This window comes from Urocampus carinirostris, chromosome 9 (genome assembly GCF_059441175.1).
Source record: "Urocampus carinirostris isolate Australia breed hairy pipefish chromosome 9, RoL_Ucar_1.0, whole genome shotgun sequence".
Taxonomy (NCBI): Eukaryota; Metazoa; Chordata; class Actinopteri; order Syngnathiformes; family Syngnathidae; genus Urocampus; species Urocampus carinirostris.
In genome coordinates this window covers 30320-102408 of record NC_142357.1, presented here as the reverse complement: position 1 = coordinate 102408, position 72089 = coordinate 30320, and the positions used below count along the sequence as shown (strand labels likewise).

The 72089-nt window shown below is 40.6% G+C and overlaps 2 protein-coding genes across 4 annotated transcripts; both read left to right on the top strand.

Moving 5' to 3' along the window:
- Nucleotides 1-12268: 12268 nt before the first annotated feature.
- LOC148359055 (ETS-related transcription factor Elf-2-like) lies at nucleotides 12269-47238 on the top strand. Of its 2 annotated transcripts, XM_088344058.1 has the most exons (9): nucleotides 12269-12569; nucleotides 16481-16564; nucleotides 20570-20909; nucleotides 23737-23841; nucleotides 36211-36330; nucleotides 38400-38483; nucleotides 40251-40443; nucleotides 40541-40756; nucleotides 44325-47238. In XM_088344058.1, the coding sequence occupies exons 2-9, from the start codon at nucleotides 16490-16492 to the stop codon at nucleotides 44827-44829; spliced, it is 1638 nt and encodes a 545-aa protein (XP_088200184.1). In that variant the 5' UTR covers nucleotides 12269-12569; nucleotides 16481-16489; the 3' UTR covers nucleotides 44830-47238. The 2 variants fall into 2 exon arrangements, with proteins under 2 accessions (XP_088200184.1, XP_088200183.1); XM_088344057.1 differs by lacking the exon at nucleotides 16481-16564.
- Nucleotides 47239-55249: 8011 nt separating this feature from the next.
- On the top strand, nucleotides 55250-71034 carry LOC148359054 (uncharacterized). Of its 2 annotated transcripts, none has more exons than XM_088344133.1 (5): nucleotides 55250-55494; nucleotides 68225-68439; nucleotides 68898-69045; nucleotides 69346-69467; nucleotides 69571-71034. In XM_088344133.1, the coding sequence occupies exons 2-4, from the start codon at nucleotides 68245-68247 to the stop codon at nucleotides 69411-69413; spliced, it is 411 nt and encodes a 136-aa protein (XP_088200259.1). In that variant the 5' UTR covers nucleotides 55250-55494; nucleotides 68225-68244; the 3' UTR covers nucleotides 69414-69467; nucleotides 69571-71034. The 2 variants fall into 2 exon arrangements, with proteins under 2 accessions (XP_088200259.1, XP_088200258.1); XM_088344132.1 differs by lacking the exon at nucleotides 55250-55494 and adding an exon at nucleotides 61350-61592.
- The last annotated feature ends 1055 nt before the right edge of the window (nucleotides 71035-72089 follow it).

Sequence of the window (72089 nt, the reverse complement as noted above, 5' to 3'; positions counted from 1 at the left end):
TGTTCGTTTTTGCTTTGTGTGACCTGTAGCGCTTGCCGGAAGGCAGCAGGTTGAAGAGATGGTGGCCGGGGTGAGAAAAGTCCTTGATGATGTTTTCTGCTCTGCTGAGGTAGCGAGAGCAGGCAATGTCCTCCAGACTGGGCAGAGAGCAGCCGACGATTCTCTGGGCTGTTTTGATGATCCTCTGGAGCTTTTTCCTGTCTGCTGCTGTGCACCCAGCATACCACACCGTGATGCAGTATGTTAGGATGCTCTCCACTGTGGCTTTGTAGAAGGACACCTGCAGCTGCTGTTTTAGGTTATTTTTCCTGAGCAATCTCAGGAAGTGCAGTCGCTGCTGGGCCTTCCCTACCACCGCTCTGGTGTTTGCAGACCAGGAGAGGTCGTCGGAGATGTGCACGCCCAGGAATTTGAACGAGTGGACTCTCTCTACACAGTCCCCTTTTATGATGAGTGGTGCTGGAATCCTGCCATTCCTTCTGAAATCCAGAATCAGTTCTTTTGTTTTTGTGGTGTTCAATATGAGGTGGTTTTCCGAACACCACGTTGAAAGTGACTCAACCTCATCCCTGTATGCCGCCTCGTCCCCTTCAGAGATGAGGCCGATCAAGGTGGTATCGTCAGCGAACTTAATGATAGTGTTTGTGGGGTGGGTCGGTGAGCAGTCGGAGCTGTAGAGGGTGAAAAGCAGGGGGCTCAGTGCACAACCTTGGGGGGAGCCAGTGTTCAGTGTTAGGGTGGAAGAGACGTGGGTACCGAGTTTCACCGACTGTGGGCGGTTGGAGAGGAAGTCCATTATCCAGTGGCAGATGGAGGGAGAGAGTCCTAGGTGTGCAAGTTTCTCCACCAGGATCTCCGGGATAATGGTGTTGTACTACTGTACAACATGCCAAAACGGTTGAGAATTTGGCAAGTACAAGTACATTTTACCTCATGAAAGGCTCACTGGCCCCAAGATATGGAAGCTCAAAAGTACCAAAATTAAATTATTACAGAAGAAAAAAAAAAAAGTTTAGACCTCAAACATTATGGTGTTACCGTGTACTACCGTTATCTCGGATCATTATTTAGTTACATTTGAGGTGCTAGCTAAGTGTAGTGTTAAAAAAGCTGAAGTACTTAGCGGACGCAATATAAGCACTGGCACAGTTTCTGAGCTCTTTGAACTCCTTCCTGGAGCAGTTGCGTCCTTTCCTACATACAATGGCTCGATTGACTCACTCATGAATGAGTTCAATACCACCCTGACTAGTGTGCTGGATTCAATAGCGCCCATAAAACTAAAATCACGTCCGAAAAGACGCACGCCTTGGTTTACTGATGAAACTAGAACCCTTAAACAAGAATGCAGGAAATTGGAAAGAAAATGGCGCGCTACCAAGCTTGAGGTTTTCCATCAAACCTGGTGTGACAGCTTGTTAAAGTATAAAGCGGCCCTTGCCTCTGCAAAATCGGCCTACCTTTCGAAGGTGATTGCGTCTCAAAAGAACAACCCCAAAGCCCTTTTTGACACTGTAGCATCGCTTACAAGGCAACAGACTATCGCAGATAGTTCGACACACTCTGCTCAGGACTTAATGGTCTTCTTTACTAAGAAGATTCAATGCATACAGGAAGAAATTGCTAAAGAAATTATTAATACCACACATATTAAAGGACTGAAATTTACAGATGCACGACAGGGTGGCTGCCTTGGGAAAATGGCCGGTTTTAGTGAACTGTCACTTGATGATCTCAAACAGGTGGTAAATGCGGCCAAACCGACAACTTGCCAGTTCGACCCGCTCCCAGGTTCACTTATTAAAAGTCTTTTTGGCGTCCTTGGACCTTCAGTTCTAAATATTATAAACATATCACTCTCCTCAGGTGTAGTTCCAGCAGCTTTTAAGTCCACCGTTATTAAACCCACACTGAAACGACCCAACCTTGATCCAGAAATATTAAGTAATTACAGACCTGTGTCAAACCTACCTTTCCTCTCTAAAGTACTCGAAAAAGTAGTGGCACAGCAGCTGAATGCTTTCATATCCGAGAATAACCTTTTTGAATCCATGCAATCAGGATTCAGGGCTAACCACTCTACTGAGACAGTTCTGATCAAGGTAACAAATGATCTCCTAATGTCAATGGATTCTGGCGCTTCATCACTTTTGCTGCTGCTGGATCTTAGTGCTGCTTTTGACACAGTGCACCACAATATCCTACTAGAACGGTTGGAAAAATGGATTGGTCTCTCAGAAACCGTCCTCTCGTGGTTCAGATCCTACCTCTCAGATAGGACGCACTGTGTTAAATATGGTGAAATGACATCTGAGCCCTTTAATGTTACCTGCGGTGTTCCGCAGGGTTCAGTGCTTGGCCCCCTTCTTTTCAACATTTACATGCTTCCATTAGGTGACATTATTCGCAAGTACAATATCAGCTTCCACTGCTACGCAGACGACACTCAACTCTATCTTCCGCTGGAGGAATCTTCCACACTAAACTGTGGAAATTTGGAGGCCTGCCTCACTGAGATAAAAGAGTGGATGTCACTCAATTTCTTGCGTCTTAACTCTGAAAAGACCGAAATGTTAGTCATTGGTCCATCTAAATGCCGTGACTTATTCTCAAAAACTGCTGTGAACATTGACAAATGTCACATCACACAGAGTGACTCAGTTAAAAATTTAGGTGTCATATTTGACCCTGATCTAACCTTTGAGATGCATGTAAAGAAAATTACTAGAACCGCTTTCTTCCATCTTCGTAACATTGCCAAAATCCGTTCAATACTGTCTCAGTCTGATGCGGAAACTATAATTCATGCATTTGTTACCTCCCGTCTCGATTACTGTAATGCACTACTCTCCGGTCTCCCGAAGTCCAGAATCAAGTCTCTTCAGCTAGTACAAAACGCCGCAGCGAGGCTTTTAACTAGGACAAAAAAGTACGATCACATAACACCGATTTTGGCTAACTTGCACTGACTCCCAGTTAGCCAAAGATGTGACTTCAAGGTTCTCTTAGTATTGTACAAAATCATACATGGACTTGCTCCCTCTTATCTTTCAGATCTGATCTGCCCCTATGTCCCGGTCCGAAGCCTACGATCTGAGAGTGCCGGTCTTCTGGTGATCCTGAGAGCAAAGAAGTGTTCTGCTGGTTCGAGAGCGTTCTCCATCCGGGCACCGGTGCTGTGGAATGCTCTTCCCCCTGAGATCCGATCTGCAACCTCAGTGGAAATGTTTAAATCTAAACTTAAAACTCACTTTTACTCCATTGCATATGAATAATAACCTACTCTTCTTGTCGGCTGAAAAATAGTCTGTGTAATCTGTGAAGCCCTTGGAGACTTATTGTGATTAAGGGCTATACAAATAAAAATGACTTGACTTGACTTGATAAGACGAAAACGTGCAAAATGTAATTTGTAAAATATGGTGTCATAAGAAACATGCACTCAAAATCTTTTAAAGGGACAGTGTGTATAATTTGACCCCAAGATGTCTCTGCATTGTGTAGTGCAACCGAAATAAGAGTACTTAACAGGACAAAATACGATGAAAAAAATAATAATAATAAATAAAGAGAGTCGAAGTGCCAAAAAAAAAAAAGCACTGTTTTCTTCTAATTATTGTGTCATATCCACTGCCTCTAGGTGATGCTCATGTTATGGAAAACTCCAGTAACTCCAGTTTACAGTCACGCTGTCACACCAGCAGTCCCCGTTTTGGATGTCTCATCTCATCTCATTAGCCATACCGCTTATCCTCAGTAGGGTCGCGGGGGGCTGGAGCCCATCCCAGCAATCATCGGGCAGTGGGCAGGGGACACCCTGAACTGGTTGCCAGCCAATCGCAGGGCACACAGGGACAGACAACTCATTCGCTCATTCACACCTAGGGACAATTTGGACCGGCCAATTCACCTGAAATGCATGTCTTTGGATTGTGGGAGGAAACCGGAGTGCCCGGAGGAAACCCACGCAAGCACGGGGAGAACATACAAACTCCGCACAGTAAGTCTGGAGCTGGATTCGAACCCACGACAGGTTCCCATGACATGAACTGTGCCGCACAAGTGCTAACCACTGCGCCGCCGTGCTGCCCCCGTTTTGGATGTAAATTGCTAAAAATACTTTATAAGGAAGCTGATTAAACAATTTAGGTTCACTATCGAGACATTTTTTAATAGAAACTCACAGAAAAAAACTTTAACCCAAAACAAACGTTTTACCCAGAAGCTGTAGCAAAGCAACTCAAACAATTTGATTGGGTAAGTGTTAAGAATAGGCGGAACAATAAACAGGATATGCGCACTTTTACTCCATTGCCCAGCGCCTGTGCTAAAAGTAAATACGTAAGTATCTTCAGTTTTAGGAATTTTTTACATTTTCACAATATAACTTTGCTTGCACCATGTTTTAAATCAACAATTTAAGACAAAATGACAGACAAAATGAGCCTCAGCACTCATTTTAAATTTTGCTTTAATTCTGAAAATAAAAAAAGAAACAAAAATTTACATATACATGTTAATATACAACATAAGTTATTTAAATAAGAATAATTCGCTGAAAATTGGGTATGAAAAACTTGCGACAAAAGTATGAAAAACAACACATTATGTAGTGTTTTTGGCGTTCCTCAGGGTCTTGAAAAGCACTATTTAAATGCAGACCATTTTTGATAGAATAGAATATACCTTTATGGACATAGTTACAAAACGGGTTAACCTATTGTAACTGACAATTACATTTGGCATGACACTCCATCTTCAAAGTGAGGTAAAGGAACGGAAAAGATAAGGTTTAATACAATATTTACACACAAAAAAATGTTTTGCATGTAAAATGTTACATATAATTGAGGTTTGTGTAATATGCATTTGGTGAAAAAAATAGTCATTGTAGTGCAAAAAAGTTGTCAGCATTGTGCAAAACAAATAACAGTATTTTTATAGACAAGCTATAAAAATAACAGAAAATTATTAAAAGGATGAATATCTAATTGAAGGCAAATAAACATAGACACAACATGTTGTTTTGCTTTAAAATAAGAAGATACATACCACACAATACATAAAAAGTGTATTATGGAAAAAGATGCTGAGCACAGGGGTAAACGAATTAATCAAATACATTTTTCCACAATTGGGTCAGAATTAAACTTCTAGGGTTTAATCCAGCCATTCATTTGCAGTTAACCAAAGGAGAACAAGAAATGAGATGGCAAAGTATTACAATAATATAAATGAAATTACTAGAAAACGAAATATAGAGCTTAAAAACCGGGACATAGTATATGGTGTTGCTATAATTCTAAAAAGACCAACTACAGAAATTCTGCAAGAATACTGCTACAAAACTACTACAGCATTAATACTAGCACTACTAAAGAATCCTTCAAACATAAAGCCTCAGGTGTACTACAACCTACTTCGAAAATATTACAGAATCTTATTTTGTAAATATTATAAGATACTACTGCAGAAATTGATAAATTAAGTGCAGACCGGACCAGAACTCAATCGCGTAACGACCAGTTACTTTTATTTAGCAAAATTGTCCAACACCCAGGGACAAAACAAAACAAAAACAGGCTTACAGGCAAACAATAGAATAGAATAGAATAGAATAGAATAGAATAGAATAGAATAGAATAGAATATAGAATATACCTTTATTGTCATTGCTACAAATGGGCTAACATATTGACGAACGAAATTGGGCATGACACTCCAGTTTTACACATTCATAGTGAGGTATGAGCAAGAAGATAAAGGAACAGAGAAGATAATGTTATAAGACAAGGGGGATAAGGCTATAGTTATAATTTACATGGTATTTACACAAGAAATGTCGGCATGTGGGATGTTACATACAGGGTTGTCGTGATAACGTTGGTATCGTAACGGTTGTGCAATATTGCATTTGGTGCAAAGTCATCATAGTGCAAAAATAGTCAGCATATGCATTGGTGCAAACATAGACATCATAGTGCAGAAACAGGAAATGGTCAGAAATTGTGCAATTTGAGCATTAAACATAGTGCAGTCGGCATGTGCAAGAACAAGACATGAGTAACATTATATTCGTATGAGGTAGTGTTGGCACGAGTTTTCAGTTTTTTTGTGCGGTGTCTGTTTGAGCAGTGAACAAGCATAGTGCAGACAGCATGTACGTGAGTACCATTTACATACGTGTGAGGTAGTTTTTTGCAACAGTTTTCAGTTTTTTGTGCGGTGTCTGTTTAGGGTGGTAATGGCTGTGGGGAAGAAACTGTCTCTGAGTCTGTTCGTTTTTGCTTTGTGTGACCTGTAGCGCTTGCCGGAAGGCAGCAGGTCGAAGAGATGGTGGCCGGGGTGAGAAAAGTCCTTGATGATGTTTTCTGCTCTGCTAAGGTAGCGAGAGCAGGCAATGTCCTCCAGACTGGGCAGAGAGCAGCCGACGATTCTCTGGGCTGTTTTGATGATCCTCTGGAGCTTTTTCCTGTCTGCTGCTGTGCACCCAGCATACCACACCGTGATGCAGTATGTTAGGATGCTCTCCACTGTGGCTTTGTAGAAGGACACCTGCAGCTGCTGTTTTAGGTTATTTTTCCTGAGCAATCTCAGGAAGTGCAGTCGCTGCTGGGCCTTCCCTACCACCGCTCTGGTGTTTGCAGACCAGGAGAGGTCGTCGGAGATGTGCATGCCCAGGAATTTGAACGAGTGGACTCTCTCTACACAGTCTCCCTTTATGATGAGTGGTGCTGGATTCCTGCCATTCCTTCTGAAATCCAGAATCAGTTCTTTTGTTTTTGTGGTGTTCAATTCCGAACACCACGTTGAAAGTGACTCAACCTCATCCCTGTATGCCGCCTCGTCCCCTTCAGAGATGAGGCCGATCAAGGTGGTATCATCAGCGAACTTAATGATAGTGTTTGTGGGGTGGGTCGGTGAGCAGTCGGAGCTGTAGAGGGTGAAAAGCAGGGGGCTCAGTGCACAACCTTGGGGGGAGCCAGTGTTCAGTGTTAGGGTGGGAGAGACGTGGGTACCGAGTTTCCAACAAGAACTCAGACTAGGAATACTCACAAAACAGGCTTTTACACAGACAAATTAGACGATCTGCTACAGCCGGTACCCAGGGGGGCGGGGCCAGCCGGTCGCCACGGCGACCATCCTGGACATGACAGAAATACTACATACATGCACTACAGTAACACAGTTGTACCTCTACTTATACGTTTAATTGGTTCTAGCAGTAAATATGGAATAATGAAACTGTTGTAAATCGAAACACGTTATCCAATTGAAATTGATTGAAACGGGATTAATCCGTTCCAAATGCAACCGAACCCTGTTAAATCAACTGCAACTGCCCTGAAGGTATACTGGTGTTCAGTAAAGGTTCATACATATACACAAAATAAATAAACATGAATTAATATAATGAAATATAACATCATAAATGTAAATGAGAAAAACTGGATGTGTCCCCAGGCCCGTGACGCCAAAAGTTTGCCCACCCCTGACCTAGAACCATTTTTTTGGGATGATGGACTGGTGGTTAATTGCACTTTTAATGACAGATTTTTTAGGTTCTTTCTAAGAAGCAGAATGATAGCAAAATTTTGAGCTGTTTATAGGTGATGATGAAATAGGTCAATATATTCTCTATAGAGCGTGCCGTCTCGTTTGGTCTCATGTTATAGTCAGCATAGTTCCATTCCACTCCATTTAGTTATTAATATATCGATACGAAAACACACACACACACACACACACACTGCTTTCGTCTTAATAAAACTGAATCGTCTCCCTTTTTTTTCTTGGTCTGGAAGCGAATCTATCTACTCCTCAAACACTTCATCTCGAAAACATTCAACTTTCTTCTTAAGTCTGCGTTCAGGCTCCAAGTCTCTGCACCACACAACACAGTCGGCACAATCACACTCTCATACAGTCCACTCTTAGCATCCATACTCATTCTCTTGTTGTTCATCACTCTCCTCAGAGCACCCAAAACCTTGCTTCCTTGATTAAGTAGAAAGGCGTGTATAAATAGTGCAATTCGCAATAGAAGACAAATTTGAACTACTGAAATCCTGAGTATTATGGGAAGAGTCAGACAAAAGAGAGACGTGAGACCAGTCGGAGTGCCGACTGAATACCAGAAACCAAATATGTTGACGACAGTACAGCCTAAGGTAACGGATAATAAGCAAAACGCTAACAGCTAGTGGACCAATTGGTGGGTCACTCCAGCACCTAAGGTGACGATGCAGACGAGAGTGGTAACGACACACCAAAGATCAGAAAAACCTACACCCACGGCAACAACACTGAAGAGTGAGGTTACAACGCCAATGGCCAAAAATGAGTACACTGCCAGTACATAAAATTCAGGAAAATTGTGTAGAAAAGGAAAAAAATAACCAAAACTCAGTAATTGTGTAAACGCATGGCTTCAATGTGCACTGACTTAATTAAACAAATTTTTGTGGGCCCTCTGTCTTGTCAAATGTTTTATGTTTGTTCAATGTTGTAAATGTTTGTATTCTTTCCTGTATTCTTATCTTTCTTGTTTTATATGTTTGTCCAGCGCTGGCGTTTAATCGGCCCACGTAACTGAGAGAAATAACAGAAAAATATCGAAGGAAAAAAAAAGGAAAAAATACAGTGCTCATTGAAACAAGAAAAACGTTTTTCAAAGAGTAAGACCGTTTAAAATGTATTGTTTTAGGTGGAACTGATAGCACATCTTGTAAGGAATCAAAAATGTTCACTTTCTGGAAAATTGGCGTTTCACACGAACGGGGCGCAAGGTAATGACTGCGGGCCTATTGAGTTCCCCAAAAATATTTTTTCCGGTCCAAAATGTTTTTTGTTTTTCAATTGGAAAACGATAAATTCGGGAGTGAAAAGTTTAGAAAAATTATGTTTGAGTTATCTTAGATGCATTAAATTAAGTTAATGCCAGAATAACACCAAGAAAAGATAAAATAGTAACAGTAAATAAATAAAAATATTTCGGTTTACAGTTCAAATTTGGAAAATTAAGGAATGTAAAGACGAGGAAAAAATCCAATTGAGTGAATTGGGATAGATTAATGTGAGATGAAAGCATTGTTATACGAAAGTAGTGAATGAGTCATTTTCACATTAAGTAGGCGAAGCTAAAATAGTAGATTTAGTTGGTTTGGAAAAGAAATAAAATAAAAATAAGATAAAATTAAGTGAGATGGTTATATGTCAATTTCCCATTGAACTGGTGGGCTAAAAAGCAAGTGTTAGAGGGACATACAAGTGAACGAGGGAAGAAATGTAAAGGGGAAAAGTTAATTAAATGAAATATTTTTGTTGACAATTGGCCGGAGTGAATCTAGATGCCATCGGACAACCGAGAGGAATTCCAGATGAATTTAAAGCTAGGAATGAAATTAAGTCTGGATTGGAATCAATATTTATCTGGATAACTCCAAATAAGAACGCAGAATGGATTAATTACATTTATTGATTTATTCATAATCATATTCATGATTTTTATCTGGCAACATCAACAGTCGGGAAAACCTACACTAGATAATGGAGCATCTGCGGGAATGGACACATACGATGATCTGGACTAAATGAAATATCTAATAGTACTTTCGGTTGACACACAACACACTATAGCGCTAGGAATAATGGCTACAAATATGATGTTTTCTAATTGTGATTCTCTTGTTGGTATGTCACACTGCCGGGGAGTAAGCTGCTGTCTAGGATGGTCAGGATGCATCGTCGCTTCCGGGTTTTGGGCTGCATGGAAACTGCGCGTGATGCCTGCTGGGATGATCTCTCACTCCAACATCTGACTTCACGACACCCGATGACGAATACGGCACAGCATGGTCTTCAAAATGTTCACGGGGGTCAGGCCAAAGGCCAATGTGTATACTGTATCACTATCCAATCATACACTCATATTGAAATGTATCAACGACTATTACCAAAATTTGTTATCACCTATCAGTTAATTTATTAATTTACCTTTATCACGTACCGATCGACCATCGACAGTCTACATGTATAATCCAGTATGTACGGATAAAGATAAATGAAGGGGGGGGTTAGTGCATAAGTCAGGTGTTTGGAGTGTTGGAGGTTTTTGTAATCAAAACATAAATAACAAAAGTTGGAATAATCACAGCAGGCTGACCGGCAGGATTTTATTTTTATTTTCGATTCGGGTAATTCTGTCCGTGTAGCTATGATTTAAGATATTTTACCACTACCCTGTATTGATTTTTCCATTTTTAATTTCCGTTCAATGTGGGAGATAAACTCCCAAAGGGGGGACATGTTGTAGAAAATAGACTTGCATTTGTAGAATAGATTTGCATACATTTAGAAAGAAATGTAGAAAGACTTGCTTACAGTTGTGAGAAATGTTGTTTACATCTCGGGAAAGTCTCTAAGGATGAATTAGTTTCAACAATCCTCCTCACAGGAGGACAACAGATAACGGTGAAGGGCAAGGTGACATAAACTGGCATAAACTCAAAAACATGTCCTAATAAGGGTACAACAGCATCTTCCTTGCGAGAAAAACAAATTCCAAAGATGTTACGTGAGGACTCTTGGGTTGTACTCAATTGAAACTATAAAAGCGTTGTTATGTCTAAAGTTCTCTGAGTTCTTTGGGATGATGCAATAAAGAACTCCCTCTCATGGCAGCCTCCGTGCATTTGTTGAACCACGTACGAGAAGACTTAATCGATTATCGAACCTGCATTTTCTCCAACACTTGCTGTTGGTCACCTCTCTTGAGGGATATGACCAAGGTAGATAGATAGTAGATAGATAGAATAACATGTCACATGCGGCCCTCCAAATAGTTGCCCACCTCCGGAGTGGAACATGGAATGAGTTCTCGTGAGTATAGGAATTAACAAGTACAGTGGAACCTCGGTTCTCGACCATAATCCGTTCCAGAACCCTGTTCGAAAACCAATTTGGTCGATCACCAAAAATGGTTTTCTGCCATTAAAAGTAATGTAAAATCGTTTTGATCCGTTCCAACACCCTGATTGTTTAACATGAACGTAAACATGAAGCTAACCCAGGCTAATCGTACGTTCGCGTTAGCGTAATCTTTCGTACGGAAGATTACGCTAACATGAACGTGTAAAAATAAAAAAAGGATTATGAATAGGATTTCTTACCTTTGTGGTGGACGATGGGGAGAGAAAAATCCTCAAAAGTTTTTCATCCTCTTCCAAAACTTGCGGCAGTTGCTAACTTCCTTAGCCGCATCACTGGATTTCACAGCCTCCTTATTCTTTACTATCGTACTGATAGTAGATTTAGCCATGCTGTATTCACTAGCAAGATCCGAAACTCGCACATCTTCTTCATATTTTGCTATTATGTCTTTCTTAAAGGCAATAGTTGGACGAACAACTTGTCTTTTTTCACCTGTCCTGCTTGCACCGACCTTCTTCGGAGGCATAATTCGGGGCTAAAACACCCGTACGCCGCTCAGCATCGCACCCCAGCGTACCGGCGTTCGAACTCCGATTTTTTGACCGAACAGCGAAGCAAGAATTTCTCGAAATTTTTGGTCGAACACCGATTTGTTCGAACTGAGAGGCGTTCGAAAACCGAGGTTCCACTGTAATAAACAGGGGGCCCCAAATCTAATTTTGCTTAGGGCCCTATGAAGGCTTGGGCCGGTCTTGACAGTAACAATGTAACACAAAAAATCATTTAACAAAATTATTACAACAGAAATACTATGAAAATATAACGACAGTAATACTACAAAAATACTACAGATATAATACCAAAATTGTACTATGGAAATACTACAAATATACAACTGTAGAAATACTTCAAAAATAAACCTACAGCATTACCAGAAAATTATGGCTACAGAAATAATACAAAATATTACAAAAACAGTGATACAGTAATACAGTAATGCTAACAGATATATTACAAAAAACATACTATAAAAATACTGCAGAATACTACTGCAGAAATACTCCAGAATCAAATGGACTGAAGCATTTCAAGTCGCTGGAGTTCTTGCGGCACTGTGTTGTTCACATTTTGTTTTGTTTTACTTTATTTTATTTATCATCTCGCAGTTTTCATCATATTCAAGCCTGTCCTGTCCTATAATAAGAAAAAGAACATTATAAAAATACTATAATTTTTAGGGGTGCTTGGGTTGAGAGAAATTCGGAGTGTTTGAGCACCCCCAAAACTGGGCCGGTTACGCCCGTGGTGAGGCCGATAATTGGGTCTGAGGGGCGGAAAGTCCTCGTGACGTCAGAACGGTCGACCGTTGTGACCCGCAGTATCCGTTTAGTTTCCGCGTCTCCGCGCCGATAGCAAAGTATTGACATACACTAAAACATTAGCAAAGCATGCGAACGCTCTTGATCCAGATTCAAACTTGCTTCTGAGGATCGTCTGCAAGGTATAACCAGGCCCACAAAAATTATAAAGTGCCGCTTAGAGAGGGGAAACTGGTGTATGCTTTCTCTATCTACGGTTAAGTCAGGCCCGGATAGCGCTAGCTTTGGAGCGGCCTTTATGTTTGCACAGCGAAGCAAGGTAAGAGGAAAATGTAGCGTACATCATTTGTTCTCATAGTCAAGTCCTTTTTATTTGTCACTTCTCTTAAGAATCTTTTTTGCTGCTGTGAAATTTAGGAATTCAGTCTTAAATAACGATTAGTGCTAGCACACAAGTGTTAGCTTATAGCTAATGCTAAAGGCGCTAACTTGTTTGCCATCCATAGAAATCTGGAATTAGTCAAAAAAATTCATGTTTTGTAAATTATTTGAGCATCATCACCAGGTATGGTTAAATTGGCAATCCCTTGTATCCTAGTATAGCAATGTAATTTGTAATATTGTCTGGCATTGTAACCATGCCTCACAGAAAGTCAGCATTATTTTCCTCTTTCATTGGTTGAGTGAAAATGGACTGCTCTCGTTTTATTCTGTTTGAAATAATATGAATAAATTATCCTGCTAATTGGGTATTACTTGTAAAATTCCAATTTTAGTAGCCACAATGTATTTTTATGTCAAATTTATCTATTTAGAATAAAAAAATAATTATTTTTTTAGGTTTTGTATTTGCAAATTGCTATTTCGCTGACCAGGATGCCCGAGTGCATTGGATGGTATGGGTTGTTTTCTTTTTATTTGTTTAAGAATATGTTTTTTTATTCGCCACTTTGCCAGTGAGTGTGTAATGTTAGTAAATTGTTGATTGCTTTTGGGGTGTCTGTTTTCCTCAATGGTATGTTGAACACAATTTCAGTTTTTATAAATATTGATTTGAAAAGACTATATTGTCTTGTGAATTCATTGACAAAATATGACATTATAAAACAAGTATACTTTGCAGCCCTTATTGATATACAATACAAAGAAGCTTAACTGTGGATTAGTAAGAAAAAAACAATTAAACTTTTCGAAATAGCACATCGCAAAAAATAAATATAATGTGTTTTCATGACCTTAAGGAGCACATAAAAGTATCAGATTTTCTTCCAATAGTGTGATGCGTGTTTAATGTAAGATGGTGATTGTTAAAGTGTGGGCCGTTAGCGCCCTAATGCTCAATTCCGATTTTTTTAATGAATTCCTACGTTTTTGTGATATCGTTTGCATTTCTAACTTAATGCGACTTGTATGCGATCTCCTGTGACTTCTATGCCTCTCCTGCATGAACACATCACGTGTCCTGTCCGTGCAGAAGAGGAAACGTGATGTCACTCGCAATGTGTCAATTGTTTGCGGAAGTGCTCGTGGATGCTAACGCCAAAGCGTGTCTAACAATTTTAAAGTTACTGTGCTATCAGAGCCTTAAGTAAGTTGTCCCCCAAAATATTAATTAAATATAAAACCTCACTCTTCCGTCGGTGTATGTTCTCCTAGTTTTTGTCTGTCATGGTGTCTTGATTTCTACGCTAGGTGTAAGAACAGGGAAACCGAGAATTGAAAAATAATGAATTAATGGTTCTTAAGTGGAGGAAAGCTAAATTTTGAAGTCTGACCAGTTTTGGTCTCTGGGTCTTTCACTTTCCAATCAATACTTAAATAAAGAACAACCAAACTCAAGTTTTTCTCCCACTGTATTTTTAAATACACACACTTGTATGCTTGTCTGTGTTTTTACAGGGCAGCCTTAGCAGAGGGCACCCGCCCCTTATTGTGCAGTATGCCCTGTGTATGTTTTAAATACAGAACTAGCTAAATGTTGCAGTAAAGTGTAGTAGAGGGGTCAGGAGTGTATGGCTCTTTTCATGAGTGCTTATGGCTCTGAGACAATTTATTCCATGCAAATGTTTCCCATGCCATTCCTAACTTGAATGGGCAAAGCCTGTAACAGTGCACACAAAGCCAAACCTTCACTGAAGCCCTCAGTTGGTACTGTCTAGTATAAATAGGGCACATTTTTTACTACAATTCAGAGTCAAGGTGTCGCACCAAAAATACTCGTTTTGGCTGTACATCGCTAAGCAATCCTCTATATCAATCCAACACAGGTAACGCCAATTTACAGATGTTAGCAGGCTTTGTGAGAGCTTTGACGATCCAGGTGTTTAGAATCACCTGTATTGGAGCAGAGAAACCTCCAAAACATACAGGACATGCGGCTCTCCAGGACCGGGTTAGCCACCCCTGCTCTATATGGAAGCTCATTAAATAATCCGTGTTCACTGTTCTCACACCTTATGATGAAAATCCAAATATAAAACTGTAAATTTGCCAAATTGTCTGTTTAAAGCGCAGAGAGCATCATGAACAACGAGGTACACACCAGGCAGGTCCGAGATAAAGTTGTGGAGAAGTTTAAAGCCGGATTTGGATACAAAAAGATTTTCCAAGCTTTAAATATCCCAAGGAGCACTGTGCAAGCAATAATATTGAAATGTAAAGAGCATCACACCACTGCAGATTTGTGCAGTATACTGCACAAATCTGGCATCTATGGAAGAGTGTCAAGAAGAAAGCGATTTCTTAAAGACATCCATAAAAAGTGTTGTTTAAAGTGTGCCACAAGCCAGCTGGGAGACACACCAAACATGTGGAAGAAGGTGTTCTGGTAGTGTAAAACCAGAATTGAACTTTTTGACAACAATGCAAGACGTTATGTTTGGTGTAAAAGCTCATCATACTCAACACACCATCCCCACTGTCAAACATGGTGGTGGCAGCATCGTGGTTTGGACCTTCTTTTCTTCAGTAGGGACAGGGAAGATGGTTAAAATTGATGGGAAGATGGATGGAGCCAAATACAGGACCACTCCGGAAGAAAACCTGATGGAGTCCGCAAAATTCTTGAGACGGTGATTTGTCTTCCACAAGTCAATGACCCAAAACATAAAGCAAAAGCTACGATGAAATCGTTCACCAAAAAACATATTAAAGTGTTAAAATGGCAAGTTTAAAGTTATATATTTGTTGATAATTGTGCCACAGGCTCTGGGATTATTCTCATTTCAAAAATTGTATCAAATCTTCAAATGTCCCACAGTGAAATAAAATGTGCTGAAAAATAAGCTTGTCTGGAGAGTGGGTTTAGCGTTTTTTTTTTAATTGGCCACAAAGGACATGGTGTGGCTCTTTCCCTAAATAAAATAAAAATATTTTGCTTTCATGGCTCTTGAATCAAAAAGGTTCCTGGCCCCTGGTCTAGTACAACCAAAAACATGTGCTAAAAACACAAAGAAGAATACAAACTACGGAGACTCAAAGAGACCAAAGCACACGATTTTACTTATCTTTTTTGCTCATCCTTTCCTAAGTTTATGGGTACCTGTAAACGCGAGATGGCAGACAATAATGTAATCTGCCTTTGATCAGGCTCATGTTATATGAATTATATACTAAATTCTCTACCTTCAAGAATTTTAAAACAGAAATATTATGGTTCATGCATTTTATCATTTAAATCAATGTTTCCTGTTGTTTTTTTAATGAATAATGTTTTTTCTGTACCATTAATTGGTGCTAAATAATAAACACTGCCCCTTTTGAAATAAGGGTAGTGGACGCATTGTTAAAATAAAAGTACGATCACACCAGGACATGGTACGTGATGATTTGAATACTAAGATAATGTACGTTTGCCATCAAACCAATGTTCATTTTTGTTAAAAAAAATCATACTTCTTGAAATTTGTATTGCTTTTACACAGTGAATCCACACTTGGATCGCTGTCATGTTTTTCCGGCATCCTGCTGCCACGCTGTGCTATGTGGCACTGACCATCGCTCACTCCAGACAACACAATTTAATCTAGTGGGCATTTAGTACACATTAAGGCTTTAAACACACTCCGACTACATCTAAAGGTGAAATTCAAAGAGGCAAGGAAATGTTGTCGTATAATCTTTTTTTCAAACAATTTTATAAGCCTGAGGTATTAAAGAAGTCATTTGTGTGTGCTATTTTGCAAGTTCTTTTGGCGTGACGAAGTTTGCAAATGTTTATTTTGTTTTTAGGAATGAGTGATGACCTCTGTGGTGGTGTCCGATGGAGGAGGAAATATAGTGGAGTATGTCACTGTGTTGGAGGAGCCTCAACAAGTATGAAAATAATATATTAGCAAGAATGTGATTCATTCAGTGGTGGTACAATTATTAGTTGTGTTTCTGTAGTGCAGTGCTTATTTCGAGACTGTGTGGAAACAAATAGTGGCCCAGGGAGGGATGGACGCCACCAGACTGTACTTGCCCAAGACAAACCTCAGGAAATGGTGTGCCTACGACCCTTATGGTTAAGGGATCCTTACTACTAACCAATCATTTAACACAGTCCAGCCTGCATTTTAAAAGTTATTAATAATTTGCGTTATTTGGAAAACAGAAGCCACCAACTAATTATTTTATGTATAGTAATACAGTGATAACTCATTAGTAGATTCAATGAAAAATATTCATGTATAGTCCGTTATTAACACACCTTCACATTTTCTCTCAAAAAGTGCAGCCTTGAATGAGTTGGTGTTGGACAACCGTTGAAATATCAAATGGCACCAGCTCTTGTCGTCTCAATTGGTTTCTGGTTTCCTTAGGGCTGTGGTAGCTTGTCATCGTTGCGTCGTTATGTGAAGTGTCACTTCCCCCTACTGGTCGCACCCAAGAGGATAGCTCTGTTTAAAAAAACGTCTTTTGGCTCGGCTTACTAAGTAGAGCTGGCTCTACAGTTCCCAAACGGCTTCTCAGATAATTTGTTCTTTTAATTATATGTTATCAATAATAAAAAAAATATTATGCACCTAATTATTTATAATTAGTAATTTTATTTTTTGTTGTGGACCCGAGAAAAACACTAAATAATAATAATAATAATAATAATAATTTCCTTTGTATTGTCATTCTTTGTAACAATGTACACAGAACGAAATGTCGATACACCTGACCCGTTGTAGCGAGTCGATGCAGCCGCAGCCAACAGAAGGCGCCGCCATTATACCAATTAGGTATGTCTCGGCCGAGGCGCGAACCAGCGACCTCCCAGTCTCAAAGCGGGCACACTACCATCTAGGCTAAATAAAGGTTAAAATATTCAGCAAACTACAAATTGTTTTTGTATTTTTAGCATTTTACACACTAAACAGATTTAAAGTTGAAAAACAATAAGCCAAAGGTTAGCAGTCTCTAAGATTTAAAGATTTAATGCACTCAATATCATTAATGTGAGTCCAAATTTGACTATTTTTTTCTGTACAGTATTTCCTTTCTTATTCTTCTTCTGTATTGAACTCTATTACCCAATTATTGTAGTTCATAAATAGGAACAGCTCAAATAGCACAAAGTATATGCTAGCAGCAAGATAGCGACTTTATATTTGTCATCAAAGTGCACAAAAACAAAAAAAAGCGTTCTTTTGATTGGGACTGGATTTCTTCCTTTGAAGGTACTGAAAGAATTTACCTTGAAAGTGTTTTAAAAGTGCCTACATTTAGCCATGAAAAGGGGGTACAAACCATACAGATACACACACAGGTAAGATCCTAAGGCTAAGCCTGAACCCGGCCCGAGCTCGAATAGATCTAAAATGTCAATCATTACTCTGGGTCTGGGCCGGGATTCTGTTGCTGATATTTCTTCTTTTAATTAACTGCGCTTAGCGCAGGTCTCTCATTGTTCTTCGCTTCACACATAAAATATGAATGTTCTGGTTTTCCCCAGGCTCAATCCCACAAATCAATTTGTCAGGCTTGGACTGGTGCGGGCTTCAATACCCGAGGGCCGGCCAGGTCAATCTTGATTTTATTTTTTTACGCCTGATCTTAGCTCTACACAAATATAATTAACTTGCAACTGATTAACTTCACGTCTATTGTTAAATGAGTCAATTTTAGTTGTACACTGATAAAGAATTGTTGTGAATTGGCAGCCTTTGCAGACTGCAGTAAAGTGGTTGGTAGGAGAATCTATCCAAAAATTAGGATATGATGACAGACACTCATTTTAATATAGTTGGATACTATTTAACGTCAAATGACACCCAAACACAGTGCTTTGCTCGGTCATTACCAAAGTGAACGTGGTCATCTGGATCAAATGTACTGTATTAGGGATGCAACAAGTAATCAATAAAAGTACTAAAATCAATTATTTAAAGCATTGGCAACTAATTCAATCATCAATTTGCTGTACAGTAATCAGGGATCAGAATTTTCCGCGGATTTCCGCTGTTTTTGAACCCCAAAGGCATTCCGACTTTTTCACTTTTTCTCTTGCGTAGCAAACAAATTCAAAATCCGACTGTCTCACTCTTTCCTTTATTGCTCTGGCGCACCCTGGCGGCCGTTAGAAAAATTGGCCACATTGTCGCACAAGCTGCAGGGACTGAACTGCATTTGAACTTATCTTGCAGTATTTACAAAAAAAATCAGTTATGTGGGCAAATTATTCTAATCTTCTAAAAATGTTACTTAAATGATAAATATAAGCATGGTTTTGGACAAGTATATTGCCTAAAACCCAGGTTTTTTTTTTTTGAGGGGGGGGGGTGTCTGGGGGGGGGGGGGGGGTTCCACCCTGGTTTATTCCTGGACCTGGCTATTTCAGCTGAAAATGAAAATCTTTATTCTGATCCCTGAGTAATCCCTCGGTTATCGCGGTTAATGGGGACCAAAACCAACCGCGAATTAGCGACGCCCCTTTAAAAATGCTTAATTTTTAAAAAATATTATTTTTATTTTTTTAAATTATTGTATTTAATTATTATTTTTTAGACCTGCGAAGCTCTGAACCCGCGAACGTGGAACCACGAAGTCGCGACGCCTCTTCAAAAATGCTGGAATTTTAAAATTATTATTATTGTTATTATTTTTATTATTTATAGTACCACATTGTTCCAGCAGAGGGCGCCAAGACCGTTACTATAAAAAGTTATCCAACATTTTATTAAATATTTTTTTATTAACTTGCATCAATACAAACAAAATTGGCATGGGTGTTTCAACTTTGACCTTGACTCAGCCTCTTGGCTGAGAGCAAGTGTCTCGGCCCCTTGGCTTTGTAGCGTATTATGATTTCACCGATAACGGATAATGGGTAATCGATAAAGAATATAGAACAATAAACCTTACAAAAAAATTTTTCAGACAAAGATTTACCGCACTCCAAACTTTTCGTCAGGCAGATCTGGCAGATGTTTTGGTCTCGCGGTTCAAGTTTTCGTCTGCACGCCGATCTCTAGTTGTGTAGTGGAAAGTCCGTCTCTTTTTTTAGAGAACCGGCTTTTTCGGCTCATCTTATTAAAAGGAGCCCTGAAACGACTCACTTGCTTTGATGCATTATATTAAGAGTTATTATGTTGTATAAAGAAGTTGAGAAAAAAAGGAAGTATAAAAAGAGAAAATGAAAAAAGACAGGTTTCTGGTTATCCCTTTAATCGGTATATTATCAACAAAAATTTGATGCCGAAAATGAATTAATAATTTGATGATTAAAACTGATAGAATATATATATTTAGATTATATATTTGTCACCGATTTACAATTTCAACTTTGATAACACTAAATTTTGGGGACCCATAGATCTCTGTTGGGACCCATAGATTTTTGAGCATGCGAGACCCCGGGACCCATCACTTTTCAGAGGTAAAATGAACACTGTAGAAGTACAGCATATATTTGTATTTTTGTATGTCAAGTTAATTGTCAAACAAACATTGATTTGAGTACTAGGCAAAAATAAATTAACTATTATACCACTGTTATTTTTTATAAAAAAATATGTATATTATCGTTTGAGAAATGTGTATTTCTTTTACTCAGCGGAATCCCCACTTAGGTCTATGCCATGTTTGTCTGGAAGGAGTCCACCACGCTGTGCTCGGTAGCGCTGTGCTCACTCGCACCACACAACACAGTGCCATCTAGCGGTCAAATATTACACATTGGGTTTTTAAATGTTTGGTATTTGTTGTGAACTTAAAATCATCGATTTTGTTTTAAATTACATCTCATAATAATAATAATAATTTCCTTTGTATTGTCATTCTTTGTAACAATGTACACAGAACGAAATAAATGACATTTGTCATCCCTTTTTGTATCTTTTCAAACTACAGTGTGTGCAGCAGCCTTCAGATGAGGGGGAGGAACTCGGAGTAATACAACAGGAGGTAGAAACTGTTATTGTGGGAGAAAGCGAAGAAGCGGCAGAAGAAGATGATGAAGCCAATCATCAGGTCGTAGAGGCAGTGATTGTAGGAGGAGACAGAGAGGTGGAGAAGACAAGACATGTGGTTGTCCAGGAGGATGGGTCTCCTGCAGTGATTGTGGAGGAGGTGGCCAGTGCCCAAGTGGAGCAATGTTACTCTGCACAGGTGCTAGTGTATAATGATGAAACCTACTTGATGCAGGATGTGGCTGAAGAGCAGGAGATTGTCACAGAAGTGGCAGAGACAGGTGAGCCAATACAATATAGTAATCCCTCGGTTATCGCGGTTAATGGGGACCAAAACCACCCGCGAAAAGTGAAAATCCGCAAAGTAGTGACGCCCCTTCAAAAATGCTTAAAAAAAAAAAGATTTGTTTTTCTTATTATTATTTTTAAAATTGTTTTATTATTATTATTATTATTTTTAGACCCACGATGATCTGATCCCGCGAACGTCGAACCGTGAAGTAGCGAGGTCCCACTGTATTTGTTTTTTATTAGTACTGAACAATAAACTAGTTCAGGAGTCGGGAACTTTGGGTCAAAAAGGCAATTAGTCGGTTTGGCAGTACTCACCACCTCTGTAAGATTATCAAGTGACAGATCACTAAATTGGGAAAAAAATCCCTGGACCAGTCTCACATCTATAACTCAGACCTTTGACATGTGACGTATTTACATGGTCTTTAGGAATCTCTGCTTTTATGCAACAAATCTTTTTATTTAAGAATACCATAATGTCTTTGGCTGAATGCGTAGAACTTTCTGGAATAATCTGTTGCCTTCCTAGCAATGCTAGTGTCGAAGAGGATTTTGGGGTTATTCTTTTGTGCCGCAATACCTTCGAAGAAAAAGCTGACTTTGCAGAGGCAAGGGCTGCTTTATACTTTACAAGCTGTCAAACCAGGTTTCACTGAAAATCTCAAGCTTAGTGGCGTGCCATTTCGTTCAGATTTTCTGCACTCTTGTTTAAGCAATCTATTTTTTTAAGTTGACCAAGGCGTGCGTCTTTTGGGTTGTGATTTAAGCTGTAGGCGTGCCACAGAATTCAGGAAACTAGTCATAGTAGCATTAAAATTGGTCGTGAGTGAGCCAATAGTGCTTTTATATAAAGGAAACGATGCAACTACCCCTTGAAGAAGATCAGAGTGACTAAATACTGTGGCTGCTAAATTCTTAAATAGAGTTAGCCAGCACATCAAATGTAACTAAATAATGATTAGAAATGACATTTCTATACGGTAACACTGGCACATTTGAGGTTGATACTCCTTGAGTCAGAACCAAGTCCAGTGTGTTTCCAACTTTCCATCTCAGTCGGCATATCAATCAATTGATTAAAACCAAATGTCTCAATTAGAGACCAAAATGCAACAGTGGGCGAACTGAGTGGGGAATTCATGTGAATGTTAAATTCCATCATCATTGTGTCCTCTGCCGTTTCCAAAATCAATTTTGCAGTCCCACAATGTAGCTCCCTTAGCTTAGCACGATTGCCCGAGCGACAGCCCTGCTTTTGTTTACGTCTCTGCTGCTTCGTAAGTGGGTTGACCACCCACGGAGATCCCGTAACCCTTTGTATTTCGTGCGGGATATCAAAGATGGCATAAAAAGTGCCAATAAGTTGTAATTTAGACTCAGACCTAAATTTATAAGTTACTTGCGACTTTTGGTATTACTGGCCAAGCATGTCTTCATAGTTTGTATTCTTCCTTGCACTCGTTTTTGGTTGGACTACACAATAAAGCAATATCTAGTGGTCAAAAAATGCACATTGTTCCTTTGATGCAATAAGAGCTCATGCATGTTACGTACACGTCTATACTTTTTCACATTAATTCATTTATAGTTTCACATTCATTCTTAAAGGTTTTTTACTTTGGCTCTTATTTTGTCTTTTAAATTAAAAAATATATGAGAGAACAATAAAATGTTTTTAATCGGGGCCTGATTTGGCCCAGTTTTACCTGGACCCTAGCTCCAGAGCAGCGCTAAGAATCAAATGGACCGAACCATTTCAAGGCAGTTGAGTATTTCTTAAGGTGCAATGTTTGCATTTATGTTTTGTTCAACATTTTTTTTAATCTAGTTTTTCCAAACATATTTAACCTTATTCTGTCCTTTATTATTATTATGATTGGGCTGACAGACTGGTTATGCTCATGGGTAAAAGTGCCATGGGCATTACATCATTCGAATAACCGCACCCCCACTTTTCAAGGGAATGTAGGAGCACAGCGGCGAGAAGAAAATCATGTTTATCATTCAATCAACCAATTAACCGGGGGGAAAAAAGCGCGTGAAAGGACAATCCCAAATCTTGGATGCATCATAATTGATGTGAATGGTTCTAAATTGATTCATAAAAGTATCAATTTTGATTTTAAAAATGGAGACCAATATAGAAAACAACCTGCTGAACTAAGAAGTTGCATTTCCGGGACACTTTGCTTTTTATCAAACGAAGGCGTGTTGAAAAGAGATCGACCAAAAATCTGCCTGGCCCAACCTGTCAACCTGCACGTTTTTGCCGTACAAAGTACGATTATTATGCATTTTAAGAAGTGTACGCTGTACAAGAAAATCTGTACGGAAAAACGCAAATTTGTCAATTATGGGTACCATCCGGTATACACTGACTATCACGAAACGGTACATCAATCAAGTCAAACGAGTTTGAGTTGTCTAGTGAAAGGAAGTCCGTCTATTTTTAGAGAAGCTGCTTTTTCGGCTCAACTCATTAAAGAGAGCCGGCTCTCAAACGGCTCACTTGCTTTGATGCATTATATTACGAATTATGATGTTGTATAAAGAAGTTAAGAAAAAAGGAAGTATTGACAGGTATGCTGGCCTGATATTCAACATATTGGCAGTGATATATATATAAGCCATTTTTAAATTCTGATTTTGACACTTAAAAGAAAAATGGGTTGCTAATTGTTGTTCTTAAGTCCTATTCCAAGTGCAATTATAGCACCTTTCATGAAAAAGAGAGAAGCATGTTTGTCATCACCTACTTGCATGTTTCGCTTTGAATGCTGTCACATGTTTAAATTATGCTATTGTGTTTTTAAGTTGAGATGTCCACCCAGGACTTGGTCTGTTTTGATAAAACCTTTGAAGCTGCTGAAGCTCTTCTACACATGGAGTCTCCCAGAGGGTTGCAAGACCGTGATTCAGGTAAGCACATATGCTTGAATTAGCATGTATTTTGGGCTGCAGGGACAGATTTCAGAGTATTAGTTTCTTTCATTTCGGAGTTTTGTTGTGTGGCGCTCTGCTCTCTCTTACTTGTAAACTAGTTGCAAAAAAAAAAACAACGAAGTTGAACAAAATATTCAACTTCGAGGGTATTTTGATTACAAGGGTGAAGTGGGGGACAATATTTTCCGCATACATCTTTTAAAATTAAATAAAGGATTATTTCCTTCATATCTCTCAGCAAATTTAATTATTAGGTACCATTATGTTTCTGATGAGCTCCAAAATTGAGCTCCATTTTTTCGTCCGGTCTGTATACAAGATGGTGGTTTGCCAAAAACACAGATTTACAAAATATTTGGATATAAAACTGTTGTATTTATTATATATTGATGGACAAGGGTTTACATAAGAAATAACTTATTTACCAATTGAATTAAAGAGCCAAGTTTATTCTTTTCAAAACTTGTCTTGCCTTTTTGGAGCACCAAATACGTTTTTAGATCATTATGTCAGGAAAACATGAAGACCTTATTTATTTATTCTAAAAGGTGGCTACACTCGCTTTAGGTGAATTCTTTTTTACCGTTTTTGATTCAATATACTTCAATCAAGACAATCGCACTCTTGGATTTATGAACTTTTCTTTCACTAATCATCGACTGAAGAAGCTTGAATCGAACACAAACAATAAAAAGAACTAGACAATTCCCACGGCAATTGTAAGAGTTGTAATTGATCTGGAAGATGATCCCGTCATATATATATAACCCTGGTTGTTAGCATTATGAGTTAGCATCAAATTTTTAACCCAGAGAGATGTTTCTGTCATTTTTTTACTTGGTTCTGTGGGGGGACTCCGCCCCCCCACACCCCCCGGTACTGGCAAGTTCATTTGAGATGGGCTCACAACCGTTAGCAACAAGAATATGCCTTGTGGAGGTCTAAAAAACACCTCCATGGTAAAACCATAGTAATAACACTGTTATTACACTTTAAAAACTTTTAAAATATACATGTTCAAATAGAATGGGCCGTTCGATTTGAATTGGCCCATCCAGAATGCATTGAGCCCATTCAATTTGCTGAGTCGTTAGCACGTTAGCATTAGAAAAAATTTTCAGCATGAAGAAGTTAGCATTTAGCCGTTAGCATCACTTTTTAGCATGTATCTGTTAGCATAACTCATCAACATGAGACCATTGGCATAATTTGTAAATATGAAGTCGTTAAAATATTGCGATTACAAAAAATTTTTAGCATGAAGAGGTTAGCATTTAGCCGTCAGCATCACTTTGTAGAACGTGCCTGTTAGCATAATTCATTAACATGACGCCATTAGCATAATTTGTAAATATGAAGTCGTTAAAATATAGCCGTTACCAAATTTTTTACTATGAAGAAGTTAGCATTGCCGACAGTGTTACAGCTAGCTTGCGCTAATGTTTGGGCTGGCTAATGGTAATGTGGGTCGGGCCCCCTCAAGCCACCCTGGACAATCCCTGCTTACTATGACTACACTCTGGAAAAGCCCTCGTTTCCATGACTACCCTTAGAAATGAATGGGCCCATGTATTTTGGATGGGAGAGTCTCAAAACCCATTATTCCGGATGGGGACTTTTTTTGGTCCCCGGGGCCCCGGCGACTTGTATCGCTGTCAAAAGACAAGCCACAAGAGTCCCGGTCGGGCCGGAATTTTTGGTATATGAATCGATGGGGTACTCGAAAAGCTCTGGGAGGAGTTCCCCGTTACAATTCGGCGGAAGAAGATAGATATAATAATAATATCTCGGGGGATTATAATATTTGTGCTTGCTTCGCTTACAGCACTTGGCAATGTAGTTGTGCCTTGCTGAAGCAATCACAACTAATAATAATAATATCTCGGGGGATTATAATAGTTGTGCTTGCTTGGTTCTGTGGGGGGACTTGCGGGGCCCCGGTGACTCGTATCGCTGACAAAAGACAAGCCACAAGAGTCCCGGTTGGGCCGGAATTTTTGGTACATGAATGGTTGGGTTACTCCAAAAGCTCTGGGAGGAGATCCCCGTTAAATTTCGGCGGAAGAAGATAGATATAATGATAATAATAATATCTCGGGCCCTGTGCTTACAGCACTTGGCAATGTAGTCGTGCCTTGCTGAAGCAATCTCAACTAATAAGAGACCCCCGCCCCAACCTCACATTCCAGCAGTATCATTCACGTAACATATCATATCTGATTGAGTTAAAACACAATATTCACTTCACATGTTTTGACATTGTTTGATCATTTTCTGACATTGCGAAACGGAATTCTGACCAAACATTGAATACTCCACACTTGATCACTTTGGATTACATTTGGATTACACCAACCCCAAGTATGCTACTGAAAGACAAAATAAACGATATGAATAAAGTTACTACAATTTATTTAAGATAAATGAGCAATGTAACATTGTATAAGAATTGAAGGAAACCAAGGTTAGGTAGTTACTCGTAGTCCTACCAAAAATGCCCAAATTTTATCCACGTGGCACAACGTAAGCAAAAATAAAGCTCACATGGCAGACAAGATATGCTCTTTTGTAGTTTACATTAAGAGGATATTAGATACCCAATAATGTTGCAAAAACGTCAAGTGTTCACTTAAAATTTCCAGCAAATTATATGATCTGTTGTGTCCAAGTTCAAGATTTACTTGTTTGAATTGGTAATGTACAGGACTGTCTCAGAAAATTAGAATATTGTGATAAAGTTCTTTATTTACTGTAATGCAATTAAAAAAACAAAAATGTCATACATTCTGGATTCATTACACATCAACTGAACTATTTCAAGCCTTTTATTATTTGAATATTGCTGATTTTGGCTTACAGCTGAAAAAAACTCAAAAATCCTATCTCAAAATATTAGAATACTTCCTCAGACCAAGTAAAAAAAAAATTTTATAACAGCAAAACTAACTAAATCAAACATTTGAAAATGTCCATTGATGCACTCAGTACTTGGTTGGGAATCCTTTTGCACGGATTAATGCATCAATCCGGCGTGGCATGGAGGCAATCAGCCTGTGGCATTGCTGAGGTGTTATTGATGCCCAGGATGCTTCGATAGCGATCCTTCAGCTCATTTGCATTTGTAGGTCTGGTGTCTTTCATCTTCTTCTTAACTATACCCCACAAATTCTCGATGGGGTTCAGGTCAGGGGAATTAGCAGGCCAATCAAGGACAGTGATGCCATGGTCAGTGCACCAGTTACTGGTGGTTTTGGCACTGTGGGCAGGTGCCAGATCATGCTGGAAAATGAAATCCTCATCTCCATAGAGCTTTTCAGCAGATGGAAGCATGTAGTGCTCTAAAATCTCTTGGTACAGAGTTGCATTTACTCTGGACTTGATGAAACACAGTGGACCAACACCAGCAGCTGACATGGCTCCCCAAACCATTGCTGACTGTGGGAACTTCACACTGGATTTCAAGCAACTTGGATTTTGCTCCTCTCCAGCCTTTCTCCAGACTCTGGCGCCTTGACTTCCAAATGAAATGCAAAACTTGCTTTCGTCTGAAAAGCGGACTTTGGACCACTCTGCAACTGTCCAGTGCTTCTTCTCCATAGCCCAAGTCAGACGCTTCTTCCGTTGTCTTGAGTTCAGAAGTGGCTTGACCATGGGAATACGGCTATTGTAGCCCATTTCCCGGACACGTCTGTGAACTGTGGCTTTTGATACCTGGACTCCAGCTTCAGCCCACTGTCTTTGAAGCTCCCCCAAATTCTGGAAGGGGCTCTTCTTCACAATTTTGTTAAGGCTGCGGTCATCTCTCTTGGTTGTGCAGTGTTTCCGGCCACATTTTTCCCTTCCAACAGACTTTTTGTGGATATGCCTTGAAACTGCACTCTGTGAACAGCCTGCTCTTTGAGAAATTTCTTTTTGTGTCTTACCCTCCTGGTGGAGGGTATCAATGATGGTCCTCTGGACAGCAGTCAGATCAGCAGTGATTTAGTTTACTGAACCAAGCTGAGTGTTTTTAAGGCTCAGGAAACCCTCGCAAGGTGTTTCGAGTTAATTAGATGATTCAGGTGATTAGTTGAATAGCCTACTTGTGTACTTTTTCATGATATTCTAATATTTTGAGATAGGATTTTTGAGTTTTCTTAAGCTGTAAGCCAAATTCAGCAATATTAAAATAATTAAAGGCTTGAAATAGTTCAGTTGATGTGTAATGAATCCAGAATGTATGACATTTTTGTTTTTTTAATTGCATTAAAGAAAATAAAGAACTTTATCACAATATTCTAATTTTCTGAGACAGTCCAGTATGTATGTATGTATGTATGTATGTATGTATGTATGTATGTGTGTGTATATATATATATATATATATATATATACACATATGTATATGTGTATGTGTGTATATATATATATATATATATATATATGTGTGTGTGTGTGTGTGTGTGTATACAGTGCATCCGGAACGTATTCACAGCGCTTCACTTTTTCCACATTTTGTTATGTTACAGCCTCATTCCAAATTGTATTAATTTAATCTCTTATTTCAAAATTCTACACAAAATACTCCATTATGACAACGTGAAAAAGTTTTTTTTTTACTTTTTTTGAATTTATTAAAAATAGAAAACTAAGAAATCACATTTACATAAGTGTTCACAGCCTTTGCTTAATACTTTGTTGATCCACCTTTGGCAGCAAATACAGCCTCAAGTCTTTTTGAATATGATCCCACAAGTTTAGCACACCTATCATTAGGCAGTTTTGCCCATTCTTCTTTGCAATAAGTCTCAAGCTCAATCAGGTTGGATGGGAGACGTTTGTGCACAGCCATTTTCAGACCTCTCCAGAGATGTTCGATCGGATTCAAGTCTGGACTCTGGCTGGGCCACTCCAGGACATTCACGGAGTGGTTCTGAAGCCAATCTTTTGAGATCTTGGCTGTGTGCTTTGGGTCGTTGTCCTGCTGAAAAATGAACCTTCGCCCCAGCCTGAGGTCAAGAGCGCTCTGGAGCAGGTTTTCATCCAGGATGTCTCTATATATTGCTGCATTCATTTTTCCTTCTATCCTAACTAGTCTGTCAGTTCCTGGTGCTGAAAAACATCCCCTACAGCATGATGCTGCCACCACCATGCTTCACTGTAGGGATGTTATTGGCCTGGTGATGAGCGGTGCCTGGTATTCTTCAAACATGGCGCCTGGCATTCACACCAAAGAGTTCCATCTTTGTCTCATCAGACCAGAGAATTTTGTTTCTCATGTTCTGAGTGTCATTCAGGTGCTTTTTGGCAAATTCCATACGGGCTTCCATGTTCCATTTACTAAGCAGTGGCTTTCGTCTGGCCACTCTACCATACAGGCCTGATTGGTGGATTGCTGCAGAGATGGTTGTCCTTCTAGAAGGCTCTCCTCTCTCCACAGAGGAACGCTGGAGCTCTGACAGAGTGACCATCGGGTTCTTGGTCACCTCCCTGACTAAGGCCCTTCTTCCCCGATCGCTCAGTTTAGAAGGCCGGCCAGTTATAGGAAGAGTCCTGGTGGTTCCAAATGTCTTCCATTTACGAATAATGGATGCCACTGTGCTCATTGGGACCTTCAAAGCAGCAGAAAGTTTTCTGTATCCTTCCCCAGATTTGTGCCTCAAGACAATCTTGTCTCGCAGGTCTACAGACAGTTCTTTTGACTTCATGCTTGGTCTTTGTGCTCTGACATGCACACTCAACTGTGGGACCTTATATAGACAGCAGGGATGTGATTTTTCCGCTAATTCGCGGAATTCCGCTTTTTTTATCTCCAAAAATAAAATTGTAAAATTTCCGATTTTTTAAGTGGTAAAAAATCCGATTTCGTCTCTACAGCATTCCATTTTAGTGTTTCCGTAACTGATTGGTTGAAGTCTCCGTGTTGACCAATAAACGCGCTTGTTATAAAGGCATAGGAGTATGCCATTGTTCATTTCTCACACGTTTTTGCCGGGTGTTTAAAGAAAGATGTCCGTGATCGAACGCAAAGATGCTCCGCGAGTTAATGAAATTGATAAGATCGTAAAAAACAAGTTTCGATGGGACTGGTTAGAGAAGGAATTATCTACAAATGTTGGAAAGAAGACTGTGACGAATTTGTTCAGTGACTTTATTCGGAAGATCGATCGTGCCGGGAAAGCGCTTTGCATTTGGTGCCATGATACCTTTGACTATGGTGGGAGAGGTTTCAAAGCTCTTGAAAGTCACGCAAAGAGCAAAAAACACGTGAAAGAACTCCAGTCAAGAACAACAAATTATTCCATCGCTGGAAGTTTCGGTGCCCAAACGAAAACTCCAAAACTTTACGGCCTCCATCCCTTATTGACATCACAATCGGAAGCGGTAATAGAGAGACGTGATCCACCCCAAAAACCTGTACCAGTTGCTGATAGAGTCGTGAATTTTGAGGTAGGTGGTAAACTTTTCAAATTTATTTGACAGTTTTCCCCTTTTTTTCGAAAATATTATAACGTAATAAAAATGGCCATAAATATTTAACAATTACAATAATAGATTTTCATGTGTACATTACACCAACACTTTACTGTAGGGCCTATAATTATTATATTTTCATTTATCAAATATTCGGATACGCTGCTATTAAAAAAATAAATTATAACATTTAAAATATGATTTAGGAAATTTAAAAATATTATTAAGCCTATAAGTAATCAAAATTATTGTCAGTATTTATATTTTTTAAATTAAGTACTTGTATGATATTCTACCATGAACCCCAAAGCATGCAGAATGGACATAGCCACATACAGTTCTATCCAGACTGTGAAATATGCCCTAAGAGCAAGAAAGACCACCTCTGTCAGCCATTTTGGAAGGAAAGACATTCTGATGGATCCTGTGCAGTCCAAACTGTGCCTAAATCTGAGGACATCCTCCAAAAGGTACAGGGAGGAGAAAGATGCAGAAGCAGCTATGTTGTCTGCAAAAGGAACAGAACTTGCTGTGAAACAGGACACCCAAATAAGCAAGGCTGCCTCAAGAAGAACCATCAAAGCTGCACAGAAGCAGGCTAGAAAGACCCATTCCAAAGCAATGAAGTCTAGGAGGAAGTAGTGTTTGTGTCATGTGAATGGATTGTGCTCAAGAATGAACACTTGTATATTCCTGTAAATATGTTGAATGTTTTAATGAGTAGAAAACAATATTTGTGATATTAAGTGATGTTATAATTCATCTAGAATGTGACAGAATATATAAATTTCAGAACTTTGAATGAATTTCATGTTTCTGCATGGCCAGTGATTTAGTAGTTCATTGTGTATGCACATGACTCCGACATCTTCTGCTATAACAAAGACATTTGTGGTATGTTCTAATATGAGTTACTTTTCATTTGGTCATGATACAATTATTTGTTCATGAAATTTGAACTCTTCAACATGATTTATGTGTTAACTTAGTAATCACATTAGTTAGATATGATGATATTCTCAGTGATAGTTTTTAAAAGCAAAGGCAGTCCAATGTTTTTTGATGTGACTGATTTTGAGTTGACTTAAACTGTAATTTTATATGGGATAGTTCAATATACATTGAAAATTTATGCTGTTGTTTTGTCTATTTCTTTGTCATCTGAGTGCATTGAAAGTACTTAAAAACACGGAAAACCCATGAGCTCCGGGGGGCTTCGCCCCACTTGTCCCCCCACCAGGGCACTGCCCTGGACCTAGCTGGGTGCCCGCGGCCCCCAGACCCCCGGCTAATTTTCAGATAATTTCACTTTGGTCAAATCACATCCCTGAGACAGGTGTGTGCCTTTCCAAATCATGTCCAATTAACTGAATTTACTGCAGGTGGACTCCAATTAAGCTGGAGAAAGATCTCAAGGATGATCAGTGGAAAAAAGATGCACCTGAGCTCAATTTTGAGCTTCATGGCAAAGGCTGTGAATACTTATGTAAATGAGATTTCTTAGTTTTCTATTTTTAATAAATTCCAAAAAAGTAAAAAAAAAAAAAAAAAGTTTTCACATTGTCATAATGGAGTATTTTGTGTAGAATTTTGAGATAAGAGATTAAATTAATACAATTTGGAATGAGGCTGTAACATAACAAAATGTGGAAAAAGTGAAGCGCTGTGAATACTTTCCGGATGCACTGTATATATATATATATATATATATATATATATATATATATATACTGGACTGTCTCAGAAAATTAGAATATTGTGATAAAGTTCTTTATTTTCTGTAATGCAATTAAAAAAACAAAAATGTCATACATTCTGGATTCATTACACATCAAATGAACTATTTCAAGCCTTTTATTATTTTAATATTGCTGAATTTGGCTTACAGCTTAAGAAAACTCAAAAATCCTATCTCAAAATATTAGAATATCATGAAAAAGTATACAAGTAGGCTATTCAACTAATCACCTGAATCATCTAATTAACTCGAAACACCTTGCGAGGGTTTCCTGAGCCTTAAAAACACTCAGCTTGGTTCAGTAAACTAAATCACTGCTGATCTGACTGCTGTCCAGAGGACCATCATTGATACCCTCCATCAGGAGGGTAAGACACAAAAAGAAATTTCTCAAAGAGCAGGCTGTTCACAGAGTGCAATTTCAAAGCATATCCACAAAAAGTCTGTTGGAAGGGAAAAATGTGGCCGGAAACGCTGCACAACCAAGAGAGATGACCGCAGCCTTAACAAAATTGTGAAGAAGAGCCGCTTCCAGAATTTGAGGGAGCTTCAAAGACAGTGGGCTGAAGCTGGAGTCCAGGTATCAAAAGCCACAGTTCACAGACGTGTCTGGGAAATGGGCTACAATAGCCGTATTCCCATGGTCAAGCCACTTCTGAACTCAAGACAACGGAAGAAGCGTCTGACTTGGGCTATGGAGAAGAAGCACTGGACAGTTGCAGAGTGGTCCAAAGTCCTCTTTTCAGACGAAAGCAAGTTTTGCATTTCATTTGGAAGTCAAGGCGCCAGAGTCTGGAGAAAGGCTGGAGAAGAGCAAAATCCAAGTTGCTTGAAATCCAGTGTGAAGTTCCCACAGTCAGCAATGGTTTGGGGAGCCATGTCAGCTGCTGGTGTTGGTCCACTGTGTTTCATCAAGTCCAGAGTAAATGCAACTGTGTACCAAGAGATTTTAGAGCACTACATGCTTCCATCTGCTGAAAAGCTCTATGGAGATGAGGATTTCATTTTCCAGCATGATCTGGCACCTGCCCACAGTGCCAAAACCACCAGTAACTGGTGCACTGACCATGGCATCACTGTCCTTGATTGGCCTGCTAACTCCCCTGACCTGAACCCCATCGAGAATTTGTGGGGTATAGTTAAGAAGAAGATGAAAGACACCAGACCTACAAATGCAAATGAGCTGAAGGCCGCTATCGAAGCATCCTGGGCATCAATAACACCTCAGCAATGCCACAGGCTGATTGCCTCCATGCCACGCCGGATTGATGCAGTAATCCGTGCAAAAGGATTCCCAACCAAGTACTGAGTGCATCAATGGACATTTTCAAATGTTTGATTTAGTTTTGCTGTTATAAAATTATTTTTTTTACTTGGTCTGAGGAAGTATTCTAATATTTTGAGATAGGATTTTTGAGTTTTTTTCAGCTGTAAGCCAAAATCAGCAATATTCAAATAATAAAAGGCTTGAAATAGTTCAGTTGATGTGTAATGAATCCAGAATGTATGACATTTTTGTTTTTTTAATTGCATTACAGAAAATAAAGAACTTTATCACAATATTCTAATTTTCTGAGACAGTCCAGTATATATATATTAGTGTGTGTACCGGAGCCATATCCCCCTAGTGGGAGGTGGCTAGAGTCAAGAACACATTCACATTTTTGAAGGCGGGGATTCCCAGCCCCCTCGATTACCCATCTGATGTTTTGCAACATCTCGATGAGAGTCATTAGGTGACCATACCCCCCCAATTCCAACCCCTAATGCTAAGCCCAAAAAAGAAAGCAAAGGGTAACAATGTTGAAAGTCTTGGGTATGACCTGGCTGAACCAGCAACGTCCCAGTCTCAGGGCGAGCTCCCTACCCCCAAGGCCACCGAGCTGAGAAATATCTATCTATCTACCCTGGTCATATGCCGCGAGAGGCGTGACTGACAGCAAGTAAACGCATACAAAAACAAAGAAAATAAAAAAAGGGAAAAAGTAGCAAAATGCACACACACACAATTTTTTGGATTATAGGCAACCCAAATGCCCAACACCCAAACAAGTTGTGCACCTCGGCATCCAAGTTGGTCATGCTTTCATCCCTCCAGATGAAACGGGACAGAAAGCAGCCATGTCACTCAGGTCAGGGTGACACAATACACTCTTCTGTTGAACAGCTGGGCCCGACAGCTTTCACTGGTTTACCCCAGCCACATCATACAGGTGCCCTCCCCATCCCTTGGAACACGTCTTAACATCCCACTATCCTTTTACAGGATCTCTCCACTCATTCCTATCACCAACAAGAGCTCTAGCTTCCACTATATTTAGACCTTTTTCCCGCAGTGCACTTATAACACCATCCATCCACGTCAATTGCGGCCTTCCTCTTGTTCTCCTTCCATTTATTTCCGCTCTGTAGATCCTTTTCAACATTCGCTCCTCTCCTTGTGTCCAAACCAACCGAGTACTCTCTTATCCAGATGCTTGCTCAGTTCCACTACTACTCCAGTTCTGTCTCTCACAATTTCATTTCTCAATCTATACAATTTTGTCACTCCTAACCTACTCCTCAAACACTTCACCCCAAAAACATTTAATTTCCTTTTCAAATCTGGGTTCAAGCTCCATGTCTCTGCACCATTTAACACAGTTGGCACAATCACACTCTCATACAGTCCCCTTTTGACATCCATACTTATACTCTAGTTGCTCCTCACTCTTCTCAGAGCACCCAGAACCATTCACTCTGTGCAATATCTCGCACTCCATTCCACCAACTGCAGCCAAATCACAACCGAAGCTTTCAACTTCTTCCAGCACCTGTCCATGCAACCTCTTTTCTAACGCCATGCCCACTCCATCACGTGAACGCTTCATCACCTTACTCTTCCCAACATTCATACATAAGTTACACCTATCACACACTCTTCCAAACTCCATTACAAACCTTCTCAATGATTCCTCAGAATCAGCCACAAGCGCTGGTCATCTGCAAACAACAACTGACTTATCTGCCACACCGTTGAATTCTGGGTGAAGTGCTTAAACAAGTTGAAATTGTTGCCATTGCCAGTCTTTTTTTGGCAGTCTGACTATAGATCACGTCATTCAGTGAAGAAAAACAAACAAACAAATCTGCTTAAAAATGACGCCAACACACCTGCTTGATATAGCATGGTCATGGGAAGCGTCACTGCCCTGTACTGGTTGCCACTAAGAAGACTGGTGCATCAGACCAATCATGGGAATTACGGCTTTTTCGAGAACCGGCTTTTTCAGCGCCCAAACAGCTCCTCAGATATTTTCCTAATACATTATCAATAATAAAACATTGTGCACCTATTAATTAGTAATTCATTTGAAAATATTTTCTTTCATAGCAATCCATTGTGAACTTTTAGCCTACATTATTCAAACTTTCAAGATGTTTCTTCTAAGTAACATTCGAGTCATGCAAGAATTCCTGAAAAACATCTCTGGAGTAGGTGGCTCTTGGGCCATGAAACCTCACATCTTAAAGGATAAGCGACTGTGGAAGATACAGCAACAAATGAACTAATTCAATTCTCTTGAGTTCCTAGAGAATCAAGGTGGGGAATGTTCAACTGCAGCCTATATGACATGATACAAAAAGTTGATTAGATCAGTGCTTTTAACCAATAGGTGGTGCTGTTGCATAACTGGTAAAGCTAAATCCAAATGAAGGAAGTATTTTGCGAGACCGCACAGGCACACCCAACTAGATAGTGGGACAGTTAACTACTGGTGTTGGAAAAACACTGGGTTAGATTGTAAAAAACTAACTGGATGCTAATTGCTCAGATCGGTCATTGCAGTTCATGGTAATCCCTACATTGAGTACTAAAACCTCCAACACACTTAATTCATTTATTTGGAGAGTTTGTATTTTGAATGTCATGGGACGCGGATTTTCGTGACGACGTTACACTAGCACAGGCTTTGTACCGGTGCTTGCTTTCAGCCAACATAAACGTTTGAATATTTTGTTAGGATGTACAGTGTAACAGAAAACATCTCCACACCCTTACATGTTTACCACCGACCCATTGTCATGCCTGTGTTTTATTACCCTTGTTTGTTGAAATAAGCGTACATAGTTTTGGTGGTATTCGAGAATGATTTTTTGGTTTTGCTTTCAAGCTGAAGACGTGATGATGGAGACGGTAGTGGAAGTTTCCACTGAGTGTGGACCAATCGAGGAAGAGGAATCCTTTCCCATTCCACCTGATTTTGAACCTGTTTTCAAAAAGAAGAAGGGAGGTCAGTGCCAAAATACTGTTAACTAAAACAATGATATTACATAGAAACACTCTTTCTAAAGCTTGTAATAAATTTGGAATATTGCATAGATTTTCACATTCATAACTGCTATTTAATTGAAAAAAAAGATGTTCTGCTGTGAGAAGTTGCAAAAGTGAAATGCCAAGAAAAATATCATTGTGTAGTACAACATACAGATTGCAGAATGCACAGATTTTTTTGCTTTTTAAGAATGCTTTTGCCTGTATTTAACCACATTCAAATTAATCTTTAGCTTTATGCTAATGTGTAACTTTATTCGCGCCCCTCCCTAGCATTATCACAGTTGTGCCCGCGGGCACAAGTAGATTAATTATAAATTGATGTTTCATTAACAGGTTTATGAAATAAATGATTTCGGGGTTGGTAACTTACTAAGTATGTCCTTAAGACAGGGTTCTTAAACTCATTTTACTTTTGGGCCACTGAAGTTGGGGTGTATGTGAGGCTAGGCCAAATTGTCTTTTCCAGAAGAAAAGCTCTGATAAAACATTCAACTGTTCTCAAATATATTGTTTTTAAATTCTGCTAAACAAAGTCAGGTCTAAAAAATAAAAATACATGAATAGTTAATATGAAAATATATCAATCAATCACTAATAAATGAATATACATTTTCTGTGGGAGGTACTTACATTAAGGGGACAGTGTGTAACATTTTACCAATAGACGAGGGCAAAAAGGCACAAACTACTACCAAAACAGTATCAATGTTTTTATTCAACTTCTATTTTTCTGCCCAGCCTTTTGCAAGGTTTATAGATCTTTGGGTACTTGTAGCAGCAAAATGGTGGACAATATAGCGCGCAACTGATAATAAGTCACACCTAGTACATTTTTTAAAGGAAAAAACATTTCGTACATACATAAGCCGCACCTGACTATAAGCCTCATGTCCTCCTCACATTGAAATATTCACAAAGATAATACACAGAATGAGTTTTAATAGTAAATGGTACCTTAACCCCTTAACATTTTCACAACCCGCCGACGGGCTGCTGGACTTTTGATAAACAAATGTCTTAACCAGTCACTGAAATATGTCGTGCCACATGTCATTGGTAAGCTTTAACTCTTGGAATTAAAGATGCATGACCATTTCAAAATATACTCATCAGAGAGACATCACAATCAGTCTGAACCAAACACTCAAACTATGAAGCTGGCGTAACTCAACATTATGTCCCCTGGCCGTCTTCAGCTTCTTTGAATGTCCGCAAAATGTCTGTTACAACAATGACAATTCAAAGAATCCAACCGTGTAAAATACACGATAAGGCCAACAAATAGAGAAAAAAAAAAACCCTAAAACATTTCTGCTGTGTTCGACGTTGCTTCTTGTAATCCGTTCGTTTTGCCACATTATTTCCCTTTAACAATAAAACAGACTTGTAAAATTATTTCCGATATGGTAGTTAGCCCTCCCCTTATGATTGAGACCTTTTCAATGATGAGGGTTCTTTTTATGCTAATTTTATTCATGCACAAATTGCGAAGTTACATTAAACTTGCGTCTTCCTCGACACATATATTACACCTGTCTCACTCTTACTTAGACTGCTCCGGTGCCCATTGGCAGGCCAGGCCGTTAGAAACAAAGCCCAAAATAGCCGCAACATTGCATACGCCGCTGGGTTACAGCATGTGACAAAAGTCGCAGCTTGTTCAGAATTAAACGGTATGTCAAATAAATCTAAATTTCTTGACCTATAAGTATTTTAAAAATACACATTCTATACATACATAAAATATATATGTTAATTCTACCATTAGAAGGTGATAAATAATATTCAAAGTCCCTTTCAATCTTCATATTAAGGAAGGGGCTTTAAACTATTATACCGTGGGCCTCAATATGCCCCCGTGACGAAAGCTCGAGACCCGTGCTGTTAGGACATCATTGCCTACAAAAAGGTTGTACAATAATAAAATTAGTTTATAAATATGATAATTTCATAAAATAACCTTGGAATTTTTCTTTTGCCTAAGAAATACGGAACATTTACAAAGTTTTGTTTTTCAAAATAAAGGTGGACGTAAGACAAAGATGCATCAGCCGACATCCAATGGTTCCATAGAACTGGGTATTAGGAAGCGACAAAGGGAAGGAAAAGGTAAGAAGACTTGTTTTTATTTTAATTTTAAGACATTGTTTTTAAGTCTATTTACAGAGACGGACAACAACACAAAATTCCTGAAAATGCAAAAGAATAAAATAAAGTTGAAAATATTAACGCTTAAGTGCTATAAATAATGATAAAATGCAAAAAAAAAAATTATTTAAAAAAAAACATGCAAAAAAACAAAAACAAATTAAAAGCAAAAGGAATCAGCAATCTCTAAAATGTAAAGCTTGAATGCACTTTGTTTCGGAGCAATCAATATCATTAGAATGAGTCCAAATTTGGCATTTTTTCTGCTTTTTATCCATACAGTACTTATTTTTGTCTTCCATAATAAACTTCTTCATTACTCAAAGCTTATAGAGCCTTTTTCGTGTTTGTCAACAAGTGTGGCATATTGAAGCTGAGGGTGCATTGTTGATGCAGAATGGAAGAATTCATGTCAGTTTATAGCAGATCATCGACACAAAAAGATTTTTGCTCATAGGAACAGTTCAAAAAGAAAAAGTATGCAGCAAGACAGCAACTTTAGTCATCAAAGTCAACAACAAAAAACAACCTTCTTTTGATCGGCGCTGGAATTCTTCCTTTGATGGTACTAGAAAATCTGGGGTAAAAAAGGCCTGTAAAGTGCTTAAATTTGATCATGAAAAAGTTTACGAACGCTGATGATCCCGAGAGCAAAGAAGTCTTCTGCTGGTTCGAGAGCGTTCTCCATCCGGGCACCGGTGCTGTGGAATGCTCTTCCCCCTGAGATTCGATCTGCAACCTCAGTGGAAATGTTTAAATCTAAACTTAAAACTCACTTCTACTCCATTGCATACGAATAACCTACTCCTCTTGTCGGTTGAAAATAGTTTGTGTAATATAGTGTAACAATCTGTGAAGCCCTTTGAGACTCTTCGTGATTTAGGGCTATACAAATAAAAATGACTTGACTTGACTTGACTTGATGAAATCTTAGATCTGTGTTTACCACGCAGTAAATCAGTTTTGCTAATATGCATACACTAATTAGTGCTTTTCGGCCAATTTTAAAGTTTTCGCTGGCATTTTGAAACCAGACCATGTGTAACGGAGTGAATACCCTTCAAAATATAAATTGAGTAATTCTAAAACTGATGTAAAGGTGGGTTGTGAAGTTAAGTAACAAAGTTTGAGCACAGGGTTTTACAGGTCTTTGAAATCCTGAAAATGCTTGAATTTTAATAAAATGCTTGAATTTTGGTCGAAGTGCTTAAAAAAGGTTTAAATTGTTGCGTTTTTTCTTGGCAGTCTGATTTAATAGACCACAGATTGAATTAAGAAACATAAAAAAACTTTGCTAGAAAATAACGTCGACATGCCTGCTGTGGTGGCTTCGCTTTTGTTTAAAGAAAATATTTAAACAGGCATTAATCAGTTTCACTAATATATTTGTGATTCACTCAATGTCTAAAAATCACATGTCTTGATAAATGCACACCTAAGATTAAAAATCACATATGTAAATCACAGATATATTTGTGGCTCTCTAAAATACATGATTCACACTGGATTTCTTAATTTAATGGTACTGGAGACATTGGAAAATTGGTTTTGAAAGTTCTTAAAAATTGTTTGAATTAAGCCATGAAGATTACAAAATCTAATTTTTTAGTTGTTGTTAAATGCAGGGCATACAAAAACGTGTTTAAAGCAAACATTCTTGTGTCTTCAGGTAGACATTGAGTAAATGATAACTGACCTTAGTGTTTTGTATGTATTCTTTTCTTCTAGGCAATACGACCTATTTGTGGGAATTTTTGCTGGAGTTGTTGCAAGACAAAAACACTTGTCCTCGATACATTAAGTGGATGCAGAGGGAAAAGGGCATCTTCAAATTAGTAGACTCAAAGGCAGTATCCAAACTCTGGGGAAAGCACAAGAATAAACCTGATATGAACTACGAAACAATGGGGCGAGCTCTGAGGTTACCTTTTTGCTTGACTTCCTACATCAATTGCATATTTCCAAGAACTATCTCAAACATGAATTGTTTTAAAAGTGATCTTTTTTTTTCTTATCAGATATTATTACCAGCGTGGAATCCTCGCAAAGGTGGAGGGTCAAAGGTTGGCTTATCAGTTCAAAGATATGCCCAAAAATATTCGAGTCATTGAAGATAACGATGAAGGCGAAGAAAGTGAAACTGCTCAGGGTCCAGAAATCCTGGGCTCTAAAACGATTGCCTACCACCCTCAGCAAACCTATATTACAATTATCCCGAATAACGCCACAAACAGGTGCCATTAAGTTTATTTTTCTCATTGAATTTGCATTTTATTTCTCAGAACCCATGCTAATATCTTTATTCTAAATTTTAAAAATATAATCTCACATTTACTCAATTTGAATTTTAAAAAACTGTTTGTCTAATTAAAGACAAAGTTGGGCACGGTCTACTACAGGGGTCAGCAACCTATGACACGCGTACGGGCTAATCAGTGGCACGCCAGCGCACGGCAAAAAAATTATTTGTTTTTTTTTTTATATGTGCATTTTACCTGAAATTTAGACATTTTCAGTTGCGCGCCATGTTGTTTAGAGGCTTCCCTCCTCTTCTGCCTGTGTGTGTGTGTTTCTGCGCGACGGAGAGGAGAGGAGGAGAGATTCGTGTTTCATCCAGGCCACAGAATTCGGCGTGCGATGAATTAATCATAACAGCTCCCCTGGGGTAAAAATCTCATTCTTTCCAGCCAGCGTGCACAGATGACTGGTGCTTTTGTGGAAAAAAAATTACTGTTCTGTTTGTGCATTATGTCTCGAGCGTTCTACCTCACACATCAAGTGTCAAACGTCATTACGAGATGAAACATGAATTCAAGTGAGTGTCTGACAAGGCGGAGACATTAAAACGCGTTGTGTCCAGGTATGGCAAACAAACACAGATCCTGTAAACCTTTGTCACGCCACCACTGAAACAAGCTATCACATTGCTCATTGCATAAAAGAGCACGGAAAACCATTTACTGAATATATTAAAGAAGTTTGTGTGTGTGTGCATGCGTGCAATGTTCAGCGGTTATTTTTGTTGCACTTATTTTCAAGTAGCCTTCTGCCTTGATGCTGTTATTTCAAGTCTTGATATTTTCTGTAATAAGATTTCATTGATGAATGGTGGGGTGTCGGTCCATATCACTGTTTTTTTTTTAATTGTAGTTCATTGTTGATGAAGAATGGTTGATTCTGGGAGATTCTTGTGGTAAAAAGTTGAAGTCATGGATGCCTACAGGCCTTTCCACATGTTGCCTACATTCATCTTTTAGTTTATTGATGATCAAGAATAGTGGAAGATAATTTGGTCAGTTATAAGATTTCAATGTATATCCATGTTTCATATTTGGACTGAATTGTTGTGCAAGTCATTAATCTTGGTGTGGCACACTGATTTACAAGTAAATTTGAAAGTGGCACTCCACATCAAAAAGGTTGCTGACCCCCTGTCTACTAGAACATACAAACAATATCAATGAAATCGCATGTGACTTTCATTATAGTTGGAAATTAAATTTGTTCGAAATTAAAATAAAGTACAGTAATCCCTTGATGTCTACAAGGGTTGTATTCCAAAAACATCCTGCGATAGTTAGTGTTGGGAATAATGCCTTTATAATTAACGGCGTTATTTTATTCAACAACAGGATAATCTAACCATTACTTTTTCTGCTGTCACAACGCCCTTATTGTTACTGACGCTCAGAACAGTGCATTACTTTGGCTACTGAACGGCGGCGTGTCCCCCTTGGCGCAGAATTTTTCACGAAGCGTTACCTTTTCAAATCATGTCACCATTCAATATTCAATATACAGTATAGTTGGATAGCAATTACAAATGCGCAAAAAGAAAAGGCAAATGAGGGCGGAGTTGAGAAAGCAGCCAACTCATGTCGATTGCGGACGAAACCGCTTTATGAGCCGGCTCTTGGAAGTGAATGAATGGGGCCGAAACCCTACCAATTGACAGCTGGTTCCTTCTCTTCAAGACGCATTTTTTCTCTTGTGATTTGTGGGGAATTCTGTGTTGTTGACTTTAAATTTGTTGAGCATAAAAAAGGTTGAAACATTTTTGTATTTTATCATTTTTGTGGATTACAAAACATTTTAATAATATTTCCCGTGATTTTAGTTATGAACAAGTTTTGTAAACGCATCAGGGAGCCTCTAGGAAGAACCAAAGACTCGCCTGTGTCTCCTGAGCAGGTTTAGCGGTCAAAAAGGTCCTACTTTGTTGGAAATATGAAGCTTCTTATTCTGTTTAGCCAACCAGAATGCAGAACACAATGCGCGATTGAAAATCCACTAAGAACTGAAATCGCTATGAGTATACTGCGAGACAGCAAAGGGATTACTGAACCGAAAAATCCGGACTACCAGACGCTACTTTTTTTGCTAGATTTTAAACTCTGCAGCTTTAACAAAGGTGCAGGGGAACATTTTGCAGAGCAATATTAAACACCTACAATGTAGACCAATAATATTAATGAGTTAACAGAGGTCAAATTAAATAGTACGATGTTTCTCAACTTCCGTTATTGGAAGTCAGTACTAACTCTCATCAACATGGAAGATACTATAAGCAAAGCGATTGATGCAGTGTTTAAGTTAGAAGTGATCACCCTGGCGATTTTAGGAAATCAAGCTGCCGCCCCTAAACCTAGCATAAATGGATCAATGAGAAGGTGTAGGCGCCTGCAGTAAGAACTATGTATTCATATAATACATGACAGGAGCACAACCAGGCGGCATGGCGGCTGAGTAGTAAGCGCTTCCCTGGCACACTTCTGAGGTCATAAAGGTTCAAATTCAGCATTCAAGCCTTCCTGTGCAGAGTTTTCATGTCATCTCTGTGTATGGGTTTACTCTGGATACTCCAGTTTCCTCCCAAGTGATTTAGAGAGCGGCTGGCTAACTGCACGCAAGCTGCACTCTAGCATCCGGTATCGAATTGAGCCAGGTCTCTAATTAATGTAGCGGTTTCCCCACAAGTTGTCGCTTCACGTCATCCGTTACATGGGTAATGGAAATGGTGTTAATAGCCTTTATATAGCAGTAAACTGGACCTGCAGCCTCACTTTTAGGTTTGCTCTGGATGTTGTCTCAGTCGCTTCACCAACCCAATAATAGTTCCCGGAGACCCGCTGGTGTTCACCATTTCTTTGCGCTCTTTTGACTTTCCTCGAAGTCTGATTTAACTGATCAATTTCTTTTTGATGTTACAAGTCTCTAAAAGCCTTAGAGTTGCTTCTCAGTTTGTTTTGGTTCTGAGACAATGACTTGTGCACCCACCCGCCCATGCTTTTTGGGTGATAGCATACACAGCCTATCACAGTCGCACACACAAGCCGTCACGCACACCCAATACACACACATAAAATCTGCCCCCTATTCTCATTTGCTGTGTGCTCTTTCTGACCGTAATGATACATTGATATCAATGAAAATAAAGACAATTCAATTCAAAATCTGCAAAGCATCGAACCAGCAATAACTGAAGCGTAAATATTGAATAAGGTTCTGTCAAACCTCACATTTGAACATGGACTAATTTCTCAGGGCGTCATAAATGTTTCCAGACGTCATTGTGTTTTTTTTTTTTTTTTTTTTTTTTTTTTTTTTTTATAGAGCGCATGTGTTGTGGAAGAGAGCAGCTTGCCGTTTTCTCCGGTGCTGCCATGAAAAAAGAACTACATCGTATTTAAAGTGTTTGAAAGTATCAGATTGTAGTCTGTAATTAATGGTAGTTGTCTAGACTTAGGTAGTCAAAATCTTGAAGAACTTGTTCTAATTATTGAATTTTTCTTTCCTCAACAGGCCCATTCGTGCCATGCCTGTGGTAATGACCAACTCCCTTGGCCAAGTGACTGTAAACTCTTCCCCCATCCTAACCACAAGTGCTGGAGCCCCAGTTACAGTAGCTAGTCCGACCCCAAAATTGGTCATTCAAACTCTACCTACTGTGCTTCCGTCTTGTTCCAAATCAGGTGAAAAAATTACAATCATTACCATCCCTGCAAACCAGCTCGCCACACTCATGCATGGCAACGCCTCAGGGCAGGTAACGCAGCTTGTACAGGCTAAAGCTCTCAATACACATCTTGGACACGCTGTAACAAAACAAGCAACAAACCCTACCGTCCGAATGACAGCAGGCACACCCGTACCACAGTTTACCCTAGCTAAACCACAGCTTTCTTTACAAGTCCAAAGTCCCACTGAGCTAAAGCACCCCCCCAACATCCAGACACAAGCAGCCCAATCAGAGGTTTCATCGCTCTCTAATAAGCCTGTCATTTCAGAGAAAAGCCCAGCTTTCTGAGGAGTCAAAGCCCTGTCGACATGTGTTTGGGAGGAAAAAAAATAAACTGCAAATGCTGGAATGGAGCATGAAATGGAATGAAACTGATATTTGTACAAAGTAAGGTCAAATGTGGACTGCCTTAGATTGCAAATGAAGCGACTAATGTTTGCAGTTCCTGCAAGTATTTTGTAAACAGTGATGTACAAAGCATTTTGATACACAGCGGGTATGGTTTTTGGGCTTGGTGGTTTGATGTCATGTATGTTTAATTCAGTTTTTGTCAGAAGACATGATACAGCATTTTTTACTGCAATTTAAAAGGAATTGAGAAGATATATCCTAAAAGAAGTGAGATTAGTCCTCCACATACGAAGAATAGTTACTATAATTTCTGTTATTTTTTATTTTACCCAAAAATAACTAAAAACGAAAAATGGAAGCGTCTTTATATATTATAAACTCAAATGTTAAGAATTATGTTGGTGGGTAATGGAAAGAATGGTATGGAGGGGTTGAAGCATATAACACAGAAAAATGAAAGCCACATTTTGTCATATTTATCTACAGTGATAAAGTTGCTCATAAAATTTTATAGCCCCCTACAAATTTTAGCACGGATGTTTGTATTATTGTGTTTGTACCACAATATTTATTTTTCATCAAAACAAGAAAATCTACAAATGATGCAATGTGATTGTACATTGTGATACTCAAAATAACGATCTGTATCAGTATTGTCTCACAACGCCGCTGCCCATCATTGCCAACGTCTGGTTCATATCTGCAGAGCGGATCATGCAGTACAACGAAAAGCACCGGGGACCAGAAAATGATGGTGCTGTATTTTTATCAATTTAAGATGCTTCTCCTGGTATAGGTAACCATGTAAACTAGTCCTAAGTTAATGATGTGGGGGAGCAAACCCCGACCCCCATAAACTGCCTGGAGAGGGAGACTCCACAGGAAGTAGTTGTCCTATGACACTGGCAGTTAAGGGAGCCGTCAGAATGAGTTATGAACTAGATCCACCTGTTGTGAATCATTCCTTGGTGTAGTTCATTTTGGGCCACTACATGGTTCTGCCTCGCCACAGGTACCAAGTACTTTTTTGGTGTCTCGTTTTCTATTAAAAGGTCGCATAGTACTGTGGCTTGACAATCATGCAAGGGCCATATACTCCCTCTTGTGGTCAAACCAGCGACCTACACTCGTCAAATTGGCTTATTTTTTAGTACAAACAACACAAAGGATAATACGTTAAAAACTTGGTTTGTTTGGCTTGGGGGCGCAAGAAGTTTTCTTCCTTGGGCATGACGGAAAAAAATTTAGAAGGACTGCTGTGTTGCGGGTGTGTGTGTCTTTATATTTAGTCATCTCTTAATCGTCCTAAGACCTTCAAGTGTGTGGAAGTATCCTATTTGTAGCTCATTTTACCAATTGGCATGCTCAACGACCATGAAATTTTAGTAATTGTCATGGAAAGAGATTGATGGTATATGCCTTTTGTGAACTGCGCACGCGCATTCCTGATTGACATGTCGAATGTGCGTAAAACGGGATGTGAACGAATACGATCTCAGCAAATTGCATCATTGTGTCTTCTGTATTACCAAAATCATTTCGATGGTTATGAAAACATTTCGTTAATTAACAAAAACTATTGAATGCTAATAATTAAATACTTGCTACGTTTTTGTGTGTGCTCCCGGAGGAGTCAGTGTCGATTGTGGCTCGTGTTCCGGTTTTTTCCCCCAAATGTTCTTTTCATTTGTGTTTTGTGAACAGTAGTGTATGACTTCTTGGCATAATCATTATTTGTTTTCAATCATCTGCCGTTGGAGGTCGTAGTTTCCCGTTTCTACGGATTTGGGCGAGCGGAAGGGTCAGAGCTCCTGCGGAAGTCTGCACATTCTCCGTTTATGTTTTCTTTTTTTTTCGTTTTGTATGAAAAAAGACAGAAGGCTTGATAGTACACGCCTCTGAATGGCTTGCTTACTGTGAGCCCAAGCTAGTTGGGTCAAATTATCGAAATCTTGAAAAAAATCCAAGAGAATGCCGGCTTATTGTGCTACCGATGTAAGCACTCAACTCCGTAACACGGTCCCGGAAAGCCACAATACCTTTTTTTGGGGGGGTCGGGGGGGAGTAAAACGGTTCTCTTTCAGCCCTTCTGGGACCGTTGAATAAATTTAAACCCACACGTGTCAAGTATAAGGTCATATCAGTAAATATCAACACCCATTGTATAACAAACTTAGTGTCCTCCTTTTTTTTATTATTATTTTTTTATACTTACAGTATTTGCTTGGCCTGTTGAGTGCGTACATGGTAATGGACATGGTTATGTGTGTGTGTGTATATATAATTATGTGTGTATGTATATATAATTATGTATGTATGTGTGTATAATATATATATATATATATATATATATAAATATGGGCAGCACGGCGGCGCAGTTCTGAGGTCATGGGTTCAAATCCAGCTACCGGACTTCCTGTGCGGAGTTTGTATGTTCTCCCCGTGCTTACGTGGGTTTCCTCGGGCCACTCTGGTTTCCTCCCACATTCATAAAACATGCATTTTAGGTGAATTGGCCGGTCCAAATCGTCCCAAGGTGTGGATGAGCGAGCGAGTTGTCTATCCCTGTGAGCCCTGCAATTGCCTGGCAACCAGTTAAGGGGGGCCCCTGCCCACTGCCCCAAGATGGCTGGAATGGGCTCCAGCACCCCCGCGACCCTACTGAGGATAAGCGGTGCAGATAATGGATGTATGGATGAGGATAAGCGGTATGGCTGATGAGATGAGATATATATTTGTGGATAATATATATATATGTTGGTTTAAAATCAAATAATTGCCTGGACCGTTGAGTGCCTACATGGTAATTGTGTAATTGATGGGGACTTTATGTGAACATTAAAATTACCAATAATTACAACATTGTCCGCATAAGTTACTAAGTCTGTTAACAGTTCAGAAAATTTAAAAAAATTTGAGTATGGTCCAGGTGGGCGATACACAACAACTAAATAAATTGGTGTTGACATTAAAGACCTCATAACAAGTGCTTCAAACGTTTTAAAACTAGTAGGGGTATTAGGAGTAAATTTCAACTTATCTTCCGATATAAGAGCAACACCTCCACCTTTTTTGCATGCTCGTGCCAAGTGCGAACTCACAAAGTTAGGGGGATAAGCCTAATTTACAGGGATCAGAATTTTCCGCGGATTTCCGCTGTTTTTGAACCCCAAAGGCATTCCGTCTTTTTCACTTTTTCTCTTGCGTAGCAAACAAATTCAAAATCCGACTGTCTCACTCTTTCCTTTATTGCTCCGGCGCACCCTGGCGGCCGTTAGAAAAAATGGCCGCATTGTCGCACAAACTGCTGCAGGGACTGAACTGCATTTGAACTTATCTTGCAGTATTTACAAAAAAATCAGTTATGTGGGCATATTATTTTAATCTTCTAAAAATGTTACTTAAATGATAAATATAAGCATGGTTTTGGACAAGTAAATTGCCTAAAACCCAGGTTTGGTGGGGGGGGGCTCCGCCCTGGTTTATTCCTGGACGCTGGCTATTTCAGCTGAAAATGAAAATCTCCATTCTGATCCCTGAATTTAACACTACAAACTGATTTGGTTTTAACCAGGTCTCACAAAGGCCAATAAGGTTAAGATTGTGTTCATTAATATGGTCATTGACAAGTAAAGCCTTGGAGGCTAGTGATCTAATATTTAGAAGGCCAAGCTTCAGCACTGTGGACTGAGCTGAAACATTTCGCGAATTTTGAACCTTAATGGCAACCTTAGTGGTAACCTCCACAGGATTATACTGCCGGTCCTGGGTCTTGTGCCTTGCATGACGGCAGATGCGGCCCGAATTCCATACCACAGGAATATTTTTACAGGTGGAGTAGCAGGATGACTATTGGTAGAAAATAATGTTATTTCTTCTCCCTCCTCACCTAACAAGGGAGAAACAGTGGTAAGAAGCACAGAAGAAGATGCTATAGAAGAGTACAGATCAGGGTGTATGGTGCAGTCAATAGAACGCTCTAAACTACAAAAACTATGTGAATTGCATGAATCTAGCATAGCGCTAGTTAGCTCTAGCGTTACAGACTCCACACCCAAGGTTACAGGTTCACTAATCACCTGTGACCTGGCCTGCACTAGTGTACCCTGTCATGGAAGGCTTATACAGTAATCTATATTTTTAGAAAGAGTGAGAGCACCTTCCCAGTAAGGGTGAAGGCCGTCTCTCCTCAGAAGGTCAGGTCGGCCCCAGAAAGCAGGCCAGTTATCCACAAACCTAAATCCCTTCTGATTGCAAAAACTTGGCAGCCACCGATTTAGCAGACAACCTCTCATCATTGCCTCTCGCAGGCAAGGGACCAAAGACAATTACTCGATGCCGAGCACTAGCCCTATGTATATATGTTTGTGTGTGTATATATATATATATATATATATATATATATATATGTATACACCCCGCAACCCTACTGAGGATAAGCGGTGCAGCTAATGAGATGATATATATATATATATGTGTATATATATTTATATAATATATGTATATATATATATGTGTGTATATATATATATATATATATATATATATATATATATATATATATACATACAAACAAATCCCTGTGCTTGCATGGGTTTTTTATATATATATATATATATATATAATGTTTTTGGGATGTGGGAGGAAACCCACGCAAGCACGGGGATGTGTTTGTATGTATAATATATATATATATATATATATATATATATATACATAATGTACAAATATATATACAGTGCATCCGGAAAGTATTCACAGCGCTTCACTTTTTCCACATTTTGTTATGTTACAGCCTCATTCCAAATTGTATTAATTTAATCTCTTATCTCAAAATTCTACGCAAAATACTCCATTATGACAATGTGAACAAGTTTTTTCTTTTACTTTTTTTGAATTTATTAAATATAGAAAACTAAGAAATCACATTAAATAAGTATTCACAGCCTTTGCCATGAAGCTCAAAATTGAGCTCAGGTGCATCTTTTTTCCACTGATCATCCTTGAGATCTTTCTACAGCTTAATTGGAGTCCACCTGCAGTAAATTCTGTTGATTGGACATGATTTGGAAAGGCACACACCTGTATATATAAGGTCCCACAGTTGAGTGTGCATGTCAGAGCACAAAAGAACTGTCTGTAGACCTGCAAGACAGAATTGTCTTGCGGCACAAATATAGGTAAGGATACAGAAAAATTTCTGCTGCTTTGAAGGTCCCAATGAGCACAGTGGCCTCCATTATTCGTAAATGGAAGACATTTGGAACCACCAGGACTCTTCCTAGAGCTGGCCGGCATCTAAACTGAGCGATCGGGGAAAAAGGGCCTTAGTCAGGGTGGTGACCAAGAACCCGAAGGTCACTCTGTCAGAGCTCCAGCGGTCCTCTGTGGAGAGAGGAGAGCGTTCTAGAAGGACAACTATCTCTGCAGTAATCCACCAATCAGGCCTGTATAGTAGAGTGGCCAGACGAAAGTCACTCCTTAGTAAAAGGAACATGGAAGCCCGTCTGGAATTTGCCAAAAAGCACCTGAATGACTCTCAGACCATGAGAAACAAAATTGTCTGGTCTGATGAGACAAAGATTGAACTCTTTGGTGTGAATGCCAGGCGCCATGTTTGGAGGAAATCAGGCACCGCTCATCACAAGGCCAATACGATCCCTACAGTGAAGCATGGTGGTGGCAGCATCATGCTGTGGGGATGTTTTTAAGAAGCAGGAACTGGCAGACTAGTCAGGATAGAAGGAAAAATGAATGCAGCAGTATATAGAGATATCCTGGATGAAAACCTGCTCCAGAGCGCTCTTGACCTCAGGCTGGGCCGAAGGTTAATTTTTCAGCAGGACAACGACCCAAAGCACACAGCCAAGATCTCAAAAGATTGGCTTCAGAACCACTCCGATAATGTCCTGGAGAGGCCCAGCCAGAGTCCAGACTTGAATCCGATCGAACATCTCTGGAGAGATCTGAAAATGGCTGTGCACAAACGTCTCCCATCCAACCTGATTGAGCTTGAGACTTATTGCAAAGACAAATGGGCAAAACTGTCTAAAGATAGGTGTGCTAAACTAGACTTGAGGCTATATTTGCTGCCAAAGGTGGATCAACAAAGTATTAAGCAAAGGCTGTGAATACTTATGTAATGTGATTTCTTAGTTTTCTATATTTAATGCATTCAAAAAAAGTAAAAAAAAAACAACTTTTTCACATTGTCATAATGGAGTATTTTGTGTAGAATTTTGAGATAAGAGATTAGATTAATACAATTTGGAATGAGGCTATAATATAACAAAATGTGGAAAAAGTGAAGCGCTGTGAATACTTTCCGGATGCACTGTATATATATATATACTGGACTGTCTCAGAAAATTAGAATATTGTGATAAAGTTCTTTATTTTCTGTAATGCAATTAAAAAACAAAAATGTCATACATTCTGGATTCATTACACATCAACTGAACTATTTCAAGCCTTTTATTATTTGAATATTGCTGATTTTGGCTTACAGCTGAAAAAAACTCAAAAATCCTATCTCAAAATATTAGAATACTTCCTCAGACCAAGTAAAAAAAATAATTTTATAACAGCAAAACTAAATCAAACATTTGAAAATGTCCATTGATGCACTCAGTACTTGGTTGGGAATCCTTTTGCACGGATTACTGCATCAATCCGGCGTGGCATGGAGGCAATCAGCCTGTGGCATTGCTGAGGTGTTATTGATGCCCAGGATGCTTCGATAGCGGCCTTCAGCTCATTTGCATTTGTAGGTCTGGTGTCTTTCATCTTCTTCTTAACTATACCCCACAAATTCTCGATGGGGTTCAGGTCAGGGGAATTAGCAGGCCAATCAAGGACAGTGATGCCATGGTCAGTGCACCAGTTACTGGTGGTTTTGGCACTGTGGGCAGGTGCCAGATCATGCTGGAAAATGAAATACTCATCTCCATAGAGCTTTTCAGCAGATGGAAGCATGTAGTGCTCTAAAATCTCTTGGTACACAGTTGCATTTACTCTGGACTTGATGAAACACAGTGGACCAACACCAGCAGCTGACATTGCTCCCCAAACCATTGCTGACTGTGGGAACTTCACACTGGATTTCAAGCAACTTGGATTTTGCTCTTCTCCAGCCTTTCTCCAGACTCTGGCGCCTTGACTTCCAAATGAAATGCAAAACTTGCTTTCGTCTGAAAAGAGGACTTTGGACCACTCTGCAACTGTCCAGTGCTTCTTCTCCATAGCCCAAGTCAGACGCTTCTTCCGTTGTCTTGAGTTCAGAAGTGGCTTGACCATGGGAATACGGCTATTGTAGCCCATTTCCCGGACACGTCTGTGAACTGTGGCTTTTGATACCTGGACTCCAGCTTCAGCCCACTGTCTTTGAAGCTCCCTCAAATTCTGGAAGCGGCTCTTCTTCACAATTTTGTTAAGGCTGCGGTCATCTCTCTTGGTTGTGCAGCGTTTCCGGCCACATTTTTCCCTTCCAACAGACTTTTTGTGGATATGCTTTGAAACTGCACTGTGTGAACAGCCTGCTCTTTGAGAAATTTCTTTTTGTGTCTTACCCTCCTGATGGAGGGTATCAATGATGGTCCTCTGGACAGCAGTCAGATCAGCAGTGATTTAGTTTACTGAACCAAGCTGAGTGTTTTTAAGGCTCAGGAAACCCTCGCAAGGTGTTTCGAGTTAATTAGATGATTCAGGTGATTAGTTGAATAGCCTACTTGTATACTTTTTCATGATATTCTAATATTTTGAGATAGGATTTTTTAGTTTTCTTAAGCTGTAAGCCAAATTCAGCAATATTAAAATAATAAAAGGCTTGAAATAGTTCAGTTGATGTGTAATGAATCCAGAATGTATGACATTTTTGTTTTTTTAATTGCATTACAGAAAATAAAGAACTTTATCACAATATTCTAATTTTCTGAGACAGTCCAGTATATTAATTTCAGTGGCAGTATATACAGCTATCATGGTGCTTTGCAGATGTTGTTGTATACCTTGTATCTTATCTCTTACGGTTAAAACACTCAAGCACACCTTGGGCCTGCTGCCACCTGGTGGCCAGTACATGATGATCCCCGTGTCGGACCCACAATGCATAAATGGCAGTTATTTTGTCTAGGACACTTCTGATAACAGAATGCCTGGGAGTGCTGACACAGAAGGTCAGACGTAGAAGGACAGACTTCGGGGCGCCGCTGGTGTGTGAGATTGTGGAGCCCGCCCATAGGAGGAGCCGAGACGCCATCATGCGGGGAGAAAATAGCCAATAAGAGAAAGCTAAAGTTAGTTGCAGATGACACATAGCAAATTGGGGAATAGTGGGATGTCTTTGATTTGTTTGTTGAAATGTATAAATGATCCTGGACAAATCGGGGGGTAGTCGTCTCCTGTGGGCACACTTAGATCTGCTGTTGTGAATAAACCCGCCCCCGCGTGGAACAGCCTACTGCCTGGTCTTTTGTCTCTCTCAAAAAACGAGCGCGCATAATTGTTGAATGAATGTAGGTCGTGTTTGGTTAATGGAGTCAGATAACTAATTCGATCATTTTGGTAAACGTTTGGTACATTCTTATAGTTAGGATTCCAACAGCGGTTTGGATGCTTCTCTAAGGTCAGCCCTAGCAATGCTGTATGCTTCCTTGTCACCCGAGTGGAAAGCATGGTCCTTTACTTTTATAAGTTGTTACACCGTGTGTCATCCATGGTGGTGTTTTGGTGAACTCACAGAACTGTTTCCAGAATGTGACGATTTCCATGCAGAAACATATGTAGCCCAGCACCGCAGAGGTGTAACTGTCCAGTGTGACACGATCATTAGTGTCCTGTTCCTTTAAAGCATCCCAGTCTGTGTGGTGGAAACAGTCCTGTAGCATGGGATGACTGTGGCCATATTCTCACTGTCTTTGTTGTAATCCCAACATTCTTGAATTTTGGTATGTACCCTGGGTGAAGCAAAAGAGATAGGTGGTCATACAGACACAGGTGGGGGTAGGCCTGGGCTCTGTATGCATCTCTGCTATATCAGTATACACTTGGTCTAAAGTTATAACTCCTCTGGTAGCACACTTCACATTTTGGTGGAATTTGTGAAGCACTGATTTTAAATCCGGTGATTAAAGTCCCCAGCACCAATAAAAACACTGTCCCAATGTGCTATCAGTCTGTTATTGATGCAGCTGCTCACTTTTGCTAATGTCAGCTTAGCATTAGCGCCTGGTGGAATTTATACAGTGCATATGTAAACACAAGAGGACTCACCTGGGCGATAAAAAGGACAGCAATTTAATAGTAAAAATTCTGAGTCTCAGCAACAAAGTTTTCCCTTTACCTTAATATTTGTGCACGAGGAGTTGTTTATGTAGATGAATAGTCCGCCACTGATATTTTTATGAGAGCCCGCCGTCCTTCGAAGCGGTATGCGGTGGCGGCTAGCAAGCTTGATAACCACATCTGGAAATTATTTGTCTAGCCAGGTTTCAGTGAAAATCACGCACGAACAATGGTTTTGTGTTTAGCCCTTCTAGAGGGACGTGTCCCTGAGCTAGAGCAGTTTAAAAGGAAAATGTTAGGTGCCGCGGACACCACTGCTAGCGTGGGTTGTAGCGAACCTGCTAGTCCGGTTAGCATTAGCCCTAAACGGCATGCTAATCGCGGTGAGCCAATCCAGACACAAAATAAGTTCAGCCCCCTAGCTAGTCCCACTCCACCCCGGTCTACTGGAGCCCGCACCCTAGTTATAGGTGACTCCATCACCCGTAACATAAAGATTAGCACCCCAGCCACGATTATGTGTATATCTGGGGCCAGAGCACCCGACATTGAGACTAATTTGAGGGAGCTGACATGCAAATCTAGACACCAGGACAGGGCTAGCTACACCGATATAGTCATTTACGTCGGCTCTAATGATACTAAAATGAGGCAATCTGAGATTACAAAGGAAAATATTGCTAGGACCTGTAATCTCGCCAGAAAGATGACTCTGCATCTGTAATTGTCTCTGGCCCCTTGCCTGCGAGAGGCAATGATGAGAGGTTTAGCAGACTAGTCTCGCTAAACCGGTGGCTGGCAAGTTTCTGTAGTCAGCAGGGATTTAGGTATGTGGAACTGGCCTGCTTTCTGGGGCCGACCTGACCTGCTGAGGAGAAACGGCCTTCACCCTAACTGGGAAGGTGCTCTCACTCTTTCTAAAAATATATTACTGTTTAAGCCTTTCATGACTAGTGCAGGCCAGGTCACAGGTGATGAACCTGAGTGAACCTGTGATCACGGGTGTGGAGTCTGTATTGCTAGGGCTAACTAGCGCTATGCTAGATTCACATAGTTTTTGTAGTTTAGAGCGTTCCATTGCCTGCACCACACACCCTGAACTGTACTGTGTTCAATAGCATCTTCTTCTGTGCCTCTTACCTCTGATTTTCCCTTGTTAGGTGAGGAGGGAGAAGAAATAACATTATTTTCTACCACTAGTCATCCTGCTACTCCACCTGTCAACAATATTCTGTGGTATGGAATTCGGGCCGCATCTGCCGCCATGCAAAGCACAAGACGCGGGACTGGCAGTATAATCCTGTGGAGGTTACCACCAAGGTAACCATAAGGTTCAAAACTCGGGAAAGGGCTCAGCTCAGTCCACAGTGCTGAAGCTTGGCCTTCTGAATATTAGATCACTAGCCTCCAAAGCTTTACTTGTCAATGACCTTATTAATGAAAACAATCTTAAACTTGTTGGCCTTTGTGAGACCTGGTTAAAACAAAATGAGTTTGTAGTGTTAAATGAGGCTTCTCCCCCTAACTTTGTGAGTTCGCACTTGGCATGACCATGCAAAAAAGGTGGCGGTGTTACTGAGATTCAAAGATGGATGTCACTTATTTTTTTGCGCCCTAACCGAGAAAAAAACTGAAATGTCGATTATTGGTCCAGCTCACTGTTGTGAGTTTTTTTTTCAAACACTGCCCTGAACCTAGACAAATGTATTATCACCCATAGTGACTCGGGTCAAAAATCTAGGTGTTATATAAGAAAATTAATATTGTGCCAACTAACTTAGATTATTCAAGTAATTGTAAGCAAATGTATCTTAAATTGTTGAAGAGATAGCCTATAGGCATATTAACAACTCAGCTTAAGGATATTTTTTACTTGTTTCAAGATTCACATCAACTTGTTTTAAGAATGGAACCCAACTCATTGAGATAATGTAAGAATTGATTTTATGAATCATTATATGTATTCATTTACTCAGGTACAATTCAGTGTGGCAGTATGAATGGTTGTTTGTCTGTCTGTGTTGGCCATGTGATGAGGTGGCGACTCAACCAGGGTGTACCCTGCCTTACGCCCGAGGTAAATAGGATAGGCTCCAGCCCTCCCAGCCGTGACCCCGAAAGGGACAAAGCGGTAGAAGATGGGTGGATGGATGGACAATTTAGTGTTCAATATTAAACCTTTTACTCTTGGTACGATGTTTTAAGAATAGACATTAGCCAGTTAAGGTAGCAGGTGTAGCCTTAACTATAAAGCACTGTGGGAAACAATGTCTAGTCTGTAAATGTCACTAAACTTAAATCTGATTTTATCAATTTAGTCGACCATTAACAATAACAAAGCATGAACTTTTCTCAAAACACTGTGGGGAATACCTCAACTACTTTAAATTATAGCTATGGTTACATGTTTGGTAGACGCCTTCATCCAACATGACATACCCATCAAAACACCAATATAATGTTAAAAAAATAATAATCAGGAGATTTGTGTAAGAGGTCCTTAAGTTTGATTGGCTTGTAGGCACAACAGCACTCATGCAGTTTCCATCTTAATCCCCAGCTCTGCATTTCACCACATGGTTCACATATTTACATTGTATCCGCTTGGCAGGGGCTAAACACACACAAATATCTTGCCAATCACATGCACAAAGTGGCAACATAGAACGAACATGTTAAAATTGCATAGAATCACATTTAATTCTGCGTCCAAAGTCCGGAGCCAGCTAGGCCTTGCTCATACAGATAGCCCCCACAAGCCTCAGTCCAAAGATCAAATATATTTAGTGTTTGTCAAAATGTAAACTTATGCATAAATGAGCACAATTTCTGCCGTTCATAATGTGTCATTTTAAACACTCGAATTCAAGAGCACACCAGTTAAGTCATATTTTCTAAAAACGTATATCTTTTCATTAAATGGTACAAAGTGGTATGCAGTGTAATCAGCTAATTTCTCCAAATCTATGAACTCTGTTGCCAGGGCAGCATTTGGTACAGCAATTTCATAAGACAGTAAATCTCGAATGAAATCCAATGTATCATATATTTGATATTCGCAACGAAATAAAGATGAATCTACAACAAAAATATTATTTATCAATCCAAAAGTAAGAAGCGTGTCTTTTGAATCCGTGATGATGAAAGTCTTATTATTTAGTTATTGCGGTTAATGGGGACCAAAACCACCCGCAAAAATTGAAAATCCGTGAAGTAGCGACGCCCCTTCCAAAATGCTTAAAAATAAAATAAAAATAATATATATATTTTTTTATTATTTTATTTTATTATTATTTTTTAGACCTGCAAAGCTCTGAACCTGCGAACGTGGAACCACGAAGTAGAGACGCCCCTTCAAAAATGCTTAAAAATAAATAAATAAATAAATATATATATATATATATATATATATATATATATATATATATATATATATATATATATATATACACACGGGGACAGACATCTCACTCGCTCATTCACACCTAGGGACAATTTGGACCGGCCAATTCACCTGAAATGCATGTTTTTGGAATGTGGGAGGAAACCGGAGTGCCCGGAGGAAACCCTTGCAAGCAGTGGGAGAATATACAAACTCCGCACAGGAAGTCTGGAGCTGGATTTGAACCCACGCAGGAGGTTCCCATGACTTGAACTGTGCCGCACACACACACACATATATATATATATATATGTATATATATATATATATATATATATATATATACCTACCGTATTTTCCGCACTATAAGGTACGATGTGTTAAGAATAGACATTTAAGCCTTTATTTTTTTCAAAAGCTGACCATGCGCCTTATAATACAGTGCGCCTTATTTATGGATCAATATTAGTTCGCAAAGTCTTGCAACTAACTTGCAGCCGCCAACTAGATTTACCCCCGAACACCAAGTAGTCCGCGGTGTATGCTGAGATTTATTTACCGGCGTTTCATTGGCTAACCAATGTGTCAATCATCATTTGAAATGATCACTATTGGCTAAAGTTATTCGGAGGTCAAGGGGCGGATCCTTTTTATCATTTACAGGCTGGCATTGGCTTTCACGGCAAAACAAAGCCTACAATTGGCCGAAAAAGATGAATTTGTATAGCACGTGGCTGACGGCATACAGAAAGCATTTTTTACTATACTGTATTTTTAAATATTTTATTCTGGATTTACTACACTCACGGATATAAGAGGACCACGGCTGCACATTATCATGAACACAACCACTTCGGTGAGCTACTCCGGCTATATATCTTGTTTCAGACTGAACTCGATTTTTCTGTGATAAGCGGTGCAGATAATGGATGGAATAGAGTGTCTATTTTTAAATTAAACTCAATTCCAAATGTTTATTGTCATATGCACAGTAAAGTTGCGAGCGAAAAAGAAAATATAAACTAGGGAATGGTTGGCATTTCTTGAATCCCAAGACTTTAACCTTCTGAATGATGGAACGATGCATTTGAGTGACATCGTACGGACACAGCATCCGCACGTGTTCTCGACACGTATTTGCGTCTTTGCAAGCTTTGGGAATATTAAGGGGGTAATAAGTTGGACTGAACTATCTGACTGTTTTGTCCACGTTCCCATTGTAGCGCCTTATAATCGGGTGCGTCTTATGTATGTCAAAAATAGGACCAAAAACTATTTTTTCGGGGTGCGTCCTATAACCCGGTGCGCCTTATAGTGCGGAAAATACGGTATATATAAATACAGTGCATCCGGAAAGTATTCACAGCGCTTCACTTTTTCCACATTTTGTTATGTTACAGCCTCATTCCAAATTGTATTAATTTAATCTCTTATCTAAAAATTCTACACAAAAGACTTCATTATGACATTGTAAAAAACTTTTTTTTTAAACTTTTTTTGAATTTTTTAAAAACAGAAATCTCATAAATCACATTTACAAAAGTATTCACAGCCTTTGCCATGAAGCTCAAAATTGAGCTCAGGTGCATCTTTTTTCGACTGATCATCCTTGAGATCTTTCTACAGCTTAATTGGAGTCCACCTGCAGTAAATTCAGTTGATTGGACATGATTTGGAAAGGCACACACCTGTCTATATAAGGTCCCACAGTTGAGTGTGCATGTCAGAGCACAAACACCAAGCATGAAGTCAAAAGAACTGTCTGTAGACCTGCGAGACAGGATTGTCCTGAGGCACAGATCTGGGGAGGGATACAAAAAAAATTCTGATGCTTTGAAGGTCCCAATGAGCACAGTGGCCTCCATTTTTTGTAAATGAAAGACATTTGGAACCACCAGGACTCTCCCTAGAGCTGGCCGGCCTTTCTAAACTGAGCGATCGGGGAAGAAGGGCCTTAGTCAGGGAGGTGACCAAGAACCCGATGGTCACTCTGTCAGAGCTCCAGCGTTCCTCTGTGGAGAGAGGAGAGCCTTCCAGAAGGACAACCATCTCTGCAGCAATCCACCAATCAGGCCTGTATGGTAGAGTGGCCAGACGAAAGCCACTCCTTAGTAAAAGAAACATGGAAGCCCGTCTGGAATTTGCCAAAAAGCACCTGAATGACTCTCAGACCATGGGAAACAAAATTGTCTGGTCTGATGAGACAAAGATTGAACTCTTTGGTGTGAATGCCAGGCGCCATGTTTGGAGGAAACCAGGCACCGCTCATCACCAGGCCAATACCATCCCTACAATGAAGCATGGTGGTGGCAGCATCATGCTTTGGGGATGTTTTTCAGCAGCAGGAACTGGCAGACTAGTCAGGGTAGAAGGAAAAATGAATGCATATAGAGATATCCTGGATGAAAACTTGCTCCAGAGCGCTCTTGACCTCAGGCTGGGGCGAAGGTTCATTTTTCAGCAGGACAACGACCCAAAGCACACAGCCAAGATCTCAAAAGATTGGCTTCAGAACCACTCCGTGAATGTCCTGGAGTGGCCCAGCCAGAGTCCAGACTTGAATCCGATCGAACATCTCTGGAGAGATCTGAAAATGGCTGTGCACAAACGTCTCCCATCCAACCTTTTTGAGCTTGAGACTTATTGCAAAGAAGAATGGGCAAAACTGCCTAAAGATAGGTGTGCTAAACTTGTGGGATCATATTGAAAAATACTTGAGGCTGTATTTGCTGCCAAAGGTGGATCAACAAAGTATTAAGCAAAGGCTGTGAATTTTGAGATAAGAGATTAAATTAATACAATTTGGAATGAGGCTGTAACATAACAAAATGTGGAAAAAGTGAAGCACTGTGAATACTTTCCGGATGCACTGTACATATATATATATATATATATATATATATATATAGCACGGTGGGGCAGTGGTTAGCGCATGTGCGGCACAGTTCAAGTCATGGGAACCTCCTGCGTGGGTTCAAATCCAGCTCCAGACTTCCTGTGCGGAGTTTGTATGTTCTCCCCCTGCTTGCGTGGGTTTCCTCCGGGGACTCAGTTTTCCTCCCACATTCCAAAAACATGCATTTCATGTGAATTGGGCGGTCCAAATTGTCCCTAGGTGTGAAAGAACGAGTGAGATGTCTGTCCCCGTGTGCCCTGCGATTGGCTGGCAACCAATTCAGGGTGTCCCCTGCCCACTGCCCGATGATTGCCGGGATGGGCTCCAGCACCCCGCGACCCTACTGAGGATAAGCGGTGCAGAATGAGATGAGATTATATATATATATATATATATATATATATATATATATAATTTTTATTATTTTTTTAGACCCGCGAAGCTCTGAACCCGCGAACGTCAAACCGCGAAGTAGCGAGGTCCCACTGTACTGTAATCAAATCGAGTTTGGTTGTGTTGATGGTGTCGTCTTCGTTGAGTCACTCAAGGCGCATAAGGTAATCCATAGTAGCGCCAGACTCGCTCGTGGGAGGCTCCGTAGTTCTCCGAAGGAGAGGGGGCTGCGACTGTCCTGTGCCGCCAGGCCTGACGGGGTGCGACCCAAGCAAACCAAGCAGACGAAGCCTCTAAAGTCCTTAGTACGTTCGGACAGGCCGGTGCATGATTTATGGAAGCCCCTTGGGCAGATAGTACAGGTGATTGGGGTGTGGTCGCAGTGAATGGTTCGAAAGCACCACTGGCATTTGGACTGGGGGCCAGGGTTGCTCTCGAAGTCGCCCGCCCTAAGAAGAGCAGAGAGAGGAGAGTAGAAGAGAGAGAAAGAGAGGGACAAATAGAAAGAGAGAAAGACAGACAGAGTAAAATGCAAAAAGGGGGAAAAGAGAGTGAGAGAGGTGGGGAGAGAGTAGGAAAGAGAGGGATAGAGAAAATGAGAGACAAGAGTGTAAAGGGGGAAGAGAGAAAAGGAGAGACAAAGAAGGAGAGAGGACCAAGAAAGAAAGAAAGAGCGAGTCTGAGTGGACTGAGTTGGATTCGTAAGGCTCCCCCGGGAGAGAGCCCTTCGCAGGACACCACGGGAAGGTTCCTAGTCTTTGTCCTCTGTTGATGGTGTTGCACACGTTAGGTGCTAGTTTCCGCCTTTTTCGCGCTGGAGAATTTTATATCAAAACAATAGGGATGCCATTTACAATGCAAGTGACTGACCCGTACAGTGTCCTAACTAAAACCGGATAGTCTTTACTTCGAAACACAAATTTAATATTTATAAATGAGAACACTGTATTTTTCCCCTGAGATAGTTCATAGATTTTGTTTAATAATTGTATATTGCGTTCCTTTATATGGTTCCGCCCATTTATTCAGACCTACTTGGACTTGCTCATACAACCCCAACGTTCGACGAACTCCATTCGGTATTTTGACTTCGAGAGAAGTGAAAATACTTTTACAATTAAAAGGTTTGTATTGTCTTAACATTTAACAAGAAACAATGTGATTAAAAATAAAATATTATCTTAACGGTATTTATGCAAAGTTAACGGTTTAAATCAATGATCGTTTTGTAAGGGGTTAGCTCGAGTTTTAAGCTAACCCCTTAATAAACGGTCGTTGATTTAAACCGTTAACTATGGAATTGAGTTAACCCCTTACAAAACGGTCGTTGCTTTAAACTGTTAACTATAATATATAACGTTAAAACTAGTCAACATTACGACAAGAGCCCTGTACTAATCTAAGCGACCAGGATTACATGTTACACAGTTTCTCACTTTGTTCAGCATGAATATAAATTCATATACAGTATCCACACATGCATATTCTGATTTTGCAAAACATCAGGACTCCATGCAAAACGCAGGGGGCTACACCAGCAAGGGGAAAAAAAGAGACGCCTTGAGTTTGGCACCACAGAGAAAGAAGATGAGGGGGATTTTGACTCCAGCACTTTCACTGTCATTGTCTCCCCAATCTGAAGTAGCACCATCAGCAGCCCAGAAAGTGAAGGGGACCCCGAAGTCATAACCAGCACTCCAGCAAAACAAGCTGATGCTTAGTTTCCGCCTTTTTCGCGCTGGAGAATTCCATATCAAAACAATAGGGTGTAGTGGGTTTTACATAATTCACCCACGGAACCATTGTTTAGTTAGCGAGTTCCTAGGGGGACTCTTAATTCGGCCGGCTCGAGCCGCTCTCTTGTTTTGTTTTGTTATTGCAAGTTTAAATGTCATTAAAGCAGCTTTCGTTGGCACCTTCTTTTGACACTCCGCCTACGACTCCCGTCTCTGCTCGCTACATTGGTGACCCCGACATTAGTCTCGTGGAAGTTTCCGAGGACGTGCATAATACTGAGCATACCGACATGGCATACGCGCCCGTTCTCAAGCTCCCTGAGTTCTGGGAGTCATCGGCGTTAACATGGTTCGCACAAGCAGAGGCTCAATTCGCCCTGTGCGGAATCACTGATGATGACTCTCGCGATTACCACATGGTGTCTGCTCTGGGGAGCTCAACTGCAGCCAGAGCAGTGAGTTTCATCACATCCCCTCCTGAACTGGATAAATATAAGGGACTGAAGGCATATCTCCTCAGAATCTTTGAACTGTCGCATTCTGAGCGTGCTCGATGCCTCCTTGCTATTCAGGGCTTAGGAGACAGTAAGCCATCGGATCACATGGAAATGATGTTAAACTTGCTTGGCACCGAAGAGCCACATTTTCTTTTCACTGAACTTTTTCTGCGTCACATGCCGCCGCATGTCCAGACGGCGCTTGCGAATACAACCATTACAGATCCGCGTGCACTGGCAGAGGAAGCGGACCGGTTTTTCCTGGCCACACATAGATACACACATGAGTTGCTGGCCCCTACATGCACCTACACACCATCAAGTGCGACGCCCCCAGCCAGCAAGGCCACTGACAATCAAAATGTGTCAGGTCTGTGTTACTACCATGCACGTTTTGGGCCCAGGGCCAAGAAGTGCCGTCCCCCTTGCACCTCCAACGCGACGGGAAACTTCAAGGCCTGCACTCTGTAGCGGCCGTGAGTGCAGGCGCAAGAAACCGGCTACTGTTCATCCGGGACGCCATCTCCGGCTAAAAGTTCTTGTGTGACACCGGCGCCCAGAGGAGCGTCCTCCCTGCCACTGTGGACGATGTGGGGGGGGGGAAATCATGGACCTCCATTAACTTCTGCCAATGACACCCCCATCCGCACATACGGGACACGGACAGTGGACGTGTGTTTTGGGGGTCAGCAGTTTACATGGGACTTTGTCACTGCGGATATTGCTTTTCCTCTTCTCGGTGCAGATTTTCTGTGTGCCAATGGATTACTCGTCGATGTGAAAAATGGCCGCCTCGTTGACGCATTTAATTTCTCCTCTCTCGCGTGTGTCCGCGACAAAGGGATTTTTGAGGGTCTGTCCAGCTCTCTCTTGGACGGTGATATTTACCACCGGCTCCTCGCTGAGTTCCCCAGTCTGGCGAAGCCCACCTTCTCAGCCTCCACGACCAGACATGGGGTTGAGCACCACATTGAAACCAAGGGCCCCCCTGTTCATGCCATGGCCCGACGACTCAATCCAGAAAGACTGGCAGCTGCTAAATCCGAATTTGCTAACATGGAACGTCTCGGCATCATTCGCCGATCAGACAGCCCCTGGGCCTCTCCACTACACATGGTCCCGAAACCAGGCGGTGGCTGGCGCCCATGCGGGGACTATCGCCGCCTTAACGAGGCTACCACGCCCGACCGTTACCCAGTCCCGCACATTCAAGACTTCTCTGCACACCTGGCGGGCAAACTTCTCTTTTCCAAGGTGGACCTAGTGCGGGGATACCACCAACTGCCAGTGCATCCCTCAGATATACCGAAGACGGCCGTGATAACTCCATTTGGGTTGTTCGAATTTCTCAGGATGCCGTTCGGACTGAAAAATGCCGCTCAGTCCTTCCAAAGGCTGATGGATTCAGTGCTCAGGGACATGCCTTTTGTGTTCGTCTACCTGGACGACGTCCTTGTTGCCAGCTCCTCAGAAGAGGAACACTTGGAGCACCTCAGAGACCTCTTCACCAAGCTCAGTCAGCATGGCCTGATTATAAATCCCGCGAAATGTGTTTTTGGCGTACCCTCCATCCACTTCCTCGGGCATCTCATCACCAAGGATGGGGCTTCCCCCCTACCGTCTAAGGTAGAGGCCGTCTCCACCTTTCCTCAGCCCCCAACAGCACGGGGCCTCAGGGAGTTTCTCGGCATGGTGACATTCTACCATAGGTTTATTTGCCGAGCCGTTGATGTCATGCGCCCACTCTACGAGGCCCTCAAGGGTAGGTCACCCAATCAAGCTGTTGAATGGACCGCTGAGAGGACCAAGGCATTCGAGGACACAAAAACCGCGCTGTGCCGGGCAGCCATGCTGGCTCACCCAGCCCCCGGAGCCCCAGTCGCACTGACTACAGACGCATCAGACCTAGCAGTGGGTGCCGTGTTCGAGCAGTGGGTTGACAATGCTTGGCAGCCACTCGCCTTTTTTAGTCGCCAGCTGGTCCCCAGAGAACGTAAATACAGTGCATTCGACAGAGAACTACTTGCCATCTGGTTGGCGATTCGCCACTTCCGTTTCATCTTGGAGGGCCGTGAGTTCATCGTCTTTGTTGATCATAAGCCTCTTACGTTCTCCATGTCCAAGACGTCCGAAACGTGGTCCGCCCGCCAGCAGCGCCAGCTGTCATTCATATCGGAATACACGACTGACATCAGGCACATTGCTGGGAAGTCCAACGTGGTTGCGGATTGCCTGTCCAGAGCAACCATCAGCGCTGTGCAATTGGGGCTTGATTATTCCAGTATGAGTGTGGACTAGGCTTCTGATAACGGCATCCAAACGCTCAAGAGCTCAGACACTGGTTTGCGGCTGGAGGAGGTTGCGGTCGGAGACTCAGGGGCCAAGCTTTGTTGTGACCTCTCCATGGGTTGGCCTAGGCCGCTTGTCCCTGCTGGCTGGCGTCGGGCTGTCTTTGAGGCAATACACGGCCTGTCTCATCCTGGCAGGAAAGCATCCATTAAGCTAGTGGCCCCGAAGTTTGTGTGGAAAGGGATGAGAAAGGACGTCCGGGACTGGGTCGACTCATGCGTGGCATGTCAACGCGCCAAAGTGCACCGTCACATCAAGGCCCCATTGGTACCATTCGCTATCCCCGAACGGAAGTTTGACCACGTTAACATTGACCTGGTGGGCCCACTGCCCCCTTCACACGGTTTCACTTACCTCCTGACGATGGTGGACAGGACGACCCGTTGGCCTGAAGCAGTTCCGCTGACTTCCACCTCAGCTGTCGATGTGGCCCGGGCGTTCATCGGCACATGGGTCACCCGTTTTGGACCCCCTGCAGATCTCTCATCTGACAGGGGCGCACAGTTCACCTCCGAGGAGTGGAACACGGTTGCCGAGAGCCTGGGAGTCAAACTTCACCGCACCACTGCCTACCACCCCCAGGTTAACGGGTTGTGCGAGCGGTTCCACCGCTCGATGAAAGCGGCCCTGCGCGCCTGCCTGACCGATGGGAACTGGGTCGATAAGCTACCCTGGGTCATGCTGGGACTGAGGACCGCTCCCAAAGAGGACCTTCAGTGCTCTTCAGCTGAGTTGGTTTACGGTCAAGTGCTGCGGGTGCCAGGTGATTTTATCCCAGACCCAACGACACCCTGGGCTGCATCCAGGGAGAAGTCCATCTTGCAGGGCACTGCAGGAGCGTTTGTGCCTATCCCCACATCGCGACACGGCAGGCCAGTTTCACGGGTTCCCTCCAACCTGCGCTCGGCTGGTTTTGTTTTCATTCGCCACGATGCCCACCGCGGACCATTGCGCCCTCCTTATGATGGACCGTTTAAGGTCCTGCAGCATGGTGACAAGACCATGGTCGTGGACATTGGTGGTAGGCCAGAGACTGTCTCCGTGGACAGGGTTAAGCCTGCCCACATGGATATGTCCAAGCCATTGGAACTGGCCCAAGCCCCACGGCGCGGCCGTCCTCCTGCGACACGACCCTCCGGCCCCGTGGGTACCCACTCTGACCCTCCGCCCCCAGCACCTGTGGGCTCTCCAACTGAGTCCACAAGCTTTCACCCCCCAGCTGGTCCAGCTCCTTGTACCCGCAGTGGCTGGGTCAGCGTCCCAACCAGGCACAGAGACTTTGACTATGGGTGAATTCTGAGGGGGCTTGTCTAGTGGGTTTTACATAATTCACCCACAGAACCATTGTTTAGTTAGCGAGTTCCTAGGGGGACTCTTAATTCGGCCGGCTCGAGCCGCTCTCTTGTTTTGTTTTGTTATTGCAAGTTTAAATGTCATTAAAGCAGCTTTCGTTGGCACCTTCTTTTGACACGCCTACGACTCCCGTCTCTGCTCGCTACAAGGGATGCCATTTACAATGCAAGTGGCTGACCCGTACAGTGTCCTAACTAAAACTGGATAGTCTTTACTTCGAAACACAAATTTAATATTTATAAATGAGAACACTATATTTTTTTCCCTGAGATAGTTCATAGATTTTGTTTAATAATTGTATATTGCGTTCCTTTATATGGTTCCGCCCATTTATTCGGAACTACTTGGACTCGCTCATACTACCTCAACGTTCGACGAACTCCATTCGGTATTTTGACTTCGAGAGAAGTGAAAATACTTTTACAACTAAAAGGTTTGTATTGTCTTAACATTTAACAAGAAACAATGTGATTAAAAGTAAAATATGACTCTTAACGGTATTTATGCGTAGTTAACGGTTTAAATCAATGACCGTTTTGTAAGGGGTGAGCTCAAGTTTAAGCTAACCCCTTAATAAACGGTCGTTGATTTAAACCGTTAACTATGGAATTGAGCTAACCCCTTACAAAATGGTCGTTGATTTAAACCGTTAACTACAATATATAATGTTAAAACTAGTCAACATTACGACAAGAGCCCTGTACTAATCTAAGCGACCAGGATTACATGTTACACAGTTCCTCTCTTTGTTCAGCATGAACATAAATTCATATACAGTATCCACACATGCATATCCTGCTTTTGCAAAACATCAGGACTCCACGCAAAACGCAGGGGGCTACACCAGCAAGGGGAAAAAAAGAGACGCCTTGAGTTTGGCGCCACAGAGAAAGAAGATGAGGGGGATTTTGACTCCAGCACTTTCACGTTCATTGTCTCCCCAAGCTGCAGTAGCACCATCAGCAGCCCAGAAAGTGAAGGTCATAACCAGCACTCCAGCAAAACAAGCTGATGCTCTCTGTAATTTTATAAAAAAAATGTAGCATTCACAATGGAGTAGACCCATTCATTCAAATTACACAAAATACAAGATAAATCAGCACTGCACATAGTTCTACTTCTTTTAGGAGGGCACAGACAACATCTCCATCTTTTATTGAAATTTTCAACTGGTGGGCTGAACAGAAACAAGAAAAAGCAGAAAAGGACAAGGCCAGGCACCAGAAAACTCATAAATACTATTGTTTTACAGGGGGGTGAAAATGTTGACCTTGTAATGTTTGCCTTTTCCTGTTTCTGATCAAGTAATATTAATGAATGTCTTCATTAGCTGTAGTGGACATTTTGTCTTTGTTCCAGTAGAAACAATAGCATGAATAACATTAGCAAGAAGCAAATAATTTTGACCTCAACTGTGTTGTGATATTTTCTTTTACCTTTTTAGAATGTAGGCAGGACAGCCGCATGGCCCAGGCTAAACACTACACAACTCTGCAGGAGCTATATCGCAATACCAAACAGAACAGAGCTGATGTGGCACAACTTCTTGACCTTGAGTTTGAGGGGAAGAGGGCCTTCATTGATTCGGACACAATAAGGGAACAAGACAGACCGGCAAAAATATTGAAGGCATATCCATGCTTTCGAGATATTGACCATGTAAGTATGATCACAATTCACACTTTGATTCAGTTGAACAGTGAAATTGTTCTTTTGAACATTGGATGCATACTGCTTTGATACATTAAATAGCTGTTTCAGACCCCATTTACATGCAGGAAAACCTTTCATGTATTTTCTCTGAAAAATGAAAATGAGCAATCTGGTTTTATTTCTGCATGTAGACAGGGAAAACAGCATTTATGCATTGTTGTGTGATTTTTCCTTCTTTAGAATATCTGATAGTCCATCTGTTTCGCAAGTTATTTGCAACACACCTGTCTATTAGCGTTTTATCATCAGTGTGAATAGAATTATTTTCACAAATGGAGGAGGGGAAGGGGAACATAGTTTTTCAGAATACCTCTCTACATATAATTGTTGTTTTCAACTGATGCTTTAAATACTATGTGTTGGATATTTCCATACAACACTTCTGTGTGTCTTCCCCACCAAAGGTTCTTGATGAACTAAGACGAATAATAGACAACAACAACTCCAACTACGTGCAAGAGCTGAGGGAGCGGTGGCTCGAATTCAAATCTAGATTATGCCTCTATGGGGTTTACAAGAGGGCAATGAAACCTCCAATGTCACTTTCAGCTGGTAAGAACAGCTAACAAATACCAATAGAATCTGTATCCTTGTTTGTTTCTGTATACTGAGAGACAAATATTTGATTTTTTTTTTTTTTTTAGAGGAGCAAGCAATAAACCTCTTGACCATGCTGCTCATTCATGTTCTTCTGTTAAGTCACAAATTTTTACATAAGTGCATACTAAACTTTCTCAAATATGGCTGCTCCTTTTGTTGGTCCTCTATTCTGTTCATACTAAATTGTCATGTTTAGTCGGGGAATGGAGGGATGTGATTGCTGTCCTACTGATGTTGTGTTTTTCTGTTAAGCCCACAGAGGACCCCGAGACGTTCCTGAACAGAAGGCCACTCACCACACCACTCCTTTTGGTGGATGAAAATCTCGACTCCTTTCTCTGCCTTGAAACCGAAGCAATCCCATCACCCAAAAGGTACCTAGGGGATGCAGTATTCTACATAATTGCATACTATTATGTATTAAATATGACCTACCCTAAATGTGTGGCCTCTGTTCTTTCCCTTCTACAAACTGAGGTCCTGGGGGACTCAATCCATGACAAAGATGCCACACCAGCTTTCAAACGAGCAAGAAGTGATTGGATGGCCTTTTTTGCATAACTTTGTATAATGCTGTCTCCCCTCGGGAACACACCCACACACCCAGCCATGTACGTACTTTGAGAACTTTTTCTGTTATAAAACATTTGTGACCCCTTACGCTTTGGCCTCTCAGTCTCCCTGTAAGTGTGTGTTTTAATTGCCTTGTTTTGAGTTTAAGCATTGATTTAAAAAAAAAAAAACCAACTGATGTTCTTAAAATTAGACAAAAAATAATGTTTGCAGTTCTCTTTTAGAAATTGGTAACTTGCACTCTATATCCTGTAGGCAAAAAAATGTGTTGTCTTTTTGACAGTTCACTGATACATGTGTAAGTGATAACTTTGATTTACAGTTCGCCAACAAACGTTTCAGGATCTTGTCAAGAAAATGAGTATTTCTGTTACTGGTATGTCAATTGTGTTTTGTGATAATGACAAAGGTTTGTGGTTTGCCAATAAAATGGTAATTTTCACATTAAAACTATTTTTGCATTTGTATAATATATCGAAACGTAGAGAATTTCTTGAAACAAGACTTTCTCGCCTAAGATTTTTATTACTTATTACAAGCAAATTTATCTTGTTTTTAACCCATTTTCTAATTTATTTCCAACTTAATACAAGAATATTGATCTTGTTGTAACCTTCTTGCTAACTACTTTTGAGCAATCCTGGCGCCCACCTGCCCCCACCCTCCCTCATCACATTCTACAGGGGCACCATAGAGAGTATCCTGACCAGCTGTATCTCTGTGTGGTGTGGAGGCTGCAGCGCTACCGACTGGGGTAGTGTGAGGAGGGTAACGAGGACAGCAGAGAAAATAATCGGGACTACACTTCCCTCCATTCAGGACATTGGCCAGAAGCGCTGCCTATCCCATGCTAAGAACATTATCGGGGACCCCTCTCACCCCCATCATGGACTGTTCACTCTGCTAGCCTCTGGGAAGAGGTACTGCAGTGTGCGGTGCAGGACCACCAGGTTCCGCAGTAGTCTAGTCCCCCTGGCCATTAGACTGTTAAATGGTCAATCTAACATATAGTTAACCTAAATCTTAACGGCTGCTAATCTGACTTTTTGCACTACTGGCAGTTATTTATAGCTTGCCACTCCTTGCACATTTGCTCTCTGCACTATTGTACTTACAGCGTTATTGTTACAGTGTTAATGTTACTGTTTACCTGACTTGTTAACCTGAATGCCCATTTTGCACATCTGGTTAGCTACTCCTCTTGCACTATCGGCACTATGGTAAAATACTATACGTAGCCATAATACAATACAACTTTTACTTATATCTGTACATTCGAGGAACCTGTGCGGGTCAGATGTATCGACATTTCGTTCTGTATACACGTGTACTAGAATGACAATAAAGTAGATTTGAATCTGAATCTGAATCTTAAACCCAATTTGTTTCTAAACAATAATTCTCCAAAACAAGCACAAATATCTTAAAATGAGACAAAAAAAAACTTGACAAGTACACTTAATAGTATTACTGCATATAATAACATTTTTAGGTATCTTATTTTCTTTTCTTTTTTTCTTGTTTCAAGAAAACTTTATGAGTCGGATTTTCTTGCTTCACTGGCAGATAATTTTGCTTGAAACAAGTAAATTTCCTGCAATAGTGGCTAGATTTTCTTGTTTTTTTAGAGGCAGTTTTTGCAGTGTTGACGAGTTATGTTAATGGGTAACTGCTAAAGAGTGATTCTAACGGCTAAATGCTAACTTCATGCAAACATTTTTTGGTAATGGCAATATTGTAACGAATTCATATTTAAAAATTATGCTAATGGCCTCATTTGATGAGTTATGTTAACGAATACATGCTAAAAAGTGATGCTAACGGCTAAATGCTAACTTCTTCATGCTGCAAAATTATTCTAATGCTAACATGCTAACGACTCAGCAAATTGAATGGGCTCAATGCATTCCGGATGGGCCAATTAAAATTGAACGGCCCATTCTATTTGAACATGTATATTTCAAAAGTTTAATAACAGTGTTATTACTATGGTTTTTACCATGAACGTGTTTTTTAGACCTCCACAAGGCATATCCTTGTTGCTAACGGTTGTGGGCCCATCTCAAATGAACTTGCCAGTACCGGTGTGGGGGGGCAGAGTCCCCCTACATAACCAAGTAAAAAATAACAGAAACATCTCTCTGAGCTAAAAACTTTATGCTAACTCATAATGCTAACAACCGGGGTTATATATACATACCGGGATCATCTTCCAGATCAATCACAACTCTTACAATTGCCGCGGGAATTGTCTAGTTGTGTAATTGTAATCCTGTGCAGTCCTTGTCATGATTGCCGAAGTGAAGAGACCTGTGGCAATCGTTTGGCGCGCCGGAGCGCGCTCTCTAATTTGCTGACGTTCACTTCTTAAGCGGTGAGCGTCCAGACAAGGACGTCCGATTGTACTCCTGTGTTCCTGTGTG

Excerpts from the sequence above, each read along its gene's own strand:
- LOC148359055 (XM_088344057.1), top strand. The coding sequence starts at position 12,489 with ATGCTTTCTCTATCTACGGTTAAGTCAGGCCCGGATAGCGCTAGCTTT. Across the intron at positions 36,331-38,399 it reads TTTCAAAAAGAAGAAGGGAG|GTGGACGTAAGACAAAGATG; the intron begins GTCAGTGCCAAA and ends TTCAAAATAAAG. Across the intron at positions 40,444-40,540 it reads ACAATGGGGCGAGCTCTGAG|ATATTATTACCAGCGTGGAA; the intron begins GTTACCTTTTTG and ends TTTTCTTATCAG.
- LOC148359054 (XM_088344133.1), top strand. The coding sequence starts at position 68,245 with ATGGCCCAGGCTAAACACTACACAACTCTGCAGGAGCTATATCGCAAT. Across the intron at positions 68,440-68,897 it reads GCTTTCGAGATATTGACCAT|GTTCTTGATGAACTAAGACG; the intron begins GTAAGTATGATC and ends TCCCCACCAAAG. Across the intron at positions 69,046-69,345 it reads TCCAATGTCACTTTCAGCTG|CCCACAGAGGACCCCGAGAC; the intron begins GTAAGAACAGCT and ends TTTTCTGTTAAG.